The sequence below is a fragment of the Thalassophryne amazonica genome, chromosome 17 (genome assembly GCF_902500255.1).
Source record: "Thalassophryne amazonica chromosome 17, fThaAma1.1, whole genome shotgun sequence".
NCBI lineage: Eukaryota > Metazoa > Chordata > Actinopteri > Batrachoidiformes > Batrachoididae > Thalassophryne > Thalassophryne amazonica.
Genome location: NC_047119.1, coordinates 52,443,197 through 52,515,285, shown reverse-complemented (window position 1 = coordinate 52,515,285; position 72,089 = coordinate 52,443,197). Strand labels below are relative to the sequence as shown.

At 40.7% G+C, this 72,089-nt stretch overlaps 1 protein-coding gene across 1 annotated transcript; it reads left to right on the top strand.

Annotated features, from left to right (window-relative positions):
- Positions 1-35,966: 35,966 nt before the first annotated feature.
- On the top strand, positions 35,967-60,722 carry gtf3c4 (general transcription factor IIIC, polypeptide 4). Its single transcript, XM_034192223.1, has 5 exons — positions 35,967-36,282; positions 45,007-46,743; positions 50,554-50,684; positions 51,084-51,172; positions 60,480-60,722. Exons 1-5 carry the CDS (start codon positions 35,989-35,991, stop codon positions 60,542-60,544), a joined length of 2,316 nt encoding a protein of 771 aa, XP_034048114.1. The 5' UTR covers positions 35,967-35,988; the 3' UTR covers positions 60,545-60,722.
- The last annotated feature ends 11,367 nt before the right edge of the window (positions 60,723-72,089 follow it).

Below are 72,089 nucleotides of genomic sequence, written 5' to 3'. Positions count from 1 at the left end.
CACCGCATGAAATGGTCGATGCGCCGACAGATCGGGAAAAAGCATGTGAGACGCTGCATGGACACTCTGACAGCTTCACGAGAGGATGCAAGAGATCTTCACCTTCCTTCATCTGAAACACCCAAGGTTCTTTCTAAATCAGACCATGATACTGAAACAAAGGAAGGTAAAAATAGAGGTCTGGAACTGTTTGAATTGGAGACTAGTGGTGTGATTAAACCCTACTATGTCTATGTACAGGTTAATGGTAAGTGTATGAAAATGGAAGTGGATACGGAGCAGCTGTATCTCTTATATCTGAGTCACTGTACAGACGCAGGTTTAAAAAGGTTAAACTTGTACTTTGTAGTTGTGAACTGAGGACTTGCAGCAAGTAAGTACTGGAGGTTAAAGGGCGCCTCCAGTTGGTGGTAAAATGTAAGGGAAACAGTCACACACTAACCTTGTTTGTGGTAAAAGGAAATGGTCCAGCCTTAATGGGCAGAGTCTGGATTGAAAGGTTAAAATTGGATTGGTCTTTTGTGAACCAGGTAGCACCACAGAATGTAGAGGAGCTTTGTGGGAGATACCCAGATGTGCTCAAACCTGGCTTGGGAAAGGTAAAAGCTATTAAAGCTAAACTAGGTGCTGCACCTGCGGCCATTCCTAAATTCAGTAAACCTTGCTCTGTGCCTTATGCACTCAAGGATGCAGTGGAAGCACAGTTAACCAAAATGGAAACAGAAGGGGTTATAAGCAGCTATTAGTTACAGTGAGTAGGCTGCACTGTCAGGATATGTGGTGACTACAAAGTGTCCATAAACCCTTGTTTGGAGGTAGATCAGTACCCCATTCCAAAATCATGTTCAAAAAGTTGGCAGGAGGTGACAGAGTCACAAAGTTAGAATTGTCACAAGCATATCAACAAGTGGAATTGGATGAGAATTCAAAACAGTATTTGACAATCAACACTCATAAGGACCTGTATAAAGTGAACTGACTTGCTTATGGGGTGGCCAGTGCACCTGCAATCTTCGAGAAATTGATGGATCAAGTTCTACAGGGTTTAGGTGGAGTAATGACATATTGATCACTGGACAGGACAGAGAACAGCACATGAAAAATTTGGAGGAAGTTCTGAAAAGGCTGCAAATTCATAAACAAGTAAACAAAGATAAATGCACCTTTTTCCATCACAGTGTATCATATTTAGGACACATGATTGATGCAGGGGGAATTCATCCCATGCAAGAAAAATGTGAGGCTATTGCTTAATATGCCTGAGTTAAAGTCCGTCCTCTCTGTGTTGAGTTACTATGGGAAGTTCATACCAAAATTGTCAACACTGATAGCACCAATGATTGGGTTGCTGCATAAAGATATCAACTGGGAGTGGACAGCATCATGTCAAAAGGCTTTTGTGAAAGTAAATAAACAGTTGATTTCAAACAGAGTCATAGTACATTTCAATCTAGATCTGCACTCATACCTGCATGTGATGCATCTCCAGTAGGTGTCGGTACAGTGATCTCTCACTAAATACAAGATGAAAGTGAGAAACCAATTGTTTTTTTCTTCTAGAATGCTCACAAAGGCAAGAGAAAAACTACTCACAAATAGAGAAAGAAGCATTAAGCCTAGTTTTTGGAGTAATGAAGTTTAATGAGTACTTCACTGGATGCAAGTTCAGTCTGATCACTGATCACAAACTGTTACTGAAAATCTTAGGTCAAAAAACAGGAGTAGCAGCAGCTAGGATGCAGAGATGGTCCTTGAGTCTAGCAGCATACTCCTATGAGATAAGGTATGACAATTTTCCAAAGTAAGATCCAGTATTTCAAGTGTCTTACCCAGACAGTCTGCCTATCACAGCTCAGCAGATTGCATGGGAAACCGAGAGAGATCCCATATTGGCAAGCATGAAACACTACGTCTTGTCAGGTTGCCCAAAATGTGCTGGATGAGGCTATTCAGCTGTATGTGAGACAAAAATTTGATTTTACTGTGGAAGATGATTGCTTGCTTTGGGGTTTCAGAGTAGTCATTCCAGAGAGTCTGAAGCGCAGGTTACTTTCAGAGCTACATGACAGCCACTAGGGCACGGTGAAAATGAAGTCCTCAGCTAGGAGGTTACTGTGGTGGCACTACATTAGATGAAGACATAGAGACTGAGGTGAATCAGTGTGACATCTGCGTAGTGTTCCAGGTACAGCACCAGTGCAAAGAGAGCTTTAAATCAGAAGTGCCTGACTCCGTGGTATAACTCACAAACTCGCAGCTTAAAGCAGATAACCCGTAAGTTGGAGAGGAAATGGCGTCTCACTAATTTAGAAGATCTTCACTTAGCCTGGAAAAAGAGTCTGTTGCTCTATAAAAAAGCCCTCCGTAAAGCTAGGACATCTTTCTACTCATCACTAATTGAAGAAAATAAGAACAACCCCAGGTTTCTTTTCAGCACTGTAGCCAGGCTGACAAAGAGTCAGAGCTCTATTGAGCTGAGTATTCAATTAACCTTAACTAGTAATGACTTCATGACTTTCTTTGCTAACAAAATTTTAACTATTAGAGAAAAAAATTACTCAGAACCATCCCAAAGACGTATCGTTATCTTTGGCTGCTTTCAGTGATGCCGGTATTTGGTTAGACTCTTTCTCTCCGATTGTTCTGTCTGAGTTATTTTCATTAGTTACTTCATCCAAACCATCAACATGTTTATTAGACCCCATTCCTACCAGGCTGCTCAAGGAAGCCCTACCATTATTTAATGCTTCGATCTTAAATATGATCAATCTATCTTTGTTAGTTGGCTATGTACCACAGGCTTTTAAGGTGGCAGTAATTAAACCATTACTTAAAAAGCCATCACTTGACCCAGCTATCTTAGCTAATTATAGGCCAATCTCCAACCTTCCTTTTCTCTCAAAAATTCTTGAAAGGGTAGTTGTAAAACAGCTAACTGATCATCTGCAGAGGAATGGTCTATTTGAAGAGTTTCAGTCAGGTTTTAGAATTCATCATAGTACAGAAACAGCATTAGTGAAGGTTACAAATGATCTTCTTATGGCCTCGGACAGTGGACTCGTCTCTGTGCTTGTTCTGTTGGACCTCAGTGCTGCTTTTGATACTGTTGACCATAAAATTTTATTACAGAGATTAGAGCATGCCATAGGTATTAAAGGCACTGCACTGCGGTGGTTTGAATCATATTTGTCTAATAGATTACAATTTGTTCATGTAAATGGGGAATCTTCTTCACAGACTAAAGTTAATTATGGAGTTCCACAAGGTTCTGTGCTAGGACCAATTTTATTCACTTTATACATGCTTCCCTTAGGCAGTATTATTAGACGGTATTGCTTAAATTTTCATTGTTATGCAGATGATACCCAGCTTTATCTATCCATGAAGCCAGAGGACACACACCAATTAGCTAAACTGCAGGATTGTCTTACAGACATAAAGACATGGATGACCTCTAATTTCCTGCTTTTAAACTCAGATAAAACTGAAGTTATTGTACTTGGCCCCACAAATCTTAGAAACATGGTGTCTAACCAGATCCTTACTCTGGATGGCATTACCCTGACCTCTAGTAATACTGTGAGAAATCTTGGAGTCATTTTTGATCAGGATATGTCATTCAAAGCGCATATTAAACAAATATGTAGGACTGCTTTTTTGCATTTACGCAATATCTCTAAAATCAGAAAGGTCTTGTCTCAGAGTGATGCTGAAAAACTAATTCATGCATTTATTTCCTCTAGGCTGGACTATTGTAATTCATTATTATCAGGTTGTCCTAAAAGTTCCCTAAAAAGCCTTCAGTTAATTCAAAATGCTGCAGCTAGAGTACTGACGGGGACTAGAAGGAGAGAGCATATCTCACCCATATTGGCCTCTCTTCATTGGCTTCCTGTTAATTCTAGAATAGAATTTAAAATTCTTCTTCTTACTTATAAGGTTTTGAATAATCAGGTCCCATCTTATCTTAGGGACCTCATAGTACCATATCACCCCAATAGAGCGCTTCACTCTCAGACTGCAGGCTTACTTGTAGTTCCTAGGGTTTGTAAGAGTAGAATGGGAGGCAGAGCCTTCAGCTTTCAGGCTCCTCTCCTGTGGAACCAGCTCCCAATTCAGATCAGGGAGACAGACACCCTCTCTACTTTTAAGATTAGGCTTAAAACTTTCCTTTTTGCTAAAGCTTATAGTTAGGGCTGGATCAGGTGACCCTGAACCATCCCTTAGTTATGCTGCTATAGACGTAGACTGCTGGGGGGTTCCCATGATGCACTGTTTCTTTCTCTTTTTGCTCTGTATGCACCACTCTGCATTTAATCATTGGTGATCGATCTCTGCTCCCCTCCACAGCATGTCTTTTTCCTGGTTCTCTCCCTCAGCCCCAACCAGTCCCAGCAGAAGACTGCCCCTCCCTGAGCCTGGTTCTGCTGGAGGTTTCTTCCTGTTAAAAGGGAGTTTTTCCTTCCCACTGTAGCCAAGTGCTTGCTCACAGGGGGTCGTTTTGACCGTTGGGGTTTTACATAATTATTGTATGGCCTTGCCTTACAATATAAAGCGCCTTGGGGCAACTGTTTGTTGTGATTTGGCGCTATATAAAAAAAATTGATTGATTGATTGATTGATGGTAATGGGCTTCAGGTCCATGGGAGAGAATACACCTTGATTTTGCAGAGTCAAAGAAGCAAACGTTCCTTGTGGTGATAGAAGTGTATGCACGATGGTTTGAAATGATCCATATGTAGACTACCACCACGTGCAAAACAATCGAAGACTTGAGAAACCATTTTTTCCAGTTATGGGTTGCCCAAGGAGGTAGTAACTGATAACGGACCTCAAATCATTGCAAGTGAATTTGAGACACTTCTGAAACTGAATGCTGTTAAGCATATCAAAACGCTGTCCTACCACCCAGCCTGAATTGGACTGGCAGAGAGGCTGGTGGTAAACTTTAAAAGGTCCTTAGCCAAAAGTAGAGCACTTGGTGGTATGTTTTTGCAACACTGTATTGCAAATTTCTTGTTTGGTTATCGAAATATGCCACACTTGACAACCGGAAAAACGCAGACAGAACTGGAAACTTTAAAAACATTGTCCGTAGGTGTGCGTGTGGGTGTGAATGTGTTTGTTTGTCTATATGTGGCCCTACGACAGACTGGTGTCCTGTTCAGGGTGTACCCCGCCTGATGCTCTATGACTGCTGGGATAGGCTCCAGCCCCCCGCGACCCTTAATTGGAGTAAGTGGTTGAAAATGAGTGTGTGTGAGGTCCGTACTAGGTTGCCTTTGCTAAAACCAAACTTCTCTTAATCTATCCAGGATTGACATGTTTAGAAAGAGTCTAATGTGAAGGGTAGACCCAGGAGTTGTTGGTGAACAGACAACCATTGTTCCTCAAAATGTGGTTTGTCAGAGAGTGGTGGAGCCTGACCCATCTGTGGAGAATTCTATGGGTACCAAATGTTCGGAGTGCCCAAAAAGGAATGTGAGTCCACCAAAATTCCTGGACTTGTAAGGGAGTGTTTGACAAAAATAAATAAATAAAAGAAAACAAACATAAGAAATGTAATGGAAATATGTTTAATTGTGTTATGTAAGAAACCGCATATGTATATTTAAAACCAGTTCAGTTTAAGACTACAGGGGAGGACTGTGGTGTATAAAAGAGCCTGCGGATGTAGTGATTTGCGAATGCCTACATAGGGCATTGAGCGCCCCTATAAAAGGTTGGGTCTGCCCAAAACAGACCGCAGAAGTAGAGTGGCAGTCAAAGAGAGACGTCGGTTTGTGAGAGCTTGTTAATGAATGTTCACTTGTTCCTTTGCAATTTCGCCATTCTTCCTGGGAGTCAGAACACATTTCTGTAGGACACGACAACACTCACATGTGGTGTGTTTTTTTTCAGTCAATTCGAGAAAGCAAAGGAAACACTTTTTCTGCTTCTACAGCTCACATGACGCACAGAAAGAGTGACATGACATTCTGAGATACATAACGTGGTACATGTGAATGAAGTAAGAAACCCTGAGCTTGATAAACTTCATAAGAGATGATGTTATGGCAATAATAGATCAAAAAACAACAAAATGTAAATATTTGGTGGGGCTTACCAGTCCGGCAAGATGACTTTTGGGATTACAGTTCTCTTGAGAGCCTCGCGAGAAGCTGGTTATCACCAGATGACAAAGCCTGCAGTGGCACTCAGTCAGTCAATGGAAACGCTGTCATTTTGCTGCTGTTTCTTTGTTGACATTCTGAAAATACCTAAACTTTAACAGAGATCTGTAATGGAAACCCAGCCAAACAAGAACATGTCAGAAGAACAAGAAGAAACTTCTTCTTGCCACCCTGCATCTAAATACTAAGTATGTACTAATGTTGATTTAGGATCCTGCTACCCAACCGTTCCTATGGTACATACAAGAAGTAAGCGAACGAGCAGTAAGGACGCACTTTGGATGTACTACCCTGCCGCAATCTTACCTGCCCTTTTACCTGGATGTTTGTGCCATGAAAATTTCTATTTTTTTAACAACAGACTTTATTAAATTGTTCCTGATGTATATTTGTACAACACTACGGCCCCTTGGATGCTGCTACTGTTTTCATGCTTGTCCACTATCTTTGAATTTTCCCAAGTAGTTCTTCTTCTTTGGTTATCAGATTTCAGCTGCATTATGGGATATTTTGTGTTGTTTGTTTGTACACTATGAAGGATTAGATCACCCGGGTACCATTTGCCTACCACTAAATGTGTACTGAGTATTCAGATGCTGTACGGATCGTGATGTACTGCTTTCTGCCTGCTATGGTACGCAAATATGAGTATTCGGCTGGTCCTGCTGATGGTGAGTGCTTTTATAATGAATGCATTGTAAGTTTATTGTTAGCTGTTTGCTGCTGTCAGAAATAAATCCCATGAGCAAAGCTTTTTTAAAAATAAAAAGGTAGGCTTTTTTCCATGAAAATGCAGGGATGAAGTGTTTCTTGGCACCCTCTCAGCACTTTTCTGCCAGGAAAAACCTATAAGGACATGGGTCCTAATTCTTCTGTAATCTACAAAAACTGGATTTGTATAAGCGAGCGAAGTATATCCACACAGGACAGAAAAGAAAATTCTGCCCAGTACTCTTATGTATAGGCCAGCAGCAGATCTGCTCTGTGTAACCCTGACCCCGTCTGATCTCAGAAGCTAAGCAGAGCAGGATCTGGTTAGTACTTGGATGGGAGACCTCTTTGGAACACCAGCGGCTGTGTGTGTGTTTCTCTGGGTAAAATTGGAGTTGCGTCAGGAAGGGCATCCGGCGTAAAACTTGTGCCAATTACCCATGCAGATCTGGCTGTATCCGCTGTGGCGACTCCAAACAAAATCAGGAGGAGCCGAATGAACAACAACTCTTATGTATAGGCCAACTTTGACAAACTTGTCCTTTAACATTGCCGTTGTGCTGATGAGCATCATGCTGACGGTAAGCTTTCAACCTGCCTGTCACATCTCCAAATGGCTATATACCGTAAATTCCTGTCAAGCATTTTGTTCAACATGCATATTGTTTTTATGTTGACTTTTTTGCAGACTTTCTGCAGCATTGGTTAGAATTTATATTTCTGCACTTGACATGTTGCTTTACGCTTGTTTTTGTCTGTCCCTCGTGCATGTGTTTTATGAGGTTTTTCCATATTCATTTTGAGATTTGATGCGGTGTTATACAATGTACCGACTGTAAAGCTCAGTGTGTGCTTTTGGACTTTATAAATAAACTGGACATAATTTTAATCTTGCTTAACATAATCACTGTCATCTCACTTTGGTGTAAATCACACTTTTGTCATGTGGCATTCCAGTTTGTAGCTGGGATTATCTTTAAAACTCCATACTGGTGTGTTTAATTAAGAAATGCTCAATCATGTTGTGCTTGTAAGTTTTTTAATTTTGTCTCCCAGTTTTGATTTTCACACAACATTCTTTTGAATGTAGGCAAATTTTGGCATGCACATACACAGAAGAGTTTTTGAAGCCGTCTGTGTTCTCAGCAGCGTTGTGCTAAATTAATGTACTGTATATTCTAAGTCCCTGGAAGATGTTTGAACACTGAAGTGAGATATGGAGACACAAATGGCTGCCTGGAAGGCAAGACCCAGTTTCAATTAACACAACAATTTGGGAAAGTGTTGGCACTAAATTAAAACTGTGGCCATAACACTCCCCAGTTAAGACAATATGAACAAAATGCACAAAATGCAAACACAAAAACATGCTTGCATTAACTAAACGACAGGTAGTTGCATCAAAAAATTATGTTGCAAGTTGAGAAAATGCTTGCAAACACAGAGTACACAAACAAAAATACAATGTAGGGCACATGGAACAATTTAAATTTAATAACGTCTCTGCTGCAATTTCAAAAAACTGAAAGATTTAAAAGATTTACCTCACCACCTCGTATTGTACAGAAAAGACCACCTAATTTGAATACGATGTTGGTTCATTCCAACCTGCCTCTGTTAACGGAACCACATTTTTTACAAAAGACACCACATGGGAATTACAGGTGTGGTCACTGCTCTCAATGCAATTTTACTTTTAAAACAAATATACAGTTGTATGTAAAAGTTTGGGCACCCCTGATGATTCCCATGATTTTCCTTTATAAATAATTGGTTGTTTGGATCAGCAATTTCAGTTAAATATATCATATAGCACACAAACAGTGATATTTGAGAAGTGAAATGAAGTTTATAGGATTTACAGAAAGTGTACAATAATTCTTTGAACAAAATTAGGCAGGTGCATAAATTTGGGCACCCCAACAGAAAAAATACATCAATATTTAGTAGATCCTCCTTTTGCAGAAATAACAGCCTCTAAATGCTTCCTATAGATTCCAATGAGAGTCTGGATTCTGGTTGAAGGTATTTTGGACCATTCTTCTTTACAAAACATCTCCAGTTCAGTCAGGTTTGTTGGTTTCTGAGCATGGGCAGCCCGCTTAAAATCACACCACAGATTTTCAATAATATTCAGGTTTGGGGACTAAGATGGCCATTCCAGAACATTGTACTTGTTCTTCTGCATGAATGTCTTAGTAGATTTTGAGCAGTGTTTAGGGTCGTTGTTTTGTTGAAAGATCCAGCCTCGGTGCAACTTCAACTTTGTTATTGATTCATGAACATTGTTCTCAAGAATCTGCTGATATTGACTGGAATCCATGTGACCCTCAACTTTAACAAGATTTCCAGTACCTGCACTGGCCACACAGCCACACAGTATGATAGACCCACCTCCAAATTTTACTGTAGGTAGCAAGTGTTTTTCTTGGAATGCTGTGTTCTTTTTCTGCCATGCATACTGCCCCTTGTTGCGTCCAAATAACTAAATTTTAGTTTCATCAGTCCACAGCACCTTATTCCAAAATGAAGCTGGCTCGTCCAAATGTGGTTTAGCATACCTTAAGCGACTCTGTTTGTGGAGTACACAGAAAAGGCTTCCTCTGCATTGCAACATCATACAGCATCTCTTTGTGCAAAGTGTGCTGTATAGTTGAACGATGCACAGAGACACTATCTCCAGCAAAATCATGTTGTAGGTCTTTGGAACAGGTCTGTGGGTTGACTATGACTGTTCTCACCATCCTTGGCTTCAGCTTATCTGAGATGTTTCTTGGCCTGCCACTTCAGGCCTTAACTAGTACTGTGCCTGCGTTCTTCCATTTCCTTACTACAACCCCTGGCAAAAATTATGGAATCACCGGCCTCAGAGGATGTTCATTCAGTTGTTTAATTTTGTAGAAAAAAAGCAGATCACAGACATGACACAAAACTAAAGTCATTTCCAATGGCAACTTTCTGGCTTTAAGAAACACTATAAGAAATCAAGAAAAAAAGATTGTGGCAGTCAGTAACGGTTACTTTTTTAGACCAAGCAGAGGAAAAAATATGGAATCACTCAATTCTGAGGAAAAAATTATGGAATCACCCTGTAAATTTTCATCCCCCAAATTAACACCTGCATCAAATCAGACCTGCTCATTGACATTGACCCTATGTGTCTTTTTGCAAGGAATGTTTTTGCAGTTTTTGCTCTATGGCAAGATGCATTATCATCTTGAAAAATGATTTCATCATCCCCAAACATCCTTTCAATTATCCAAAATATCAACATAAACTTGTGCATTTATTGATGATGTAATGACAGCCATCTCCCCATTGCCTTTACCTGACATGCAGCCCCATATCATCAATGACTATGGAAATTTACATGTTCTCTTCAGGCAGTCATCTTTATAAATCTCATTGGAAAGGCACCAAACAAAACTTCCAGCATCATCACCTTGCCCAAAGCAGATTCGAGATTCATCAATGAATATGACTTTCATCCAGTCATCCACAGTCCACAATTGCTTTTCCTTAGCCCATTGTAACCTTGTTTTTTTCTGTTTAGGTGTTAATGATGCCTTTCGTTTAGCTTTTCTGTATGTAAATCCCATTTCCTTTAGGCGGTTTCTTACAGTTCGGTCACAGACGTTGACTCCAGTTTCCTCCCATTCGTTCCTCATTTGTTTTGTTGTACATTTTTCAATTTTTGAGACATATTGCTTTAAGTTTTCTGTCTTGACGCTTTGATGTCTTCCTTGGTCTACCAGTATGTTTGCCTTTAACAACCTTCCCATGTTGTTTGTATTTGGTCCAGAGTTTAGACACAGCTGACTGTGAACAACTAACATCTTTTGCAACATTGCGTGATGATTTACTCTCTTTTAAGAGTTTGATAATCCTCTCCTTTGTTTCAACTGACACCTCTCAATTGACATCTGTTGGAGCCATGATTCATGTCAGTCCACTTGGTGCAACAGCTCTCCAAGGTGTGTTCACTCCTTTTTAGATGCAGACTAACGAGCAGATCTGATATGATGCAGGTGTTAAGTTTTGGGGATGAAAATTTACAGGGTGATTCCATAATTTTTTCCTCAGAATTGAGTGATTCCATATTTTTTTCCTCTGCTTGGTCTAAAAAAGTAACCGTTACTGACTGCCACAATCTTTTTTTCTTGATTTCTTATAGTGTTTCTTAAAGCCAGAAAGTTGCCATTGGAAATGACTTTAGTTTTGTGTCATGTCTGTGATCTGCTTTTTTTCTACAAAATTAAACAACTGAATGAACATCCTCCGAGGCCGGTGATTCCATAATTTTTGCCAGGGGTTGTATGTTCCTCAAAGTGGAAACTGACAACTGAAATCTCTGAGATAGCTTTTTGTATCCATGATGTTGAACAATCTTTGTTTTCAGGTCATTTGAGAGTTGTTTAGAGGTTCCCATGTTGCCACTCATTAGAAGAGATGCAAAGAGGGGAAACATTTTCAAATGGCCACCTTAAATACCCTTTTTCATGATTGGATTCAACTGTGTAAGGAGGTCAAGGGTCAATGAGCTTACCAAACCAATTTTGTGCTCCAGTAATTAGTGCTAAATGTATTAAATTCAATAAAATGACATGGGTGCCTAAATTTATGCACATGCCCAATTTTGTTTAACTAATTATTGCACACTTTCTGTATACTAGAAACTTCATTTCACTTCTCAAATATCAGTGTGTTTGTCTGCTATATGATACACTCAACAAAAATATAAACGCAACACTTTTGGTTTTGCTCTTATTTTGTATGAGATGAACTCAAAGATCTAAAACGTTTTCCACATACACAATATCACCATTTCCCTCAAATATTGTTCACAAACCAGTCTAAATCTGTGATAGTGAGCACTTCTCCTTTGCTGAGATAATCCATCCCACCTCACAGGTGTGCCATATCAAGATGCTGATTAGACACCATGATTAGTGCACAGGTGTGCCTTAGACTGCCCACAATAAAAGGCCACTCTGAAAGGTGCAGTTTTATCACACAGCACAATGCCACAGATGTCGCAAGATTTGAGGGAGCGTGCAATTGACATGCTGACAGCAGGAATGTCAACCAGAGCTGTTGCTCGTGTATTGAATGTTCATTTCTCTACCATAAGCCGTCTCCAAAGGCGTTTCAGAGAATTTGGCAGTACATCCAACCAGCCTCACAACCGCAGACCACATGTAACCACACCAGCCCAGGACCTCCACATCCAGCATGTTCACCTCCAAGATCATCTGAGACCAGCCACTCGGACAGCTGCTGAAACAATCGGTTTGCATAACCAAAGAATTTCTGCACAAACTGTCAGAAACCGTCTCAGGGAAGCTCATCTGCATGCTCGTCGTCCTCATAGGGGTCTCGACCTGACTCCAGTTCGTCGTCATAACCGACTTGAGTGGGCAAATGCTCACATTCGCTGGCGTTTGGCACGTTGGAGAGGTGTTCTCTTCACGGATGAATCCCGGTTCACACTGTTCAGGGCAGATGGCAGACAGCGTGTGTGGCGTCATGTGGGTGAGCGGTTTTCTGATGTCAATGTTGTGGATCGAGTGGCCCATGGTGGCGGTGGGGTTATGGTATGGGCAGGCATCTGTTATGGACGAAGAACACAGGTGCATTTTAATTAATAGCATTTTGAATGCACAGAGATACCGTGACGAGATCCTGAGGCCCATTGTTGTGCCATACATCCAAGAACATCACCTCATGTTGCAGCAGGATAATGCACGGCCCCATGTTGCAAGGATCTGTACACAATTCTTGGAAGCTGAAAATGTCCCAGTTCTTGCATGGCCGGCATACTCACCGGACATGTCACCCATTGAGCATGTTTGGGATGCTCTGGACCGGCGTATACGACAGTGTGTACCAGTTCCTGCCAATATCCAGCAACTTCGCACAGCCATTGAAGAGGAGTGGACCAACATTCCACAGGCCACAACTGACAACCTGATCAACTCTATGTGAAGGAGATGTGTTGCACTGCATGAGGCAAATGATGGTCACACCAGATACTGACTGGTATCCCCCCCCAATAAAACAAAACTGCACCTTTCAGAGTGGCCTTTTATTGTGGGCAGTCTAAGGCACACCTGTGCACTAATCATGGTGTCTAATCAGCATCTTGATATGGCACACCTGTGAGGTGGGATGGATTATCTCAGCAAAGGAGAAGTGCTCACTATCACAGATTTAGACTGGTTTGTGAACAATATTTGAGGGAAATGGTGATATTGTGTATGTGGAAAAAGTTTTAGATCTTTGAGTTCATCTCATACAAAATGGGAGCAAAACCAAAAGTGTTGCGTTTATATTTTTGTTGAGTGTATATTTAACTGAAATTTGAGCACCTTGAGGCAACCTTGTTGTGATGTGGTGCTATATAAATGAAAATAAATTGAAATTGAAATTTCTGATCCAGACAACCAATGATTTATAAAGGAAAATCATGAAAATTATAAGGGGGGGGGGGGGGGGAACTTTTGCATACAACTGTATTCCAATATCCCAGGATGGGCAAGACTTTTAAAATCAAGGGAGTCATCACATGCAATACTTCTAATGTGGTCTACATGTTAAAATGCCGCTGTGGACTGGCTTATGTTGGACAAACTCCAAGACCTTTAAAAATAAGAATTTCAGAATACAGAGCTAAGATTCGCAATCATGACATGAAAAGCCCTGTGGTAGTTCACTTTTCTGCTAAACAACATAATGTTCGTGCACTCAGGTATGTAGGTATTGAATATGTTCAACTTAACAATCGAGGTGGTGACGTCAATCAGTTGCTTCTCAAAAGAGAAACCTTGAGGATCTATACATTGAATACACTCTCCCCTAGACGTTTAAGTGAAAATTTTGATTTGAGACCTTTTTTTATGAGATTTTTTCTACTGTGACTGTGTTCCCACAATTCTACTGAGACTGTCCATGTCTGTTTATTTATATACATATTTATATTTCTACACTTGGGTGTTTTTAATCATTGTTATCTCTGGATGTGGTGCCTACCATATTGCTCCAAGTAGGCTAAGATACACTTATACATGGTTAACATTTATATAACATTACAATACTGTATGACGGTTTATACCTGATGTTTGTATTTCATATTTGTTTGAGATAAGAGGTGATGGTCTAGTGGCTAAAGCGTTGAGCTTGAAACCAGAGGATCCTTGGTTCATTTCCCATCCTGACCAGAAAATCACTAAGGGCCCTTGGGCAAGGTCCTTAAATCCCCTAGTTGCTCCCGGTGTGTAGAGAGTGCCTTGTCTGGCAGCACCCTCACATCGGGGTGAATGTGAGGCATTATTGTAAAGCGCTTTGAGCATCTGATGCAGATGGAAATGCGCTATATACATATGTGTGTCTTAGCACCACATCAATATGAATGAAGAAGGGTCGCACCCGAAACGTCACACTTGGTGTCAATTAAAAGATTTTTGAATGGGAGCTTTTAAGCTGAGGGAAATTTTGCTCTAATCTCATTTCTGCTGCAATTTCACACAATACATGTTAAAAAAAAAACACTTTACAAAGATCCACAACACAACAACTGACAACACCAAAAAGAGGTTTCTGCCTGGAGGACATTTACTAATTTCTACTGTTCACTACATTGCTAATAAAATAATAAAATGCAAAAAATATAGCCTTCTTGTGAGTAAATTCACCTTTCCATGTAATGTGGAGTTGCATCAGGAAGGGCATCCGGTGTAAAACCTGTGCCAATATCAATGTGCAGACCCACCACGGATCTGCTGTGGCAACCAAGGGAGTGAAAAACAAGGGAACAGCAGAAGGGACTTACTGACTTTTTATGAGTAAAATCACCAATACATGAAATACATCAATTTACTCAGCTCTGCCAGTCAGATAGAGATAAAGACACAATGCACTGAACATCCTCCAGGCAGAAACCTCTTTTTTTTAATCAATACTTTTGTTGTGTTGTGGCTATTTGCAGCTCGCCTTTTTTTTGTGAATTTGCAGCAAATATATTATTACATTAAATTGTTGCATAACTGCAAGTTATATCTGTATGTTTGCAAGCTTTTTTAGTTTGCAAGATGCTTCTTTCATGCAAAGATGTTTTGCTGAATTGCTGCAGGTGCATTTTATGTTTGCATTTTCTGCATTTGCTGGTGTTGTCTTCATTTAAAAGTGTTGTGGCTTCTCATAGCCACCATAAAATTCTTTCAACATGGAAAACAGCCAGTTTGGTCTTTTCAGGGCAGATGGAAGCCACTGGTGCAGGTGTTTTTCCACCCCCATCAGCGGCCACATGCATAATGATTGGTGGATGAGGGTGATCGCACAGGTCTGATCCTGTCCTGTTTCATATCTAACGCAAGACTGCCTGGTGGCTCCATGTGCCAACCTCCAGAGCCCACATCTTCTTACAAGTGCCATATGGGTGGTCCATTAGCAGGGCCCGAGCAGAGGAGAGGGCAGGCCCGAACCCCAGCCCTCCTGGCCTTCCCCTGGCATTGCCACAGGGCATGTTCTGCCCACTGCCAGCTGCCCAGTGTAGGTCAGTAGACGTAACACCAACAGCGTACCCAGGTCTGGCAGAAAATAGCTGCAGGATGGAGTGAGCCATATTTCATCAAAGTGAAGGAAAATGTAATCGAAGCAATCTGCAAAACAAAAACATAGATAATCATGGAAAAGACAATAAATGTGATAGAAGGCTTTAGATGTTATCACAAAACCAGACATGAAGCAAACATGGAAATCATTATCCATTGACCTATCATGTGCTCTTAATTTGAAGTCTAAATCAAGATGTGCCCAGATAAAAATGTAAATCTGTCTCATTTATTGTCATGTGAACTGACTGACCCAACTCTTGACTCAAACCCTTGATAGGTCATCTGCTCACTAATTTGAGAAAATCACAAATAGCCTGCACTGCGGGGAGGAGCTTCATTAAAGTTGCAGGCATATGTGTAGTTTTATGAAAAGCCCATTAATACTGGACCACCTCTCACTCAGCCCATGTCCCGTAGGTGATCTTAGCTCGCCTGTATGCAAACTTTTCTAAATATCCAACACACAAACTGGCTTCATTCTGTCATGATGTCATGACAAGGAGAAGTCTTATATCACCGACTGATGAAAGACTCTTCTTTTCGCCCCATCTGTATGAATCAGTCTTGAACCTGAGATTGATCCTGTTAACTGCCCTGAAAGAAATGATCCATTGTAACTTTTTGTAGGCGTATAAAATCTTAGAAAAGATGAGAACAAAGACGGTATCACAATCCGCCCCCCAACTTTACTGTTTTATTTATTTATTTACAAATAAAACTTAAAATTTAACAATCATTTGTCATCAGCAAAGCTAACTGATCAAAATAAAACATCTGTGGAATTTGCAAAGTAGCCTATTTGGCTAGAACTTTGACGAGAAGCAGAAAGTTTGACCATATTACCCTAATTCAAGGTTTTATTACTAATTTACAAAAGCCTTCATGGACTAACGCTTCCCTATCTGACTGACCTAATCAAACCTTACTTGCTGGCCCCATGTTCTGCGTTCTCAGAATGCAGGATTACTATGTGTCCCTAAGAGCCCTGTGCCACTGGCGTTTAGGAGGATTTGCGTATGGACTGTGCACAAAATTGGCCCATATTCGCCAAACATCCACAATATCCGTGTAACATGCCTGTACGAGTCGGCCGTCATCCGAACATGTCCGTGATCATCTGCAGAGGCACGCATGTCTGCAGCCAGGATTTTTGAGTAGCTCAAAAATCTGGATGCGATTAACATCCACCTTACATACTCCATACATGCTCAATTCATACACAATACATACCCACTCTATGCGCTGTAAATCTGCCGTTAACCGCTGATATCTGCAACTGATGGGGATTTGCGGCTTGGCAGCGGACTGGGACAGTGTGTAAAACAGATATATATCGTGCCTTTCCACATCACAAACTAAAATATGTTGTAGTGAATGCATACAAATTGGCCACGAATAAAGTGTTTTTATTACATCTGCTTTGCAGCTGATTTGCGGACAATCTGTGAATGCATAACAAACATGTCACGTAAACCCAAAGTATTATATGTGGCAGAAAGCGACATACCTGCCAGTCAGTGCCAGTCCAGCTGTGTAAATCCACAAAGACGTAATAGCTGCTGCAATCCAGGACTTTTATTTAACACCAACAAAAGGAAGAGTTGCTGTTTAGCCACAACTCACGCTGAAGTCTGTTTTCTGTGACACTCTCAAAAAAAAAAAAAAAAACACCGTCTCACACCCCCAAACTCATGAACAGTTAACCCTCACATGACAACACTCTGTGATCAACTTGTCCAAGTCCAGCACTTGCTCCAGAGGCTGTATTGTTGGTGTGAATAGTGATGCCGAAAGGAGCGAGTGCACTTATTTTATGACTGCAATGAAGATGCCGTGCACGCGCAACACGTGTGCGATGCATTCATAATACACCCATAATACTGCCGTGATAATCTCAATGTGTCGGATCAGTTTCCTCACTACATGCATTATATAACCATGATTGTTCATCATATATTCGCTATATATTATTAATATATCCGTAATTCATACTGGGACATTTGTCATTTTTGGCCATTTTTGTTGCGGACGACAACGAATGCCCGCAATTTGTATACTCAATTCATGCGCAATTAATCCTCTCCCAAGTGGGACAGGGCCCTAAGGTTAAATAGAAATCAGGAGGCCACAGAGTTTTCATGAACCTGTTCTGTGGAACAATTTGCCAGCTTCGATAAAACAGTCTGATTCTGTGGAGTCATTCAAGTCTAGATTAAAGACTCATCTGTTTTTCCTGTCATATGGCTACCTTACTTGCATTGTATCTAACCATTTTTCCTCTCCTTTTAAATTGTGTTAATAACAATGGAGCAGGTCTCAGCCTCATTATATCTAAATTCGGACTCTGTTAGTGAAGCAAAGGTGAGCTGCTGGCGACCACATTAGTAATCTTAGGGCTAGTGACACATTAGTAATCTTAGGGCTAGTGGCTGGCAATCACCTTAGTTTTTCTTGTTTTTTTTTGCTAAATGCTTATAAATTATACTGTATTTGTTGTCTTTCTGCCACCTGATTGTTTTTTTCCTCTCTGTTTAAGGTGTGGCTCCATTCAGAGATGGGGGTGGGTGTTTTTCTTCTGCAGACCTTTCGTCTTGTGCACCATTATGGACTCCCAACATCTCCCAAAATTTCCTGTATAATTTCCTGTATTGTCTATTGTGTCGATAGCATGGCCCAAGCAGTGTGTCACCCCTTTGAGTCTGGTCTGCTTGAGGTTTCTTCCTCAAATAATCAGAGGGAGTTTTTCCTTACCACTGTCACCTGTGTGCTTGCTCTAGGGATTGGTAAGGTTAGACTTTACTTGTGTGAAGCACCTTGAGGCAACTTTGTTGTGATTTGGCGATATATAAATGAAAAAAAATTAATTAATCTCTGTGCTGCTGTGTTGCTTTGCTGCTGGGAACTAGTGCTTTAGGTGCTGTTAGTTGTGGATAACTGATTCTGCTTTCTATCTCTCTGTCTAAGGTGCTGTTGCCACAACTGGGACCTTGAGTTTGGCACTGCCTGCTGGACCCCTGGACTAAGGCTCACTTAGACAGTTACTTCTCATGACATCCTGCCAAAAGGATACTGATCTACAACTTTAAACAATGACCTAAAATTGGGACTTTTTAGAATCAGGTCTGGGCTTTGTTTTGCAAACGGATGACTTTTTTTGTCTGTGCTGTAGAAATTAACTAAAGTTAAAATTTAATTGCGTTATGCATAGGTGTCAAACTGCTTCCAAAAAGGGCTAAGAAGGTGCAGGTTCTCTTTGTAACCACCAACCCCACCAAGTAGATTTCACTGATTAACATCACTTTGAGCAGATGGGATGAATACATCAGTGAAATCACCTGGTGGAGTTGGTGGTTACAAAGAAACTTGCACCTTCTTGGCCCTTTCTGGAAGCAGTTTGACATCTATGCTATAGAGGCCCTGAGTTCCACAACAGGAAGCAGATGAGAGTCTACGACTTCCCATCCATGGGGCACCAGCCCATCAAGCATTACTTCCCCAGCCAAAACCAGTGCCCATTTACACCTGGATGGACTGGGACAATGCAGATGCAATATAGAAATGTCTTGTCCAAAGATGCAGGCAGGTAGCCTGGAGAACAAACCTGGAACAAACCCTGGTCTGTATATTGGTAATCCAACTCCTACTCCACAGAACCGCTTGTTTCGAGAAATTCTTGTTACTAAAGTCTAAATGTCAAATGATACTTTGTGATACAAACATGGTGGTGAGCCAAATATAATGAGTTTGTGCATGTAGCAAGTCCTAACAATGCTGTGCAACAATTTATTTTATTTCGGACCAGGATTGCGATTACTTTAAATATAAACACAGTTTTGAAGAGTACCATTTTGTGTGTTATTACCACCTAACATTCCCTTAGCGCTATTGTCCATATGTTCCTGGTTGGCTTCCTGAGGACTTCTATCGATGTCAAAATTTTCAACAGTCCAATTTTTTTTTTCCAAATTGTTCCGCTAATCCTGATAGTTCAGACACTGTCTGGTGCACTCCAGGCTGACCGTGTATGCTAGTAGATGGGTTGCAGCGGGATTCACGATTATCCTGTGAGTTTGCCGTTTTAAAATTTTTTTCAATTGGGAACCCAACTGCAATCGAACCGGAAGCATGTGGACGGGGGTGGGGGTTAGGATTTTTTATATTGTGATCTTGAGTTGCAGATTCAAGAATAAGCCAAACCGTCCTGGTGCAGATCCACTGAACCAAAAATAAAAATATTTTTAACAGTCTAACTCCAGAACTGCTAATATGTTTTATGAAGGCGTTCTAGGATGGAATAACAAAACTGTTTATGTTCAAAATGTCCGAGAGCAATTGTTAATTTTTAACTGTCAGGTTTCAGTCTGTTTGATGTTTGACAGATTCAGTCACAGTTTTAATGGTCTGATGGGCTTGTTTACACCTGAGTATTGATTAACATAATTTGTCCAGATTCAACAACAAACCTCAGCTCAACGAAAGTGGAAACTATTTGCAAATGCTGTTGGACCATTGTGTTTTATATACCTGTTAATGCAAACATCGAGTTTTTCCACCTCACGTATTTGTGAACTGGGTTAAAGCGGTGGGTGAACAATCGTGTAACGAGCATGAGGGCACCATCCCTAAAGACGTGCACAGGCAGAAAAGCAGAAGGAGGGGAGACACGGAGGCATCCAGCACATCACATGGGAATGTCAGCGTGTGCCTCGGCAGCCTGTACCTGCCACAGAACCCGAGGCCTTTTTTAATTAATCATCACACATGATGAATAATTCAGCCATTATCGCCAGAAATAAATAGCAAAGGTAGTTTTCCTCCAGAGCTTGGTCCGATCAGTTTCTATTTTTCTCTGATAAGTTGCAGGTTAAGGCCTAAGCAAAACTAAGTGAACTTATTTTCTAACTAACTGCGAACAGTGTAACAAACAAATTGTGGCTTGATTCAGAGTTTCTTGAAGGTTATGCTTTAAACGTTTGCGTGCAAAGTCAATACAGATGATCGGGTCATTTATGATGCTGTTTATTGCCATCTCAGGATTCAAATAACTTTACTGATCCCTAAAAGAGCAATTCATCTTCACACCCAATTACCTCAAACAAAAATACAGCAATTAATCCACAGTTATTACTAGTTGAATGTAATAATAACACAAATCAGAATTAAAACAACCACAAATGTACATTTGATTTGTTTATGTATGCTAAGCTTTGAAACAGTCCATTATCTGAATTGAGGCAATGAGTGTGTGGGGGCTGCAGCAGCATTTCTGCTGCGCGGCTGATCTCGGGGGGAGTGGCAGAGTGGAGGCCAGGGTGGGGACAGAAACACAAGGGATGGGGTAGGGGTGGGGGAGCATGCGTGATGTGTGGAGATGAGTTCATATCAGTCTCTGTCCGTGTATGTGTAGAGTCTGGAGTGGCCTTGACAACCGCAGACTGTAGGGAAGGGCAAATGAAAAGGAGCCAGATGCTTCACCAAGGCCTTTGAAATCCTTCTGGAGGAATACAAACTGGGTATTTTAACCTTCAGTAGCTGATAAAACTGCCATGTTTGGGTTAGGCAGAGAAGCACAGAGTTCCAATACGGCCTCTCTTTAACTGTCCAGATCCAATTGTGAATATTCACTGGTCTCCAACATCAATTCCTTTGAAAGGCAGACATTTGCTCTGAGATAATTTCTAATTTGCGTTTAAGTTCAAGAGTTAATGCAGTCTGAGACTGTACCGCCTTGCCCACCTCATTAATCATGATGGACAGGTGTGGGGTTGTGGTTTTGGTAGCAGCAGTCTTGCCAATTTTCCAGTAGGTCAGGGCAGTGCCTAATGAGCAAAGCCCTCCTGCCATAAAAGCAAATAAGAATAAATCCTCGTCTTTCATGAAGAGTGGTGCCAAGCATGTGACGTGCCACTTCTCCCAGGCGTTCAGAACATAGCCTGCAGGATAGGTTCCATCTGGGCACGCAGGGTTCCCCAGCCCTGATTTCCTTATTGAAAAGATGGTGTCAATAGCGTTGAGAGACCAGCTGATCAATTCTATGGTTATTCCAAATATAGTTTGAAGAATTCAGTCTGGTGAAGATGGGACTTTTGAAGGTTGGGGCAGAGATAGAGAAACACAGAAAGAGAGGAGAGAGGAGGAGATGCCGGAGTCCCAATCGAGAATCTGTTGGTTGAGTGATGCTCAACAAATAACGAATTAAGATCACCTCGTGCAAAAATATATTTTTATTATATTTTTACCCACCAGATCTGCACTTTTGTCTGGAACTGTGCTAAATCCTGCACATGCATAGATAATATGATGGTAAATATGCCTTGATTGCCCCCCTCCCCGCCCCCAATAATACTTCAGGAGAAATGAATGAAAATGGAAAAAAGCCATATAATAATATGATATTAAAGAAAAGGGGAAGTTGTGGACATGTCCACTTAATCTGGATCTGCTTCAAAACTTTCTGATTTTTTTGCCTCATGATTCACATCGTTTCTGCAAGATAGTTTTTACATCATTCAACTGCCAGACAAAAAAACAAACAAACAAAAAAACAAACCAATAAATGCTAATGAGAACAGAATTTGGTCAATAAAGACAAAAATACCTATGCAGTAATATTTCCAACTTAGAAGCACCCCTGTTGCCATTTCAATTTATTTATTTATTTATTTATTTTTGCGATTCCTTCACCCCCAAATTCAGCCCCTTTATCTGTAACTAAACTGCAACCCTTCCACCATATTTAATCAATATTGGTGCCAAGCTGTTTGAGTTAAACCACTATGACCTTTACGAGACATTTCAAGGTCACCCAAAATCAAAGCCCATGAGACCAACATAAAGGTGATATGCACACTTTCACGTGAAAGGCTCCCCAAAATGTGTCATATTGTACAAGTCATGTTTTGCAACATGCACAACACTGTTGCAACACTGTCTCTCTTAAACGCTTTTAAATATAGTTCAGGCATTTTCCATAAATTACTGTAAAAATGAATAAATCTGTTGAGGTTTTATTTTAATTTTTTTAATGTTTTTTTTGGAGCCTTGAATTGGAGGGGACTTATTTTGTTGTGATAAAAAGTACATACAAAAATATCTCCATCAGCAGTACATTAATGTACGAGATAGTACTGGGAGATGCCAAAGAAGAGTTTATATAGATAAAACACAGTCCTGCCTTTTATAATTTAATCACAATGCAAGTTGAAATACTTACTTTTTTGGACACACAAATTTACCTACAAATCAGACATATTTTTCCAGTTATAACTTTTAAACAAATCTTGGTTGAGCTTAGATAATTGGCGTGATTATTCACCATGTGAGCCGGATGTACGAGAAACTAATATTACTGAAATAAATGAAAGAATCTAGTCACAATTTCAACATTAATATCTATTTTTCACTATGTACCCTTTAATGTGAAAATTCCCATATATGATTTCATATTAATATACGAGGGCTGTCAATAAAGTATAGGTCCTTTTTATTTTTTTCAAAAACTATATGGATTTCATTCATATGTTTTTACGTCAGACATGCTTGAACCCTCGTGCGCACGTGTGAGTTTTTCCACGCCTGTCGGTGACGTCATTCGCCTGTGAGCACTCCTTGTGGGAGTCGTCGTCCAGCCCCTCGTCGGAATTTCTTTGTCTGAGAAGTTGCTGAGAGACTGGCGCTTTGTTTGATCAAAATTTTTTCTAAACCTGTGAGACACATCGAAGTGGACATGCTTAGAAAAATTAAGATGGTTTTCAGTGAAAATTTTAACGGCTGATGAGAGATTTTGAGGTGATACTGTCGCTTTAAGGACTTCCCACGGAGCGAGACGTCGCGCAGCGCTCTCAGGCGCCGTCGTCAGCCTGTTTCAAGCTGAAAACCTCCACATTTCAGGCTCTATTGATCCAGGACGTCGTGAGAGAACAGAGAAGTTTCAGAAGAAGTCGGTTTCAGCATTTTATCCGGATATTCCACTGTTAAAGGAGATTTTTTTAATGAAAGACGTGCGGACGGGTCCGCGCGTCGGGACGCAGCCGGCGCGGTGCAGCAGCACAGGAAAAACACCTCCGTGTTGATAACCATTTGTAAAATGCAGGCGGCTTTTGATGGCTTTCAGTGGAGTGAGTGGACATGTTCCAACTTGTCCTTAAGGCTTCCAACAGAGGTGTTTTTCCTGTGGCGGAGCGTCGCGGCGGCTGCGAGCCGACGCTGCAATCCGTCCGCACGTCTTTCATTAAAAAAAATCTCCTTTAACAGTGGAATATCCAGATAAAATGCTGAAACCGACTTCTTCTGAAACTTCTCTGTTCTCTCACAATGTCCTGGATCAATAGAGCCTGAAATGTGGAGGTTTTCAGCTTGAAACAGGCTGACGACGGCGCCTGAGAGCGCTGCGCGACGTCTCGCACTGTGGGAAGTCCTTAAAGCGACAGTATCACCTCAAAATCTCTCATCAGCCATTAAAATTTTCACTGAAAACCAGCTTAATTTTTCGAACCGTGTCCACTTCGATGTGTCTCACAGGTTTAGAAAAAATTTTGATCAAACAAAGCGCCAGTCTCTCAGCAACTTCTCAGACAAAGGAATTCCGACGAGGGGCTGGACGACTCCTCCCACAAGGAGTGCTCACAGGCGAATGACGTCACCGACAAGCGTGGAAAAACTCACGCATGCGCACGAGGGTTCAAGCATGTCTGACGTAAAAACATATGAATGAAATCCATATAGTTTTTGAAAAAAATAAAAAGGACCTATACTTTATTGACAGACCTCGTAATAGTAACCATAAGTTCTTTTTTTTAACCAATTCCTTGTAACAGCCATTCTAAATATCCCCAAACAAAATTTGACCTTGGCCTGTTACCTTGACTTTTAAGCAACAATCCTCAAAATCAGACAACGTTCTCTATTGGTGGGCCCTCAATCATGCCCCCAAGTTTGGTTCACACACACACACGACTGAAAATAATAACCCTGTGTGCACAATGCTGTTGAACTGAGTGCAGTCGCTCTTATTACTTATGTTGTTTCTATAAACGTACAAGCCTGCAGGTGGATGCTGAGACGGTGTTTATGAAATATACTTTCCACGTGATAAATCTAAACCTGACAATGCATGTAATATGCAGCAGGTGTAGACGTCAGCCATGCAGTGTCATTATCACCTCCAAAGCGGTTTCCTGGAACAGACAGTGTTTTCTTTAAAGGAAGCAGCAGATGGCCATGAGTACATGGATATAAGCTTGAAGTTGGCAAAGATGGCGTTTGACTGGAGCAACAATGAAAACAAGAGATCAGCGGTTTAGAGAGGAAATCACACTCTTATTTTAACTTGATGGTTTGAGTTAAATACTGTATTTCTGTTACGCCTATTGATTAGTTTGAAATGTAGTGAAATAATGTGGAAGACAGAAAAAAATCTGCAAAAATAGACAAGAGAACACTGTTTACATTGCAAACAATCTGACATTTGGAACGGCTGATGCCAGCCACCTGCACAAAAATGTTCCATGTTTTATGAATAATTTGACTTTTTATGAGAGCCTCTACTTTTATAGAACCCTATGCAGAAAATAATCGTGTGAAACATAAATTAGATGTCTACCTCTTGTAATTTTGTCAGTTGCTTTACTTGTAGCTTTTATTTATGTGGATTTTATATGATTCATTTATTGAGAAATGTGTTAATCTAATTTTGTCGTGATTTCATTCTTTCTTTAATTTTAATGTAGGCCATTTTTAAAACAACTTCCATTTATATTTCACTGAGCTCCACCTGAGGATTGTAATGGGTGTGGCTGATTTTTAGGCAGTGAATTAGGTAGGTAGTTTTCTCTGGGCCCCTCCCCAATCGGACCGGGAGTGACATGTTTAGCCGCATGTTCTCCTTGAATTGCTGGCTGTCTGAGTGGTGTCCAAAAAATGAGGTGGGCTTCATAGATAATTGGCAAAGCTTCTGGGGAAAACCTGGTCTTGTTAGGAGAGACGGCATCCATCCCACTTTGGATGGAGCAGCTCTCATCTCTAGAAATCTGGCCAATTTTATTAAACTCTCCAAATCATGACTATCCAGGGTTGGGACCAGGAAGCAGAGTTGTAGTCTTACACAACTCTCTGCAGCTTCTCTCCCCCGCCATCCCCCCAATACCCTATCCCTGTAGAGACGTGCCTGCTCCTAGACCACCAATAACCAGTAAAAATTTATTTAAGCATAAAAATTCAAAAAGAAAAAATAATATAGCACCTTCAACTGCACCACAGACTAAAACAGTTATAGATAATTATAGTGGGTGATTTTAACATCCACACAGATGCTGAGAATGACAGCCTCAACACTGCATTTAATCTATTATTAGACTCAGTTGGCTTCGCTCAAAATGTAAATGAGCCCACCCACCACCTTAACCACACTTTAGATCTTGTTCTGACATATGGCACAGAAATTGAAGACTTAACAGTATTCCCTGAAAACCCCTTTTTGTCTGATCATTTCTTAATAACATTTACATTTACTTTAATGGACTACCCAGCAGTGGGGAATAAGTTTCACTACAGTAGACGTCTTTCTGAAAGAGCTGTAACTAGGTTTAAGGATATGATTCCTTCTTTATGTTCTCTAATGCCATATACCAACACAGTGCAGAGTAGCTACCTAAACTCTGTGAGTGAGATAGATTATCTCGTCAATAGCTTTACATCCTCACTGAGCACAATTTTGGATGCTGTAGCTCCTCTGAAAAAGAGAGCCTTAAATCAGAAGTGCCTGACTCCGTGGTATAACCCACAAACTCACAGCTTAAAGCAGATAACCCGTAAGCTGGAGAGGAAATGGCGTCTCACTAATTTAGAAGATCTTCATTTAGCCTGGAAAAAGAGTCTGTTGCTCTATAAAAAAGCCCTCCGTAAAGCTAGGACATCTTACTATTCATCACTAATTGAAGAAAATAAGAACAACCCCAGGTTTCTTTTCAGCACTGTAGCCAGGCTGACAAAGAGTCAGAGCTCTACTGAGCCGAGTATTCCTTTAACTTTAACTAGTAATGACTTCATGACTTTCTTTGCAAATAAAATTTTAATTATTCATAACCATCCCAAAGACATATCTTTATGTTTGACTGCTTTCAGTAATGCTGGTATTTGGTTAGACTCTTTCTCTCCGATTGTTCTGTCTGAGTTACTTTCATTAGTTACTTCCTCCAAACCATCAACATGTCTATTAGACCCCATTCCTACCAGGCTGCTCAAGGAAGCCCTACCATTAATTAATGCTTCGATCTTAAATATGATCAATCTATCTTTATTAGTTGGCTATGTACCACAGGCTTTTAAGGTGGCAGTAATTAAACCATTAATTAAAAAGCCATCACTTGACCCAGCTATCTTAGCTAATTATAGGCCAATCTCCAACCTTCCTTTTCTCTCAAAAATTCTTGAAAGGGTAGTTGTAAAACAGCTAACTGATCATCTGCAGAAGAATGGTCTATTTGAAGAGTTTCAGTCAGGTTTCAGAATTCATCATAGTACAGAAACAGCATTAGTGAGGTTACAAATGATGTTCTTATGGCCTCAGACAGTGGACTCATCTCTTTGCTTGTCCTGTTAGACCTCAGTGCTGCTTTTGATACTGTTGACCATAAAATTTTATTACAGAGATTAGAGCATGCCATAGGTATTAAAGGCACTGCGCTGCAGTGGTTTGAATCATATTTATCTAATAGATTACAATTTGTTCATGTAAATGGGGAGTCTTCTTCACGGACTAAGGTTAATTATGGAGTTCCACAAGGTTCTGTGCTAGGACCGATTTTATTCACTTTATACATGCTTCCCTTAGGCAGTATTATTAGAAAGCATTGCTTAAATTTTCATTGTTACGCAGATGATACCCAGCTTTATCTATCCATGAAGTCAGAGGACACACACCAATTAGTTAAACTGCAGGAATGTCTTTCAGACATAAAGACATGGATGACCTCTAATTTCCTGCTTTTAAATTCAGATAAAACTGAAGTTATTGTACTTGGCCCCACAAATCTTAGAAACATGGTGTCTAACCAGATCCTTACTCTGAACGGCATTACCCTGACCTCCAATAATACTGTGAGAAATCTTGGCGTCATTTTTGATCAGGATATGTCCTTCAATGCGCATATTAAGCAAATATGTAGGACTGCTTTTTTGCATTTGCGCAATATCTCTAAAATTAGAAAGGTCTTGTCTCAGAGTGATGCTGAAAAACTAATTCATGCATTTATTTCCTCTAGGCTGGACTATTGTAATTCATTATTATCAGGTTGTCCTAAAAGTTCCCTGAAAAGCCTTCAGTTAATTCAAAATGCTGCAGCTAGAGTACTGACAGGGACTAGAAGGAGAGAGCATATTTCACCCATATTGGCCTCTCTTCATTGGCTCCCTGTTAATTCCAGAATAGAATTTAAAATTCTTCTTCTTACTTATAAGGTTTTGAATAATCAGGTCCCATCTTATCTTAGGGACCCCATAGTACCATATCACCCCAATAGAGCGCTTCGCTCTCAGACTGCAGGCTTACTTGTAGTTCCTAGGGTTTGTAAGAGTAGAATGGGAGGCAGAGCCTTCAGCTTTCAGGCTCCTCTCCTGTGGAACCAGCTCCCAATTCGCATTACGGACACAGACACCCTCTCTACTTTTAAGATTAAGCTTAAAACTTTCCTTTTTGAAAAAGCTTATAGTTAGGGCTTGATCAGGTGACCCTGAACCATCCCTTAATTATGCTGCTATAGACTTAGACTGCTGGGGGGTTTCCCATGATGCACCCAGTGTTTCTTTTTATTCACCTCTTTTTGCTCTGTATGCACCACTCTGCTTTTAATCATTGGTGATTGATCTCTGCTCTCTTCCACAGCATGTTTTTTTCCTGATTCTCTCCCCTCAGCCCCAACTAGTCCCAGCAGAAGACTGCCCCTCCCTGAGCCTGGTTCTGCTGGAGGTTTCTTCCTGTTAAAAGGGAGTTTTCCTTCCCACTGTTGCCAAGTGATTGCTCATAGGGGGTCATTTTGACCGTTGGGGTTTTTCTGTAATTATTGTATGGCTTTTGTGATTTGGCGCTATATAAATAAAATTGATTTGATTTGAATTCATTCACATTTTACATACATTGTTATTACCTCTACCAATATGGTTATGTTTAAAACTTGCCTCTGTTCGTTTGTTTGTTAGCCCGTTACAAAAAAAAAAAAAAACAATAAACTGATCTGAATGACACTTGGTGGAGGGTTGGTGCACAGGCCAAGAAAGAACCCTTTAAAACCCATTGAAATTGTGGTGTGGATCTGGTTCTGGGGGGCAGATCAAAGGACAACAACAAGGATCAAAGGCCAGCAATCAGAATCAAAGGTCACTGATCAGGAGGATCAGTAATCATGATCAAAGAGCAGTAATGAGGATGAAAGAACATCAGTCAGAATCACAGGGCAACAGTGAGGATAAAAGATCAGTGAGCAGGATGAGAGGACAATAGTAAGGATAAAAGGTCAGTGTTCAGAGGTCTGCGATGAGGAGGATCAAAGATCACAATCACAGAGAGCAATTAGAATAAAAGTAATCGGGATCAAATGTTAGTGATTGTGATTAAAGCTTCACAATCAGGATCAAAAGTCACAAGAAATCGCCGTCAAAGATTATGAACAAAGTTAGAATCAGGATATCGGGTCAGCAATCAGAAACAAAGGCAAGCAATCAAGATCAAAATCACAATCAGGATCAAAGCTGAATGTTCATAATCTCTTGATTCTCTAACTACAGTGCTTCAGCCCAGATCTAGATGGTGATGAAGATGTCTTCCACAAAAAGAGACAAGTCTTTTTGGATGGAGTGGGCTAAGGATGGGAATTTCATTTGGAGTTTAATTTGAATGTGATGCAAGTGGTCAGTACGCTTGCCTCTCAACAAGAAGAGCACCATTTCAAGACCCCCACATCCCATGTCCAATTCTGCTTGTACCTCTGGAATTGTGTCAGCAAATGCATCCGGCATAAAACTTGTGGCAAATCAACGTGGATCCATTGTGCTGACCCTAAAGAAAAAAGGGAGGAAGCTAAAAGAAATAAATTCTTTGTAGTTTAATTAAATATAAGGGGGCGGTGGAGCCTTGGTGGGGTGGGGGGTTAGGTGGAATGTGCTTTACTGGGCGCCCTTCTAGTTTTAAACATTGCTGCATTGTTTAAATGAATTCCATCTTGTTGCCGATAAACAGTTTTGGTATTAACTTCATGTCTTTGCTCATACGTGTATGAATTGTTTAATCCTTCATGTTCCACTGATTTATTGATTGATTTTAATCACTGGTAATTGCCATCTTTCAGGCCTACAATCTGATAAAACGTTACTGCACAGACACCTTCCCTCTGATTCTGACATCTTACCACCTTGACCTTTTAACAGGTGACTGAACATCCCAGAGGGGAGCCGAATAAAAGGCTCATGCTGCTTCCTTCCAGCTGATGGGATACCAGTGGTTTCTCACTGAGAGGGGATTTGCTGTTTAGTTGCTTCGCTGGTGTTCAAAGCTCAGTGCCGGTCTGAGTCTGTTAGAGGCCATCACAAAGTCTGAAAACGGCACAGAGACGCGACTGCTACTTCCCTTCCGACCCCAATGACAGCACGGGTTTGGGCACGGGTTTGCTCCGATTCAGAGCAACACCTGTCAGGTGAGTCTCTGGCAGTTGACAGCACAGAAGGAGCGTGAGGCCGACTGCTAATCTCTGACGTGGCAACCCGCCGGTCTCCAGAGGGAGAGCTGCAGGAGCACTGAGATGCATTTCTGAGGCTGCGGTCCTGCTAATGTCTCCTGAGCAGAATGAGCCACACTGATTTGCTCTAAATACATTTCATTATCATCATCATGATTATATCACTAATTGTGTGTACTCTGTAATGTGCGGCAGCAGCTGCCTCCCAGGAGGTGTCTGAGTGACTGAATGATTAAAACATGTATGATGAACCATGCATCAAAAACGTCCCAGCGGGCTTCTTTGCGAGATACATGCAAGCGATTCCGGTGACAAACAGCAGAGGATGTTTGGTCTACTGAGGTTTGAACCTGCAGGCAATAACAAAACACAAGAAAGATATTAGAGAAGCGGGAGGTTGACCTGAGCTGACCTCTAGCTGTATCCATAAACCCACACGACAAAAATTTAATACCTTCAGACACAACTCCAGTGCAGGTTACAGGCCATTGCAAATGATTTTTCTGCCATGATAAGTCAGATTTTCAAAAAGGTTCAGGATGTAAACAAACCTTTCCACCTCAGCCACACCTCCACAATCCTCTCGGCACGATGGCAATGGTTTTACAGGGCAGGACTCACATGCACTAACCATGTACATGTGGAAATCGCATGCACTAAACATATATGCACGGCTAGAATGAGAACATAGATTTAAGGAAGAATTTTTTGCACACTTAGATCCATGCAATTCTTTTAAATTTGTTTTTAATCATTCTGTCAAATGAGCTTCACTAGGGAGTGTGCAAAGCTTGGTTAAAAAAGAAATTAAAAAGAACTATATGGATCTAAGTGTGCTGAAAATCCGTCTTTATATCTACTATGTTTGTTTTTTTCTGGCACCTTATAGTGATTGTGAGTGCAGTGTACAACTTTAAAACAAGCACGAGAAAATAACGGAAAAGCTAAGAGCACAGAGGGCATGTTGTCTCATTTGCTGCACTGGACACCATTCAGAAGCTACAAAGTTTTCACATAAAAAAGAGTTGTTAGCTACTCTATTAATGTTAAAACTGCTTTCATAGCACCTTTAAATAATCCTGCTAACACACAAGTTAACCACAAATTGTGTGAGAGCTTCTTTGGCCTGTGCAGGCCCCATTTCCATGTTGACAGGAGAGGATAAAGTTTTTGTGACAGCATTTGATGAATGTTTAATCCAACATTCATACATCCCGGGCTGGGATTGGGTCCCCAGTCAAAACCCGCCAAAGACACACATCAGGTGTCTGAAATATTCATTTGCTACACGCTTCATTAAGAATGAAACATACCGCGGTCCCTGCTCGCTTATTCATTCCGATTATTGGAACAAAAGACAGAAAAATGGGAGATTAAAACATGGTGGGTGCGCTATTCTGCATTTGTCTCACAGATTTGTAACAATTTGTTTTGTGACAAATAACTGTGCCTGCTGAAATCCTGCTGTCATCTTGCTGGGAGTCAGGCAGCCACTGCGCGAGGAGCTTTCATGTTGGCAGCTGTGACAAATCGCTGTCTGCCTGCGACTCTCTGGCTCTGCACCTGACTGCAGCATGGTGACCTTTGACCAGTCCAGGAGCCTCCGGTGACTCACTGCACAAAGCACGCTGATAAGTAGATGAGCAGGGACAGATTCCACATTTTTATTCATTAAGGATGAAATGTGACAATTAATGAGGAGTGACCACAGGACAGATGAAATGAGTGATGTCGTGCCTGTCAGGAATTCTACTCGTATTTTTCTTCTCGTATCACAGAATATGTCAATGTTTTCACCACAGTTACTCCACTTTTGAATGAATGTGTCACATAGACTGCACAATCTCTCCACGGAGATCATTAAAGTTTCATCCAATCAAATCTAATTAGCAGAAGAATGGGCGAGTTCTGACCCGCTGTCTAAGGCTACGTGCACTGCATTGTTCTGCAAAACCACAATCATCAACATGAAATTCACAAATCTCTCTCACACACACACATATATATATATATATAGTGCATGCGTGTGTATGGCTTCGACCACAAAGAAAGTGGGGAGAGCTGACATTTGCCATTTGGCATGCTTATGCATGTTGGGTCAAGGATGAACGCTGCGAAAACGGAAAGTTGATAGGACAAGTATTTCTGGAGAAATTAGCCATTTCAGCTAACTAGTGAACAATGGATGTTGTGCTGCAATGCATCATGGGAGTTTGAGGTTTTAAATGTTGTTATTGTGGTTCATGTTAGTTTAACAGTGTTGTTAGTGTTATTGATTTAGCCATTTCAGCTAACTAGTGAACAATGGATGTTGTGCTGCAATGCATCATGGGAGTTTGAGGTTTTAAATGTTGTTATTGTGGTTCATGTTAGTTTAACAGTGTTGTTAGTGTTATTGATCATTGTGCTTTTGTAGTTCAACTGGTTTTGTCACTTTAGTTATGTCTCATATTGCCGTTACCGTGACTGAAAAGTGTATTTCGTCTGATGTCTTCTGCCACTATTTCTGCTTCTGCCTAAATAAAAATAGATGCACCTGCTTGCAGCAGAATGTGGAAAAGACAAAATACTCTCCATGTGTGCATGTAACTTCTATCACGGAGAAACTGTGGACAGCTGACATTTTCCGTTTGGTATGCTTATGTATTTTGTGTCAATGATGAATGCCACCAAAACAGAATGTTGATAGGACTAATGTTTTTGGAGAAGCTATGGATATTAGCGAACAACGCTGAACAGTGGACGTTGCCAATTAACACACCATTCCAGCAGGGGGTGATAAATCATCTTTACAGTTGTGTTCAAAAGTGGACATATCCTGGTAGATTTTTCCTTTTTTTTGGCCATTTTTCAGAGAATATGAATGATAACACAAAAACTTTTTTCCAGTCATGGTTAGTGGTTGTGTGAAGCCATTCATTGTCAAACAACTGTGTTTACTCTTCCTAAATTATAATGACAACAGAAACTACCCAAATGACCTTGATCAAATGTTTATATACCCTGGTGATTTTGGCCTGATAGCATGCACACAAGTTGACACAAAAAACGAATCTGAATGGCTACAAAAGGTAATCATCCTCATCTGTGATCTGTTTTCATATAATCAGTGTGTGTGTGTGTGTGTGTGTGTGTCAGTGAGTTTCTGGGCTCCTGACAGACCCTTGCATCTTTCATCCAGTGCTGCACTGGCATTTCTGGTTTCTGACTCATAGGGAAACCAAAAGAATTGTCAATGAAAAGGTATTTAAACTGTATAAAACAGGAAAAAACATAAAAAGATATCCAAGGGACTGAGAATGCCAATCAGCAGTGTTCAAACACTAATTAAGAAGTAGAAAATGATAGATTCTGTTGGAACCAAACCACAGTCAGGTAGGCCAACAAAAATTTCAGCAACTGCCAGGGAAATTGTTCAGGTTGCAAAAGAAAACCCACAAATAACTTCAGCTGAAATACAGGACTCTCTGAAAAAAAGGTGGTGTGGCTGTTACAAAATGCACAATAAGGAGACACTTGAAGAAAAATGGGCTGCATGGCTGAATCACCGGAGGAAAGCCATTTTTATGCAAACGTCACAAAGTATCCCACTTACAATACAACAGCACAGAGAACAAAGTCAGTTGGAGTGATGAGACCAAAATTGAACTTTTTGGCCACAACCACACATGTTACATTTGGAGAAGAGTCAAAAAGGCCTATGAAGAAAGGTACACTATTCCTACTGTGATGCCCAGAGATGGATCACTGATGTTTTTGGGATGTGTGAGCTACAAAGGCACAGGAAACTTGGTCAAAATTGATGGCAGGATGAATGCAGAATGTTATCAAAAAATACTGGAGAAAAATTTGCACTCATTAGCCCGAACGTTGTGCATGGGACGTACTTAGATGTTCCAACAAGCCAATGATCCACACATGCCAAATCGACCTGTCAAAGGCTGCAGCAGAATAAACTGAAAGTTCTGGAGTGGCCATCTCAGTCTCCTGACCTCAGTATCATTGAGTCACTCTGGGGAGATCTCACACGTGCAGTTCATGCAAGACAGCCCAGGAATTTACAGGAACTGGAGGCTTTTTGTCAAGAAAAATGAGCAGAATTTTACTCTGATCGCAAAATCAGAAGGTTTTGTCATTCAGACGGACAGAAGAACAGCAATTTTTCTTGACAAGCACAATTTACAGTCGTGAAAAAGAAGTCACTGTGCTCACTACAGTTTTACAAAGTACATTCCAGTGACCTTGACCTTTGGCCTTTTGAACTCAAAACCAATAGGCTTCTTGAGGTCACTATGGCGAAAAAACATACCAGGTATTGTGACAACAAGGAAGTTTGGAAGGAAGCTAATGCAGTTGCAAAATTTTTACAGAGTACGCTTCAGTGCCAATGACCTTTTAACCCCAAAGACAATAGGCTTCTTGGGGTCACTATGTGTAATGCATATACCAATTTGGCAACAAAAAACAAGTAACTGCACTCACAACAGTTTTACAAAGTGTGCTCCAATGACCTTAACCATTGAGCTTTTGAATATAAAATCAGTGCACTTCTTAGGGTCACCATACTGATTAAAACTTAGCCTTGTATGGCAATAACAAGGCAGTTAGGAAGGAAGTTAATGCAGCTGCACAATTTTTACAAGGTATGCTCTAGTGACCTTGGCCGTTGACTTTTTGACACACACACAAAAAAAACATCAGGGTGATTCTTAGACTACGGGCACTTATTGTCTCCTTTGATCATATTGTATGAAAAACAGAAAAAAGGGGAAATTTCACACTTTTATAGTTATCTTTACAATGAAAGTGTTTTAAGAAATTTGTTCTAGTAGTCTATGATGACTTTTTCACCTTTTTTCAGCATCATTATATGCAAATATTGCCGTTTTGTGCTTGTCCCACACCCAGACTTTTGATCTTCAGTGATAAAAATGAATGGTAAAAAAACGTTTTTTCTAATGTTTTAAAATATCTCTGAATAAAATATCAGTAAAATAATCAAAACATAATTGGGGTATTCAATGTCATACAACTGTTGTGATTTTTTTAAACAAAATGTAGTTGTCCCACACTATTGCCGTAATTTCCACCACAACACTGTAATGTCCCTTTAAACAGATTGTTTGGGTAGTTTCTATGGCGATAAACAGTGACATCACAGCACATGTATATAGCGCCAAATCACAACAAACAGTTGCCCCAAGGCGCTTTATATTGTAAGGCAATGGTGTGGTGGAAATTACATTTACAAGGCCAATAGTGCCCGTAGTTAAAGAATCACCCATCAATAGCTTTCTTGGGGTCACTACACGTAATGTACATACCAAGTTTGTTGACAAATGGTGAAGTACAACTGAGGTTGTCTCAGTCACAAGGGAAATCTCACCTTACTGACTCACTGCACATTCACTGTGGTAATAAAAATAATCAAAGTTATAGTGCATGAGGCGAAATGACATCTTTATGGAAAATAAATATCTTTTGTCTGGCTCAAAACCTTTATTCCATGTTTGTGTGTCCAAGTGGTTGAGTAGTTTTGGATTTCAGTGTCCTGCTCAAGGACACAACACTCACCCCAACCTTTGGCTAGTAGGCAACCCACTGTACCAACTCCACACCATGATTAACATTAAAACACGTGCAATATAACTTTTATGCACATAAATGTTCCTGTAAATAAATTAAAAAAAAAAAAAAAAAAGTCCTCTCTAAATCACGACGTCATCTTCCCGCCCTGCGCCGCGTCACTTCCTTTGCGCCGTAAACATGGCGGCCATCGGTGGGTTGTTTTCGGCCGAGCCGCTGCCTTCGAATGTCAACGTCAAGACGGAGACCGAAGCCGAGTTCGTGGCGGCGGTGCCACGGGCCCCCGTCGTGCCGCTGCTGGCCCCCGTCAGCGGACTGCAGCCGCTCACCTGGTCGCAGGACCACCAGCTGGCTGTTTGCACCAGCAACGGCGTCTCCGTCATGGAGCTGCTGTGCGACGTTCAGAGCAGCAAACAGGAGCTGACGCTGCACAGGAGCAGCATCCCTCTGCCCACGCAGGGCTACAAACTCGCGGTAAGCACACACACGGCTACAAAGTGTTCGTCTGCCAGCTGTTAGCCATAACAGTTAGCCTTTGGGCACAGAGTTTATTGTTGGTGTGCCTATTTTTCTGGCAGAAAGGTGCCAGAAAAATAGGCACACCAACAATAAATCCTGTCTCCCAAAAGGATGTTGTTCACACTTCTGTTTCAGTTGTCTGTGTGTTACGTTATCTTTGTAAATTTTTAATCTCTAGGCACACCAACAATAAATCCTGTCTCCCAAAAGGATGTTGTTCACACTTCTGTTTCAGTTGTCTGTGTGTTACGTTATCTTTGTAAATTTTTAATCTCTAGGCACACCAACAATAAATCCTGTCTCCCAAAAGGATGTTGTTCACACTTCTGTTTCAGTTGTCTGTGTGTTACGTTATCTTTGTAAATTTTTAATCTCTTGTGTTGGACTGTATTTTATACAGTCAGGTCCATAATTGGTTGGACAACAACATTTTGTGTTGTTTTTTGACATTTTTCCTCTTACGGAGACATGGTGGTTAATTTTTCTTGGGCCCAGATTATTGCGTTCCCTTGTAATAATCTAATATCATTAAAGCTCATGCCTATCATAGCACACAGTGAGTGGAATCAGGTGGGGGGGGAGACTGAACTCATATGCGTGCGCACACACACACATCAAACAGCAATAGGATTCACGAGAGAATGGGATCCTGTAACATGAGGGATTAAGTTGCTACAACTTGCACAGCTGTAAGACTATGAAATATAGTTTATTTATACAACAGTGATAGTAAGTAGCAACACCTGTTAGTGTGCCCTGTGTCTCCTGAGTTCTGTGTTTTCTGGATCCAATGTGGACAATACGATCCTGACATCCTCTTTCCTGATGGACATACCCTTTTCTCAGCATCTGGCATGCATAACCTGGTAGCCAAGCAGGCTTCCAGAGCCTTGGAGTTCCCCCCGAATAAAATGCACAGCATCTTCTAGTGCATCATATCTCCATCGAACCAGTCTGTTTTTCTTTAAAATATGCTTCAGAGTCTTCATGCACATAATCACATTGTGTCTCACAGACAAAGCCCCCAGTATATTATTGTATGTGAGCCCCAGGTTAAAATAAAACTTAAGTTCTGGTTATCCATGATGTGCAATCCATCCAACAGATTCAACGAACCTGTGTGTCGCCAGGCTGGAAATATGGACTCAAAAGTTATTGCAAGGGAATGCAATAATATTGCGAGGGAACGCAAAAAAAAAAAAAAAATTTAACCACCATGTCCCTTGGCGGGTTCCATATCCTCTACATACCAGTTCGGCCACATAAAAAAAAAAAACACATGAGTTTATCATCATTGACATCAGTAAAAGGTGATGAGTGCAGGCAGATTTTTTTTTTTCTTTTCTTAGAAACAAGTACATAGAATGTCATTTCAAACCTAAAAAATGACATGCAGCACCTGCATACCAAGTGAGGAACTGAAAATATCAGCTAGTTTTAAAATAAATCTTGTTTCCATGTTGAATACAGTCAGTGTGCTGCACACTCGTAACATGATAAACATGCAATACTGTGTTTATGTGAGACGGTAGTTGTCAATGACAACAAATGATCATTAAATATGGTCAATGTTAACAATTTTTCATCCCGTAGACGAGGAGTCAGTGGCATCTGTATTTCAGCTTCTTTTTATGTAGAAACCAGTACAGGGCACAAACCACAAAAGGACTTTTACTTTTCATCAGAGAGAGAGAGATCAGACATTTTAGTTTTTGTCAGGAGCACTGCCAGAAGATTTTATTTATTTATTTTTTTTCGCCACCTTGGTGACTCACAGGCAAAGTCACCACGTCATACATTTATTCGCATTATGTGACATGGCGACGGCTAGGGAGAGCCCCAATATCAATATCGTTAATTTTTTACACCCAAAAATACATATCAGTTGGGTTCTTATTTTGTCCAGACCCCAAAGATATTTAGTTTACTACCAGATAGGAGTCAATATTTGCAAACTGTTTTTTTTTTTTTACTTTCACTTTTGATACTATGTGTGCTTCTTACCCTGTGTGCTGCTGTACAATGCAGCTGGAACCTCAATTTCCCTGAGGGAGTCTTCCCAAGGAATCATTAAAGTTCTGTCTAATCTAATCTAAAATATTCACTTTTTAGAAGCTGAGGTCAGAGAATTTAGATATTCTAAAAAAAAAAGTTGATTATGATTAATTAACAAAACAGTTAGCAATTAACAATCAATCAGTTGTTGTAGCTCTGTTGTGGAGTGGAGCAGCAAAGGTTTTAAATGCAAGAAGAAAACAAGCCAAATCAGTTTTTTTACCAAGATGCTTCAAAGACATGTCTCGGGGACCTCTGTGATCTCTGTATTGTTGTTGATGTGGAGTGTAATTTGTGAGCTTCTCAAAATGCAGCAGCTTCATAAAAGGGCATATCTCACTCCAGTCAACACTATCTTTTAAAAAGTATGTACCAGATTCATTACTTCCAACTCTTTAACTTGTGCAAGTCCTGATGTAGCTAATAAAAATATTAGCCATACAGCGTCTGAAAAATGCACACAGATTCAGAGCTATTTTTATCCATAAACGTGACGTAAACTCAGGTGCTGACTATTCGCTGTCTGAAGGTCACAGCAGCTGTGTCTACTTCGTGATTTACTCCAGTACACACAGTCACTCTGGGCTGTCTTTTGTTTCCAAATGTAATGTTTTAATTTGGCTTTCAGATCACATGCTTATATTTTACAATCAACAAATGTACGTCTTGCCTCTTTGTAATCCGTGGTGTATTAAAAACAAAAAAGAAAAGACAAAACATTGCATACGTCTCAATAAGACTGGTGTCTCTGATTTCACTCCTGCTGTGTTCACACACAGACGTTCCTTTGTCAGGCGGTGGATCAGGTGTCACTGACACCTGAGGGGGGGCTCCCGGTAGTGTTTATTTTAGCTATTGCTTTAGCTCAGCTGAGCCAGTCACTCAAAGAGCGGGGAGGTGGTTCACATCACGGCTGTCCTCTTAAAAGCAGCCACTTGTTGTCACGTTCTGTTTGACTCCGTGATCACAGAGGTGTCGTCTTCAGCGAGACTGTGTCCCACACATAGCATCTTAGCTCAGCATGACGTGATGCAATGCCACGGCGCAAACCACAAACACGGCCGGTGTCGCCGACTGAAAATCAGCCCGCCCTGCCTTCACTGGCCATGTGTCATTAGCCGCGGTTCACGTTTTATCACGTCGGTTCTACTTAAAACTGCACTCCAGTCATCATCCATCTCAGCGACAGATATCTGAAGCTTTTGTACAACAATCATTTACACATAAATTCAGCATTATTTCATCATAAAAGACTGAGGAAGTGGTCAGAGTGCTGTGGCTACACCAACTGCAGCTGATGCGTTCACTGTGCATCGGTCATTTCAAAAAGTCACAGGGTATACCCTTGTTTCTGCTTAAAATGGCCTTGCTTCTGCTTAAAATTGACTTGAGAATGATTTAAGAGGTTTTACCTTGTCATGTGATGGTTAATAATCCCATTAAACCATTTGATCGCTTTGGGTGAAGAGACTCTGTCTCAGACGAGCTACTGAGGTCTGAAATGATGCCTGCGCAGTGTAGGCAGGGTGGACCAATTGGTTCTGTCTGCGACACCGGAACACGCATTAAGAATTTTCTCTGGGCCACACAAAAGGAAAGAATAAAATCCATGTTTTAGATCTATCATATTTTGAAGACTGTTCAGCAGGGGTGGTGGCCAAGTGGTTAATGCGCTTGGTTTCAGTTCAGAAGGTTCCAGGTTCAAATCCCACCCCTGCCACATTTCTCCATGTAATGTGGAGTTGCGTCAGGAAGGGCATCCGGCGTAAAACTTGTGTCAATTCAACTTGCAGATCCACCTTGGATTTGCTGTAGAGACCCCGAGTGCAAACAAGGGAGCAGCCGAAGGGACTTACTATATTTTGAAGACTGTTCACAAGCAACACTAGTCATGTGACTACACCCTTGCAAAATACACATTTAAACCATTTTGGCGTATACCGTCTGCAAAAACACTGATTTCACACTGTAAAGAATTAAGTTTTCCTCCATTCATTTTAGGGGTGTGACCTGAGATGATGTCAACAAAATTCATGTTCCTCACACTTTGAGGTTTTGAGCAGTTATCAGAAGCAGGTGAAATCAAGTTAATTTCCATGTTTTTGACTTAATTTCTCTCGGTATATGGCACTAAAAATAAAATGAAATACATTATTTTCATAATTCTTTATTTATTTAGAATAGTGAGCCAATTTTACATTTTAATTAATAGTGATACACACTTTAATGTCTGAATGTACAGAACACAGAATTTAATCTGCTTACGTTCCGCCATGGGATAAATGTATTACAGCCGTATTTCCTCAAGATAAGTGAATTATTCTTTTAGATATTGAGAGAAATGTTTAAAAATTGTTCCATCTCACAAAAGTAAATAAATAAAAAAAACAAAAAACAAAAGACAAAGATCTGGAGCACATCTTCAGATAGTAGTTAACATGAAAATGTATGTATTGATTCATTTATTTACAAAATTGATAATGATACCAAGTTTGAAAGCATTTTAGCCATCATGCTAAAAATAAACCTGCTGTTAAAATTATTTAAAAAAAAAAGAATTGTTAAAATTTGCCCAAAAACTTTAATTCTAATCCAGTTACTTTTCTTCCGAAAATCTTAATTGTCCGAGATTTCCAACCATAAAATATTGTGTTGACAGTGGCAAAATATTCGACAGTTTCACATTTGATGTATTAATTCGCACCCTGACAACGTAGCTATGCAGATGTCAGTAATGGCACTGTCATCTGAGAGAGAGAGAAATGACGTATTTCTCAGCACCCTGACCACGTTACTAAGCGGATATCAATCATGGCGCTGTCAGCTGAGACAGAGAGAAACGACGCTGTTGCTATGGTAAGCTTCGCCGACCGAAACACTTACAGAAAAATAAACCGTGCAAACGATGGAATTGGATTAGAATGGGAATAAACCCCTTGTATCTTATGATTTGTGGATGTTAATGCTGGAATACGGTCGCAAATATCCGTTTTAAACTCAATTTGAAGCAGTAAAATCCAGCATTGTCTGTAAATCATCAGACACAACAGGGTTATTCCCTAATTACTTTTAGATATACTCTTATACACCTGCTGTACAGGTGAGTTCTATAAAATTTTGGACAAATAGATTTCAAGCTAACAGCATTAGCCAAGTTAAGAGACACATACACATAGCACATTTCAAACAAGTTAGGCTCTTAAGATTGCTTGTTACAACATTATGAAAACCATGACGAGGACTTTAAAAGAGAGGTTTTGAATCTGGATTTAATGATGCTGAAAGATGAGTGTGGCTTGTTTGATAAAATTGCTTTTTGGCTCAGAGTCACACTACTGGATAATCCATTTAAATAAAACGTTGTATATTGGTGAATCACAGTATATTTAAATGTCTGCATTGATAATAAGAATTGTTATGTCTTAGCAATACACAGGTGGTTTACACACGGCATCTGTGAGTGCGTTCGAAAGCTGTTACTGTTTGTTTACTTGTCGAGCAACTTGTACAAACACATATTAGACACTCAGCCAAGTAAATCATCACACGTGGGCCATTAGTTTGGCAGTGGTGGAAGATTTTTGTATTTTTCCTCATCTACTTAGTAAACTAAAATTATACAAGTTCATGTGTGGAATGCAAATTTTGAGGAAAAGGGATAACTTGGCCTGTTGTTTAGTGGAGGGTTGGGGGGGGGGGATTGAACAAAATAATTGTGTAGCAGCAATCTGTCTGTGTGCAGCTGCTCTGGCTGGTAAACGGGATTGTTTATAGGTTCATTTGTACTCCAAAATTCAACTTGGCAGATGAAATATTGGAAGTAGCTGAGTTTTGTATTCCACAGGGTGCAGTGAAAGAAAGGCAAAGTTGGTTCCTTGCTGTCATTTTTAGATTATGATGAGGTGCTCGTAAATCTGAGGTAGCGGTTAGGGAACAGTACACGATGACAATCAAAGTGTTACTTTGTGGCCTCATCACCCGCCCAGGTGCTAGTTTGTGGTGTTGCTTTTGTTCACACCGCAGCATCATCCACCAGAAACAGCCCAGGTGGAAAACAGCTTGGTGATTCTTCATACATAAAATGTTATTTCCTCCTGCCCTCTCAGGTTATTTAGCTCATCCAGGTTGTCATTGGGGTCCTTTTTCTCCACCCAATCACGCACAGTTCTATAGTGCCTACAGTCGTATGCCATAATTTACAGATCAATCAATCAATTTTTTTATATAGCGCCAAATCACAACAAACAGTTGCCCCAAGGCGCTTTATATTGTAAGGCAAGGCCATACAATAATTATGTAAAACCCCAACGGTCAAAACGACCCCCTGTGAGCAAGCACTTGGCTACAGTGGGAAGGAAAAACTCCATTTTAACAGGAAGAAGGGAGTTTTTCCTTCCCACTGTAGCCAAGTACTACAGATGATGACTGACTGAGGTTAAGTAGCTCTTAGTCATCCACAGAACCTGATGTTGCCCATTTTTGAGCTTTCATCCCATGTTGATAATCTGCAGTTGGAAAGAGTTGAAAAGAGAAACACACTGATCCAACTTCCTGTCTCTCAACACCATTTTCTGCACTCATCTGATGGTACCAGTGCATAAAAACTGTTAATAATGTCTGCACTCCTAAGGTGGAAGTGATTTAGAATCACTTTTTCTGAAATAAATAATGAGGATGTAAACATTCATACGTCCTTATCAAAAGTTATTTTCAGGAAGTGCAAGATGTGACACTGAAGGCATCATCTTCATGTCAAAATAAGAGGAATTTTTCTATTAACAAATCTAAATTGTGTTTTCCTTCCTCACCACTGCCTTGCATTGTTGTCTGTGTTTATATCTTGAACAATTTAGCTAGTCTTGTACATACAGTGGAACAGAGAAGGATTGACGTGAAAACGGATCATATCTAGACTGGAGTCACCCATGTGTCTTCTGGCATGAAACTGTAGAACTGCAACAGGCAAAACTTGCACTGTGTGTAGCGGCTTTGCTCAGTGTTGTGTTATGTATAAGTCCTCCCAGGCGGTACCCTTGGGACACAAACTTATGATCTCCGGAATGAGAGGTGGATGCTCAAGTCGGCTAAAATCCGGGCTCTGGCCTGAGGGACCAGAGTATTCTTTGGCAGTCGGGGGAGTGAGTGAGGTTTTTGAGAATGGCCTATTCCAGAGAGATTTACCATACAGTTGCGTACTGTTTGCATTTTAATGACTGACGGTGTCCAAGAGTGGCTGGTAATGTACATGTGTCCATCTCCCATGTTTGTTATATACAGAAAACTAATTCTAAAAGTTATGATTTGTATGATTTATATTTACTACGTCCAGTTACTTATGGACTTTGAAATTGAAGGTACTGTGTATGCAAATGGGTGTAATTCCCAAATTGTAAATGACATTTTTTTGTAATACCCCTGAATTAATGCTAAAAACTTACACTACAAGAACATCTTGATTACTTAATTTTAGAGCTGTAACGATTGATTAATCAACTACTCAGTTAGACATCTATTTTAATAATTGATCATTTTGAGTAAATTATGAAAAAAATACCCAAATTCTCTAATTTCAGCTTCTTAAATATGAATATTGGTTTATTTTCAGAGTTTGTTTACCACTATTTAGCATTGATCTGTGAATTTGGGCTGTGAAGAAAACAAGACATTCGAAAGCATCATCTTGGGCTCTGGAAAACATTGATCAACATTTTTCATTATTTTCTGGCATTTTATTGACCAAACAGATACCGTATTTTCAGCAGTATGTCGCACCTGGTTAAAAAAAATGCTTCTTCAAGATGAAAAACCACACTGCAGTATGGGTCGCATTGGAATATGTCACACCTTTTAAATAAAAAAAAAAAAAGGAAAAAAAAATGCTTCTTCAAGAGTTAAAAACCCGTATGTACTAAGTTGGTCCTTTTCTCAGTAATGTAAGCTCTTTGTCATTTTTTGTTATTAGACTTTATTTTGTTTAATGTTGCAGTTCTGGGAATGTCCGATATAAATCGTCAATCTTACTGTTATTTTTAATAAGGAATGTGTAATTTTTCGCTACATAAGTTACACTTAAACGTATCTTACAGTACGTCCAGAAAGTATTCACAGCGCTTCATGTGTTCCACATTTTCTTATACTACAGCCTTATTCCAAAGTGGAGTAAATTCATTTTTCCCTTAAAATTCTGCGCACAACATAAATTTGCAAAAATCAAAAGGAAAGAAATGTTTTTTTTTTTCACATTGTCATTGTGGGGTATTGTATGTAGAACTTTGAGGGGGAAAAAAATGAATTTCATCCATTTTGGAATAAGGCTGTACCTCAACAAAATGTGGAAAAAGTGGAGAGCTGTGAATACTTTCTGGATGCACCGTATACTCCAGAAAATACCGTCATCAATTTTTCATTTGATTAGGGTATTTTCTCAATGAATCAGTTATGAAAACAATCATTAGTTGCAGCCCCGTTCTATTTCAACTCCATTGTGATGGTGTACGGAGGCAAAATGACACCAAAAACGGGCCACTGTCTAAGTTTTTATGGACCTGACTACAGAATGACATGCAATAACGTCTTAACCATGATCATCTTTAATTTTTTCTTTTTTGTGTTTTACTTGGTAAGGTGGAGCCAGAGGAGGAGCTGATTGCAGCAAAGAAGAAGTTCTCCTTGCATCCGGACCCGACAATAAGACAAGTTTTCCTGGCAGACCGAGTGATGAACCCAACCGTTGGTGGACACAGCGGAGTAAAGTATGCCAGCTGGTCTCCATTGGGCTGTGACTCTACCGGGCGCTGTCTCCTCGCTTGTTTAACACTGGACCAAAGACTTACCGTTCATCACAGCCCCAAGCGTCTGGAGTGGGTCACGCTAGTTGATCTCACCAAGAAGTACAGCGAGAGGCTAAAGGCACGTGGCTACACTAAAAAGGACAACAAGCCTCTACAGGCAAACCTTCTTGACTTTGATGAACTGCAGCGACGTTTCCGAATGCAGACCTCTCTGAGAATGGAGTGGTCAAGTTTGTACACCATCAAGCAGCGTCTGCCTGACGGCACATGCGTAGATGTAGAGATGGTCTTGCTTGCTGTCTTGATGGAAAATGGTGACCTTGTTTTGTGGAAATTTGTTCTACCCTTTGTAAATGGGGAGGACGTTGTATTATATGACCTCATTGAATCGGGTGTGACTAGTCCCAGCGACTTGGCATGGTGGGAGTACGAGAGCGCGGATCGTCGAATGAGCGGCCTAATTGTTGGCAGTGAGTCTGGACCTGTTAAAATCCTGCCGGTCACTCTGTTTGGAGTCAAAGGCTACTTCACCCTTCGACATCCTGTGATCCTCTGGAAGGAATGTGATGAGATTGCTGTCGAAAACCTCAAATGTGTCCCGATGATCCACCCCGTTCATAAATCTAGCTGCAGCCTCATCGTCGCCTCCCGCGGATGCTATATCTTTTGGTGCTTGCTTATGATTTCGCCAGCTGGGTTAAATGTACACAACTCTCACGTGGCGGGTCTGCATTCACTTCCTGTGGTCTCGCTAGCAGTCAGTCACCGCAGCGTTACAGTGTACACGTGTTCATTAGATGGGCGCATAAAAAAACTGACTCCAACGTTCACAGACAGCACTATGATTTTTAAAACAGAGGATGTGTTGCAGCCTGAGGTCTTAACAGGACGGCGGGTACATGGGATCGCGGTGAGTCATAATGGGGCATATATTGTGCTTGCAAGCACACAAGGAATTGTCAGTGGGCATCATCCAGTTTATAGAACCTACCAGGTTCAGTTTATGGCCCTGAAAGAACCAGAAATGGCAGCAGCACTGCTGCTCAAGTCTCCGTCACAGAACCTGTACAAGATGGCTGATTTACTTGATCTCGTCAGGTGGCAGATTTTGAAGAACCGGTCCATCCCTGACTCCCTTCAGGCTGACCTTGATCAAAAAATTCGGGAAGCAGATTCACCCTATTTCTGGCGTTTCAAGCTCTTTTTGGCCCGTGTGCTGTACAGGTCACTTCAGACAGTTAAAGAAGTTCACTACTGGAAACCTACACATGATGCCACCAAGGTGGTCCTCAATGATGAGGCAGTGGAGTGCAGAGGAGATGAAGAAGTTGCTACTGAGGGAGGAATTGGAGGTGGTGATGTTGCAGCAGTGAAAGAGGAGAATGTGAAGGCACGGTTGGTGGAGGTGCAGACTTGGATTAACATGGTGGAGACACACCTAATGAGAGAGCACATGAAGAAAGTTCTAGGGATGGTGTACCTGAACACCTACGTTACTCAGAATACCAGCATACCCACCTGCGGCCTAGTTGACTACCTTGCCAGAAATACAGAAGACAGAGATTCAGAGGTAAGACCCATTTATTCAGCTTCCTACCAGAATTTTGAAAAATTTGTCGCACCATTTACCTGGAACCTGTTTGCCCCCAGGCCCATTGATATCATTGAGCTAATGTTTTTGGGAAAGTGAGGTGGGGGATTGTTAATGGTTTACTTAAAAGTGGTAGCTCAGTGGATAACAAGCAACAGTGACATTGGTGGCCATCAAGCTCACAAACAACTTGACAGGCCTGTGTCTTCATTCAATATTCTGGTCATTGTACACATTAAAAGATGCCAAAATGGTCCAAAAAAGGAAGCTTACTAGTCCTACCCTTTATCTATCAGAACTCAACAATTCATAGCTGAATATGGAGAATCCATTAAGCCTATGCTACACTAATTTAAAGGAAAAAGTGACCCTTGTGAATTTTCAACCCGTCATCAATCATATATTAAAAGTCCGATGTGTGTAGGTGGATGTGTATGTTTGGTTGCCTATCCAAATGACTGGCCTGTTGCTAAGCAACAATAATCTCAGAAATTGATTCATTATGAAGACGGGGATGGGACAGGAGATGCCCAAATACTTAGGGTTGCTACAAATAAGCGAAGTGCACATCTCGGGCCACGCGGTGCATTATGGGTAGGCTGAATTTTTCGACTACCAACCCACAAGCTATGGCAGCAGAAAGCAGCGAGGAGTGCTGTGATTTGGATCATTTCAACTGCTGGAAAGTTGACGATTTAAAGTGTTTTTGTAAGCTTCGCGGATTGACCATTACAACCAGGACTACGTACGGCAGTGGACAGAAGTGGAAAGAAGAGCTGGCTGTGCTTGTGTGTGCTGCATTGTTACAGAAACTACCGTTAGTGCCGACAAAGGAGGAAGAGAGAGCCGCTGTCGAAAATGACCAGTCCTTGTTGATAGTTGGAGACAAACAAATTTCTGACCCCTTGAAGGCAGCTGACGGATGGTTGGACGAAGTCCAGAGTCTTTCACTGTGGATATTGCAGAATATTTGCTAAGCAGGGATGAGAAATCGCTACTCCGCCGGCTTGAAGCAATGAAGGTGGGTCTCGCATATAACCTCTTTGGTGTCACGTTTGTTTTGATAAGTTGACAGACATACAATGATATGTGCATGCATGCAGTTTGTTTATAGAACATGTCAATTTTACAATATTACGCGCCACGTCATTCATGGCACGATATTACAGTCATAAGCTGATGCACGAAAACGGCGTCATCAGCCACATTATAATTTGCCACAGTTTCAGGATATTGGCAAAATAAATGTGTGCAAGAAACTTACAATTTTAGTCCATCTTGTACGTCCATCTGGATCTTTCTTTTCTGTAGGGAAATTGTGTATAATGAACAGAGGTTTACGACCACATTTCTTCTTCTTTCCGTCTTTGGGTGGACTCAACGGAGCTTTGCAGTTGTGTGTTTTCAGCCAACTTTCAAGCCTATAAATTCCGTTTGAGCATTTGAAAACAGCACAATGCGCACCTGTCATTATTGTATGCATCGCTTAAGGCTTAAAGCCTTTGAAACAATCCCTGTAAGCCTTAACTTTTACAGTCCGCTAATGCTACTGTATACGAAATTCAATGGGAGCGGTGTGAGTTTGGTAGTTGGGATTTTTGCCCCCGTTTGACCCACGCATGCGCAGATGTGTTGCGCACTTCGCTTATTAAGACCCCTTCCTTGCTGTCCTCAGTGCTCGGCAGCCAGTGTTTTAATTGGTTGGCTAGCATTGAAGGAAGGAAGGGGGTTTTAATTAAAAAGTTAATTAAAACACTGGTTGCCTACCAGCTGCGCTGTCAGAGGCAAAGTAATTGCAAATGTCTACAAAATCAGCCGATTCATTCTAAAAGACAGGGATGGGACAGGGTATGTCCAAATACTTGTGGAGCATTCAAATTAAGTCTCCCTTCCATCTTTCCTGTTTGCAGTGTCCAGATACTTACCAAACATTTTATTTATTTAACCTGGTTAGTCCCACGAGACCTCTTTTGCTAGGCTATAGGTGGGAATCGAACCCATGACTTTTCTGCTGGGAGGCAACAGTGCTAGCCACTAAGCCACTGTGCTGCCCAAACATTAGCTCCTAATGTTAAATATGTAAGATTAAAGGACATGTCTTATGTTTTTTAACATCCCAGTTTGTAAGACATCATAAAAGTACTCATGATTGTAAGTGTCTGTGCACACATATGCTAATAATTAGTGATCTCTGATGTATTTTATTTCTCTCACTCTGAGTGTTAACAGGTGCATTTCCGGAAAATGTTTCACTCGGCAATTAGCGGCATTTTTCAGTGTGTAACGTCCTATTTAGCAAAACAGAAACATCCCCATGACTGACAGACAGAGGGAAATGAACCTGCTCCATCCAAAAACGAAGCTTCTGAGCTGCTGTTGAAATGTGATGGCTGGAATTTACAGAGAGGAGACGACCCGCTTCACCCTGAAACTCTTAACTTTTTCAGGGTGTCGGATTTTGGAGCCTAAAGTGTGATGACACGCTTTGTGTGGATGCTGGTTTACTGAAGCTGTGGACATGGATGCGGGGACATCTGACACTGTTTTTAACAGACAGCCTGGACACAGAGATGGATTTGTTACATTGAAAAAAGTAGAAATACATTATTTCCGGGAATTAACAGACATTATTTAAAATGCCATGATCGAGGGAGAGGCAGAGCTGCAGCCGCGGCAATCTCGCATGTGCGTTTCTTTGATCGCATTAAGTTTACATTTGGAAATTAATCTATAACACGACGGTGAGTCTGGTATGTTCAGCATTTTATCCCTTTTGTGTTTTGTGTCAAGATTTCTATTTTTTTTTTTTTTTTTTTTTACTTTAAGACAGTGTAAATTTGGACCTGTGTGTGTGCGTGCGCTGTGCAGCTGATGAGACACTCTGTTCCTGCTGGCAGCAGATGTATTTTTTTTTTTTTTTTTAGCTTTTATTGATAATAACACTCATAATTAATCATGCACAAAGCTGGAGATGGTTATTGACAGGGCTGTGTTTATGACTCAGTGCACATCAACCTTCTTGGAGCCGCAGATTTTAACGTGACTACATCAAAATTAACAATTGTCACTTAAAACGAGTCATTATAACACGACGACATACTTATGTGAACTTTGAAATTAATCTGTGCCTCCATTTTTAACATTATCAGCTGCATTCCATTGAAGCACACACTGGGACGCTTCTAGCTGCAACTTCAATTGTCGGAAACACCCGAGTACTTGCAAGTACTTTGTTTTCTGGCGTCTCTGTAGCTGTTTGTTGCGAATGACGTACACTTTGAAACCGGTCACAGAAGTGCACAAAGTAATGAACAAAATGGTCTTTAATCTCACTCAATTACATCTTTAGTAATGTTGATGGCTGAGGTAATTTAAGCATTGGTCAGAAGCGACGCAATCCTAAATCCTTAATGTCTGTGAAATTTCATATTTGGCATCACCTCAATACCTGTGCTGGAAATCTATTAAATCTATTCAAGTAGTAATGATGATTATGATAATAATACATTTTATTTATAACTGCCTTACAAAGCAGAGCTGAACAATAGATCAATAAAACATGTTCTTGTAGGTCTGATACATGCAGATCCACTTTGTCTTTCAGACCGTGTTCAGTATCCCTGAAAAAAATAGTCACATATTTCCATTTAGTCCTTGATATTAGCACATAACTCACGTTGAGGCTGAATGATATTTCTGTTAGTGCGATACAAGTCGGATGAAAATGAACGCAATGTTCTCTTTGACTTGATTTATCCCCTCTGGCTCTGTGTGTTTCATCCTCCTCAGGTCCTAATTGGCCACATCAAGAAGAAGATGAACAAGCAGACGTTCCCGGAACATTGCAGTCTGTGTCAGGACGTGCTGCCCTTCAGGGACCACAAGCAAACAGTCTGTGAAAACGGTCACATGTGGCTCAGGTAGGCACGCTATTCTTATTAGCTTCAGCCTTGCTGTTGGCGTGCGATCTCAGACACTGTACAGTTGGGCCTGACAGTCAGGACATGAATTGAATCTTAATGCCAAATGCCTTCTTTGATGGTTTATTTATCCTGTCTGAGCAGTAATCAAGCCTCCCACCTTTTGATATTTACCCATGCTCCACTCTCATCTTCTTTTCATAAATATCGCCTATCAGAACATTTCCTCGGTGGAGAACGCGGTGCTGACAGTGGGCACTGCGAGGAGAATGGGCGCCCATCACTATTGTTTCTGCTTGGTTATATTATTATTTTATTTTATATATTTTTATGAGTGTGCACAGGATTGTCTGTCCCTGCCAGCCAGCTCTCTAATGCTGTTCTGTCGCTCTTCTCCAGGTGTGTGTTGTCATACCAGGCCTGCCAGACGGTGACGTTCAGACGTTGCCTGCTGCTGGATAGCATCGCCAAACTGCCAGAGCCTGAGGGTAAGCGCCACTTTCCAGCTCTCCACCTCCATTTCACAGTCGCTCTCCATCAGCTCTCTCCTCCTGTCACCTTCATCCTGCTCGGCAGCTCAGATCACGGCTTGACATTTTGGGTTACAGCCAGTGGAAAATAATATCCTTAATAAATGTGAATGATTGATATTTTTTCTTTGTAAGAGATGGCTGAGTGCTTTTCAAGGTTTGAGAGGAAAACAAGGGCATCATTTTGAAGACTTTGCTGTATTCTGATACATGTTGCGCTGCTGTAAGATTATAAAAAAATCAGACACATCAACTCAAATACCATGAAATTGATTAAACCTTTCACTTCCCACCACATTAGTCCACAATAGAGCTGCAGCAACTGATTTTCATTGTTCATTAATCCTGATCATTTAGCCTGTTAATATTCCATAAAATGCCTGAAAAAACTGTTAAATACATATTACATTTGCACAGGGGTGGATCCAGACATTTCCTGGGGTGGGGGCAGGGGTGGGTGGTATGATTCATTACAATTTGGCAATCTGCTGAACAGATTCAGCTCATTCGTGTAATAAAATCATTTTTATGCAGATGAGCAGGTTGACATTTGAGATCAGACAGGAGTCTTCATGGACTATGATGTTTGCAGATGACATTGTGATCTGTAGTGAGAGTAGAGAGCAGGTTGAGTCTGGTCTGGAAATGTGGAGATATGCTGTGGAGAGCAGGGGAATGAAAGTCAGTAGGAGCACGACTGATTACATGTGTGTGTGAATGAGAAGCCCAGTGGAATAGTGCGGATACAAGGAGTAGAAGTGATGAAAGTAGATGAGTTTAAATACATGGGGTCAACTGTCCAAAGTAATGAAGAGTGTGGTAGAGAGGTGAAGAAGAGAGTGCAGGCAGGGTGGAGTGGGTGGCAGGAGTGATTTGTGACCAAAGAATATCAGCAAGAGTGAAGAGGAAAGCCTACAAGACAGTGGTGAGACCAGCTATGTTATACGGCTTAGAGACAGTGGCACTAACAAAAAGACAGGAGACAGAGATGTTATAATTCTCTTTGGGAGTGACGAGAATGAACAGGACTAGGAATGAACATATCAGAGGTACAGCTCAGGCGGGACGGTTTGGAGACAAAGTCAGAGAGGTGAGATTGAGATGGTTTGGACATGTGCAGAGGAGGGACCAAGGGTATACAGGGAGAAGGATGCTGAGGATGGAGCCACCAGGCAGGAGGAGAAGAGGGAGGCCAAAGAGGAGGTTTGTGGATGTGCTGAGGGTGGACATGCAGGTGGTTGGTGTGACAGAGGAAGATACAGAGGACAGGGTGAGATGGAAACAATTAATCTGCTGTGGCTTTTAAATGGGGAATTCATTATGTGAAATTGCCAATATGGTCCAAATTCACAATGTCAACAAAAAAATTATAAATGGCTCTCCTGAAGGGGAACGTTTCAAAAGGGCAGACGGGTTTGACCTACTTATGGTAGCGACTGATACGGTCTATAATAGTGACATCATAGATCACGCAGGGACTTTGCCCAACTTGTGCAAGGGATGCTTGGAATGAAGGTAATGGAACAGAGCATTATGAGGGTTTGTGTACATGTGATTATACAACCCCTGGCAAAAATTATGGAATCACCGGCCTCGGAGGATGTTCATTCAGTTGTTTAATTTTGTAGAAAAAAAGCAGAACACAGACATGACACAAAACTAAAGTCATTTCAAATGGCAACTTTCTGGCTTTAACAAACACTATAAGAAATCAAGAAAAAAATATTATGGCAGTCAGTAACAGTTGCTTTTTTAGACCAAGCAGAGGAAAAAAATATGGAATCACTCAATTCTGAGGAAAGAATTATGGAATTACCCTGTAAATTTTCATCCTCAAAACTAACACCTGCATCAAATCAGATCTGCTCGTTGACATTGACCCTGTGCCATGACATTGACCCTACGTGTCTTCTTGCAAGGAATGTTTTCGCAGTTTTTGCTCTATGGCAAGATGCATTATCATCTTGAAAAATGATTTCATCATCCCCAAACATCCTTTCAATTGTCCAAAATATCAACGTAAACTTGTGCATTTATTGATGATGTAATGACAGCCATCTCCCCAGTGCCTTTACCTGACATGCAACCCCATATCATCAATGACTGTGGAAATTTACATGTTCTCTTCAGGCAGTCATCTTTATAAATCTCATTGGAACGGCACCAAACAAAAGTTCCAGCATCATCACCTTGCCCAATGCAGATTCGAGATTCATCACTGAATATGACTTTCATCCAGTCATCCACAGTCCACGATTGCTTTCCTTAGCCCATTGTAACCTTGTTTTTTTTTTCTGTTTAGGTGTTAATGATGCCTTTCGTTTAGCTTTTCTGTATGTAAATCCCATTTCCATTAGGTGGTTTCTTACAGTTCGGTCACAGACGTTGACTCCAGTTTCCTCCCATTCGTTCCTCATTTGTTTTGTTGTGCATTTTTCGATTTTTGAGACATATTGCTTTAAGTTTTCTGTCTTGACGCTTTGATGTCTTCCTTGGTCTACCAGTATGTTTGCCTTTAACAACCTTCTCATGTTGTTTGTATTTGGTCCAGAGTTTAGACACAGCTGACTGTGAACAACCAACATCTTTTGCAGCATTGCATGATGATTTACTCTCTTTTAAGAGTTTGATAATCCTCTCCTTTGTTTCAATTGACATATCTCGTGTTGGAGCCATGATTCATGTCAGTCCACTTGGTGCAACAGCTCTCCAAGGTGTGTTCACTTCCTTTTTAGATGCAGATCTGATTTGATGCAGGTGTTAGTTTGGGGATGAAAATTTACAGGGTGATTCCATAATTTTTTCCTCAGAATTGAGTGATTCCATATTTTTTTTTCCTCTGCTTGGTCTAAAAAAGTAACCATTACTGACTGCCACAATCTTTTTTTCTTGATTTCTTATAGTGTTTCTTAAAGCCAGAAAGTTGCCATTTTAAATGACTTTAGTTTTGTGTCATGTCTGTGATCTGCTTTTTTTTCTACAAAATTAAACAACTGAATGAACATCCTCCGAGGCTGGTGATTCCATAATTTTTGCCAGGGGTTGTATTATGCATGCACACACACACCTACACTGCTACCTTGAAAAAGGAAGTTGCATCTTTGTTAGTTTGATTCTTAGAAAATACCTAAGAAGTTGCATCTTTGTTAGATTCTCAGAAAATACCAAAAAGATGTAAATAAAAAGGAGCAGATAATACAGCCTTTTTTTCTACAAAAGTCAACAATAAATTGTAAAATTTAAACATAAGTTGTTTTCCACATTGAAAGACACACAGAGTACCTGACATTATAAGTTTCAGCAAGAAGTAATTAAAATCACAGTAAAATGAAATGCATAAAACATTTAACATAAATAAATTGAAAACACAAAAGTGTGGTATACGCTTCTGCTGGTATGTTAATGTATGAATTTACAGTAGAGGTGATAAGTCTGGAAATTTTCTATACCAAAAGACTGATGTTTTAAAGATAGTATATTGTGTATTTGCATAGAGAAAGATACCACTTTACACTTGCTATGTGGTATATTGACTCCTGTTTTCAAAAGGATACCTCGAGCCTCCCAAATAAACCACCAAGAAATGGTTTCAGTCAGATGTTCCCATTGCATGGAAATGAAAATCAAAATGGCGTCCATAGTGGCCATATTGGATCCCCTAATTTTCCACTGGGAAATGGTTTCAGTTAGACGAGGCCTTTAGTTATTGTGGGAAAACAAAGCGTTTAAAGATGGATGTCCAGACAGGATGAAAACCGAATGTTCCAGCTTCGTTGAGTCATCATTAAAAATGACCAAACATCAATGACTATTGGCAGCCAAGAACAGAAAAATCTTTCATTATAAAAACTTCAAATTCACCTTAATTTCAGTAGACCGACTGATTCAAGGCATCAGAGCACAAATTGAAATATTTATTGTTTTCCTCCCCAAACTTTAGGGATGTACTACAGTCTGGCCCCCTGTGATTGGTGGGCACGGGCCACCGTATACAGCTGAACCCACTCGGCCATAGAAGACTGTGCCATCAGTATGCTGAAGGTCAACGACAAAACCTTAAATTTTTAAACCCATATGAACAGAAAGTCAACAGGGATAAGCTGGCACTGGGTAATATGATCAAATGTTTGAGTTCCAGTCAAAACCGGAGGAACTCTAAAGATAGCTGTAAGGATCTTGTATGATTTCATGATAAACTGTATTAAAAATGGTCAATTTTATAACACAAAAGCATGACTCAGTGTTTCAGTTTCTGCCATAGGACAGAACGCATTGAGCGACTGTGTGCCATGAAGGGACATGAGTCCAGATTTTCTTTTCTACCGATCACCTCATCAAGTGGTTTTACAGAAGAGCACCTCTCAACTTAAGCAACCTGATCATCTGTAACTCACTTGCTGAGGTAATCAGGTCAAGGGAAAACCTGTATTGTCTTGGTCCAATACAGTAGAACTAAGATTTGCAATTTGGTCTGCAGACCAGATCCAGACTAGTCATTGGTAATTTAAATTGTTTTTTTTTTTCTTTTCTTTTCTTGTTTTGAGATATTTTGCATTCGTGCAATGTAGCACTAGCTAAAACCAGCCATGTTCTGTCTCCATCAGTGATGCATGCATCAGTTAGTGAGCTGAGAGCTGACTATAATCAGTTAGGTTGGGTCAGTTTTGATTTTCCACTCTGATACTCAGCACAGGAGTCCCACAGGGCTGCGTGCGGAGCCCATTCTTCTATGTTCACGCATGACTTTCATTTCATAACACCAATACCAGTTAAATTCACAGATGACACAACCGATGTAGGGTTGAGAACCAAGAGTAACAAGTCTGCCTAGAGAGGAGGTGAAGAGGCTGACAGAGTGGTGCACAGAGAATAACCTGAGTCTTAACATTCATTCATTTTCTGCTGCTGGGTTGGCTCGCAGTGGCAGCAGACCAAGCAGCTCATTTCTCAATCCTCGGCCAAGTCCTGTAACGCTTCCTGAGGGATCCCGAGGTGTTCCCAAGCCAGCTGGGAGATATAATCCCTCCGACATGTTTTGGGTCTTTCCAGGGCCTCCTCCCTGTTGGACTTCACTGGAAGACCTGCGTAGGGAGATGACCAGGGGACATCCTCACCGCCACCTCAGCTGGCTCCTTTCAATGTGATGAAGCAGCGACTCTACGCCGAGTCCCTCCTGGATAGTTGAGTTTCTCAACCTGTCCTGGAATGTAAGCTCAGATACCCGATGGAGGAATCTCATTTCTATCGCTTGTACCTTCTTTTGGTCATTACCCAAAGTTCATGACCATAGGTGGGGATAGGAGCTAAAATCAAATGGTAAATGAAGAGTCTCCTTCTGGCTCAGCTCCTTCTTCACCACAATGGACCAGTACAGCGTCCGTAAAACATCTAATGCCGCAACCAGTTAATCTATTGATCTCATGCTCCAACTTACTCCCATTTGAGAACAAGACCCTGGGATACCTGAATTCCTCCACTTGGGGCAGTAACTCTCCTCTGACCCAGAGGGGGCAATCCACCCTTTTCAAGAGAGGACCGTAGTCTCAGATTTGGAGGTGTTGATCCTCATCCCACCTGCGTCACAATCGGCCTCAGGCCTGTGGGTTTGACTCTTGTGAGAGGTGATTGAGAAGTTTTGAGCCTGCACCAAGAAAAAGTAGGGTGGTGTTCTCCATCTTCGGAATTCTGAGAAACCTACATTCCGGAGAATGTGCGATGTTTCGACTCACGAGGTACAGTGCTGAGAAATGCTGGTTTCTCAGAAGGCAAAAGACAAAACGTTTTCTGGGTTGGGCTCAAAACTTTCCAATCGCCCCTCGTAACATCAAAAAACAAAATAAGTCAGTTGATTTCAGGAAGAAGCAGGATATCCATTTAATACTGCACATCAATGGGGAGAGGGAGAACAGTTTCACACAGAGGACCTCTCCTGGACCACAATCATCACAGCGCCAATCAAGAAGGCTCCAAAGCTGATGTACTTCCTGATAACTCTCAGGAAGGTAAACCTGTTGCAACAAGTCCTGGTGTCATTCTGTCAGAGCATCCTCACACACAGCATTCTGGTGTGCGCATCAGCTCTGCAGCTGATTTATAAAAAAAAAAAAAAAAAAAGGCCCTGTAGAGAATCATCAAGACTGCACAGAATGCCATAAATCACCGGTTACCTGACCTGGACGGCATCTTCACCTCCTGTTGTCTGCAGAAGACACATCAACATCCAACAAGACTCATTCCAGCCCGCCCACAACCTGTGTGAACTGGTGTCCTCCAGAAACCATTATAGGTTTTTGTGTAAACACCATGCAGACGCTGCATTTAAAGCACAGCGAGTTTAAGTCTGTGCTGTGTGATGGCGCCATCTGCTGGATTTGGTCAATTTAAACATCTTAACGCTCCTCCTCGCACTATGTTTGCTCCATTCTTAACTGTGCGCTCCAGATCTGATGCTATCGATTTTCGCACCATTGTTTTTGTTTTAGCTTTACAATGGCTAATGTGCTAAAGCGCCTAACCATGGCAACGTACTCTACCTCATTCAAATACCTCAGGATGTTTTGAATAGTCAAAGCAGTGCAGGGAGAGATGACGATCATATTCAAAACGTGTTGTGTCTTAAAAACATCTGTAAGACCAGAGGATATGTGCAGCTGAACATTCACGTTCAGCACTCATCTGTCTCAAACATCACACAATGCAAATATTGTTTTTGTTGATGAAACCAGCAGTGAGAAGCTCATGATCGTCTGGAGGAAGTTCCTTCCTGTCATAAACTGTGTATCCACCCAGTTCAGCGTCTGCAGGCTGCTGCTGACAGATTTACACAGAGAGACGTGTGGACGTCCAGACAGAGGACTTTGTGAGGGGACGTCTTCTCCACTCATGCATTCACATGAGGTTTTTAACCCCTTCACTCGTTTCTCGTGATCAGTGTTGAGGTTTGAATGCTTCAGACTGCATGAGCACATTAACGCAGCATTATAACGTGTGATGTTAAGATGCTGCAGGTCAGTCTGAAGGAGCAGCGGCAAGATGAAACAATTAATCCCTGCTTCATGAAGCAATCAGGCTCATGAATCAGGGATCAAGTCGATGCCAATTTTCTATAAAACAGAGCCTCACTAATTGGGACATTGAGTGCAGCAGTTAAACCCATAGATATAGATACTATTGTGCATTTTGCGAGAAAAGCACCAAATTTTCAGGAGTGTTAATATATGGCATGAAGTTTATTATCAGACATGGAGGCATCCTGGAGCTGACCTCTAATGACCCACAGGGGTCAAAATTAAAAAATGCTCCAGTTGTTTTAAACTATACCACATTATTTGTCTGATCATAAAGATTCCAAAAAGGTATCGTTTGGACTTTCTATGACTGAATGTTTTGGAGTTATGGGGCAAAAACAGCAAGAATGGTGACAAAGGTCAATTTCAGTTTGTACAGGGGTCAAAAGTTAAAGTTGCTCCAGTTTTGGTAAAAAAAAAGTTATGCAAACGATTGGTTGAGTTAATGGGTTTAATAAGTTGAATAGTTTTGACTGTGCTGAATATTTGGTGTCCAAAGTAAAGGTCAAACAATGTCGACGTCCATTGGATTGTATGACATGTGACATACGTTACCCCGTAACATGATAACTAAACATGACACATAGGCAAGTAGAGAAGAATTTCCATGCAACAAAACAGATCAAATCTAGGCTTGCATCTCTCATATACCTTCTGGCAAACTGTTTCTGACAAATTTCACATTATCGTTTTTTAAGAAAATCCTTCTCTGCTCCACCGTGATGCAACAGTTAAAATTTGCACTGTGCACACTTTCTACAGTCACAGCCACAGAAGCCTATGACGTCTTCAGTGTTGTCATGGGTGACTTGGAAATGTTCATGTGTTCATCCCCTGACCTGTCTTAAAAAAAAAAAACCTAGCTGTAAAAGTGATCATTTACTGTAAATTAATGTCCAGCACTCATTTTATGTCAGGATGTTTTTGTTTCACTTTGTGAAAGTTTTGGTCTTGTTGCCAAATACCTTTGGACATTTAAAAAATATATATTTTTGAGGAAATAAATCGCTTTGTTGCATTTATTTCTGACCATATATTGAAATGTGTACATAAAATATAGAGGGACCAACAATTTTGTCCACGTGTGTAAACCAAGATGGTGGAAAACGCACCAAAACAGCTTATTTCTGTATAAATCTAATGTGTTTCCCATATAATTTGTAAAGGTTCGTGTGAATTAAACATGTCTAAATCTAAAAACGTTTTTTTGTAACCAGGTAACATCTCCAAATATCTCCTGATTTAAAAGACATCTTATGGTTGTTGGTATGCACGTTTTGTGTATGCACATCTCATGAGGTCAGAGATAACTTAGGTAATTTCAAAACCTCATACATGCTCACATGCACGTCAGACGATGTTAAAAGAAAAATAAAACATTCATTATGGAATTCCCACCAGGTTCCTTCATTAAAATGAGCTGTAATTTTGCAGCATGTCGCAAAATAAATCAACATTTTAATGCATAAATTTCAGTAGAAACTAAATTTGGTCAGTTTTGTGACATTTGAAAGGCCGTACAGTTTTAAATACTTTGGAAACGAGGTTGAAGAGGGTTTCTAATAATCCCATTTATTGTTACTTAAATGAGAATTACAGGCCAAAAATCAAAGTTCTTTAAACCTTTTATATGTACTTAAATGGGCAATTCTACGGTAACGGAATTACAATCTGAGCTAATCTGTCGTGGTTAGATGCCATACGTCCAGATTTTGCTGCTGTTGTAATTCCGTTACCATAGAATTGCCCAAATACAGTGTTCAGTTGTGGAAAATAGTTGTTCCCCCCCGGGACATTATCCTGGTGTGATGTTCGTTCTTTAATCGCTGGAAAACATCTTGTGGTTTTGATTTTTGTAGTATTTCCCACAGTCACCAGATGGTGGGTTTTATATCTTAATTTATTTGATGGATATTGACTTCAGTTGTGGATCTTGGTGTTGGCTCTCGGTACAGTAGTGGGTCACAGAATCCTGACAGTCACCTCTCGCAAGATAGTGGACAAAAATATCATGCAACTCTATGTCCGTTCTATTGTTTTTGTTTTGTTTTTTCATCATATGTTCCTGCCTGCCTGATATTTTCAGTTTTAGTTTTGGTTGGAAATAAGCATCACTAAGCTGTTTCTCATGGTGAGTTAGTAAATGTTGTTGTTTTGCACTGTGAAACCTTTTAGTCCAGACATTTGTTCTTCCACAGATCCAGACTGGATAAAGAAGCTCCTGCAGGCTTCCTGCACACTCTGCGACTCACCCATGATCTAGATCCTACGGATCGGCGGAACCTCAGAGTTTTGCGGTGACTTAGGAGCCCTTCGCTCAGACGCAGGGATCACATTCATCGACCGTCATTGCTACAATAATGTATTTGATCTATTTTGTTAATGTTACTTTTAATTTTATATTGGTAGAAAAAAAGTGCCAATAAACTGCTTTGATTATATGTTGTGTTGTTTCATTGCGAACTGTTCAAAAACCTTCAGCTAGTCAACATATTCGCAGATATAACATCATGGACTGAAAATTTAAATTTATTCTTTTTTCCTTGCGTGATAATTAATTCCCAGCCAGAGACGGTTTGCAAAAGAAGAAAAAAAACCTGTACATGTGGAGGGTTTTTATTACTATTTTTATGAGCCAGTGGGATTTCAGGGCACCATAAATAACTTCCCTCATTTTTCTTATATTGACTATTTTCAAACCTTTTGGTGTAGTTTTTATTGCAAGTAAGTGGAACTTATTTTACTCAGAGGGGTGTATTTTTTTTTTTTTTTTTTTTTTAAAGCACAACAAATAGTATGTTCATAATAACTTACTTTTGGGGGGAAAAACTCAACATACTCCCTTTAATTAGCGCTGTAAAAATTTCTAAGCTGTATGAGCGCGGCGGCAAGGGGAGAGACGCAGCGCTCAGTCATTCTCTCAGATGAGGACTTCCGCTAATGTAAACGCAGAAGAGAAGGAATGGCGGGGAAGGAAGAAAGCGAAAAGTGTGCTTAAAAGCTCGACGAGGTCCCTCCCACGGGAGACGTTGTAATGAGATTCAGCAGTAATGAGGGACAGAACATGGCGCCAGATGCGATTGTAATTCTAATCAAGGACTGGTTGGGTTGGGGTGGGGGTAGTGGTGGTGGTTAGAGAGCATATTGTTAAATACAATTAACCCTTTTTCATATCTAGAAGGAACAAGGACGGTGGGGAGGACGCGATGTGTTCTCTGGCTCTGTTTCCTTGTTTTGGAGACAAGGAGGTCGGTGGCTAGTAATCAAAGAGGAAGTTGGACCTCAGGGACTGGGCCTTCTCTCCTTCATGGACTCTTTCATCCCTTAGATCCCCAGGCCGGCATAGGTTGGGTGGGGTCTTCTCTCCCTCTGGTGTCACTGGAGATGATAGCACTGCCCGCGGCGAGGCGAGAAAGGGGCTGCTTTGCTATCAACACTTGGATTTTTTTTTTTTTTCTTCTTTTTAAACAATGCCACAGTGTTGCAGCTCAGTGAGATTAAGAGTTGGTCTACCAATAAGTCAACCTGAGTTGGGTTCCTGGTCATACTATGAGTCACAACACATATTTCCGTTACTCTCCATATTGCACAATTTGAAGTAGCAAATTGAAAATGCACTTAATCTTATGCTCACGAGGTGGTTTTTCAGCCAATTTGAAAAAGCCATATTTTGTGAAACTGCAATGGAAACGGTATTCGATGTGGGATGAAGTAACAGAAAGAGAGCTTGTTAAAGGCAATGACATGATGTTACGGGAAGATTAGATTTAAAAAAACAAATGGCAGTATTTTGTATATCAGTCCCTCGACACAATGCCAAAATAACCAACTTGGTTTTCACTACGGTTAAAGACTTGGACACAGTGTCTCAGTGTATTGTATTTTTCCTGACAGTGTGTAAACCCTACGAACGGATATACAGTAGTGTTCAGAATAATAGAAGTGCTATGTGACTAAAAAGATTAATCCAGGTTTTGAGTATATTTCTTATTGTTATATGGGAAACAAGGTACCAGTAGATAAAGTAAATTCTCACAAATCCAACAAGACCAAGCATTCCTAATATGCACACTCTTAAGGCTATGAAATCGGGCTATTAGTTAAAAAAAAAAAGTAGAAAAGGGGGTGTTCACAATAATAGTAGTATGGCATTCAGTCAGTGAGTTTGTCAATTTTGTGGAACAAACAGGTGTGAATTAGGTGTCCCCTATTTAAGCATGAAGCCAGCACCTGTTGAACATGCTTTTCTCTTTGAAAGCCTGAGGAAAATGGGACATTCAAGACATTGTTCAGAAGAACAGCGTAGTTTAATTAAAAAGTTGATTGGAGAGGGGAAAACTTATATGCAGGTGCAAAAAAAAAAAAAAAAAATAGGCTGTTCATCTACAATGATCTTCAATGCTTTAAAATGGACAAAAAAAAAAAATGCGTGGAAGAAAACGGAAAACAACAATCAAAATGGATAGAAGAATAACCAGAATGGCAAAGGCTCACCCATTGATCAGCTCCAGGATGATCAAAGACAGTCTGGAGTTACCTGTAAATGCTGTGATAGTTAGAAGATGCCTGTGTGAAGCTAATTTATTTGCAAGAATCCCCCACAAAGTCCCTCTGTTAAATAAGACATGTGCAGAAGAGGTTATAATTTGCCAAAGAACACATCAACTGGCCTAAAGAGAAATGGAGGAATATTTTGTGGACTGATGAGAGTAAAATTGTTCTTTTTGGGTCCAAGGGCCGCAGACAGTTTATGAGACGACCCCCAAACTCTGAATTCAAGCCACAGTTCAGTGAAGACAGTGAAGCATGGTGGTGCAAGCATCATGATATGGGCATGTTTCTCCTACTATGGTGTTGGGCCTATATATCGCATATCATGGATCAGTTTGGATATGTCAAAATATGTGAAGAGGTCATGTTGCCTTATGCTGAAGAGGACATGCCCTTGAAATGGGTGTTTCAACAAGACAATGACCCCAAGCACACTAGTAAACGAGCAAAATCTTGTTTCCAAACCAACCAAATTCACGTTTTGGAGTGGCCTGCCCAATCCCCGGACCTAAATCCAATTGAGAACTTGTGGGGTGACATCAAAAAAGCTGTTTCTGAAGCAAAACCAAGAAATGTGAATGAATTGTGGAATGTTGTTAAAGAATCTTGGAGTGGAATAACAGCTGAAAGGTGCCACAAGTTGGTTGACTCCATGCCTTGCAGATGTGAAGAAATCGTGAAAAACTGATTCACAGGATTGCTAAAAAAGCAGTTTGAACATAATAGTTTTGAGTTTGTAGCGTCAACAGCAGATGCTACTATTATTGTGAACACCCCCTTTTCTACTTTTTTTTTTTTTTTTAACTAATAGCCCAATTTCATAGCCTTAAAAGTGTGCATATCATGAATGCTTGGTCTTGTTGGATTTGTGAGAATCTACTGGTACCTTGTTTCCCATGTAACAATAAGAAATATGCTCAAAACCTGGATTAATCTTTTTAGTCACATAGCACTACTATTATTCTGAACACTACTGTATGAAGGCATCTTTTGCTATGATTCTTGTCCTCTCCTTTGCTCTGTTGGTGGTGGTGTTCACCGTGGGTAAAGCTCACCAGCTTCATCACCCCCCCCCCCCCCCCCCCCCCACACACACAGTGACAAGGAAGCAGGTGATGTGAAGATGACAAGCTAGTCAGCACTAACGACCATTGTCGTGAGTCTCGCTGGAATGAGAGCATGAGAAGACAAAACCCAGCAGTGATGTTCAATCACAATGGAAATTCTGTCATTTTGAAATTGACATTCTGAAAATATTGCTTATCTTCTGTGCAAGCACATCATTTAAACCCAGATAGTGCCCTTGAACAAGCCAGTAAATGGACTGCATTTACATAGCGCTTTTCTATCTGCATCAGACGCTCAAAGCAATTTACAAGTATGCCTGACATTCACCCATTCACACACACACACAGATATCAGGGTGCTGCCATGCATAGTACTCACTACACACCGGGAGCAACTCGGGGATTACCCCTTGCTCTCACTGCCTCCAATGCGCTTACTGAGTCTGCGGGCTCGGTAAACGCCGCAGCGGGCCGCTCACACCGCCCCCGTCTGCTGTGTGGAGCTGCCGCCAACTCTGACAACAGGTCCAGAGACTACGCTCGCTGTTTTGATGTTGAGCACTCCAGCAGCCGGCAAGGATAGACTTCATCCGCAGCGCCGCAGGGTCTCGGTAACCGCAGCCGCAGAACTCCATGGCCACTGAGAGAGGTTTGTATCTTTTTAATTTTAATGACTGGGATTCTCTGTGGGTCCTGCATCCGTACTCTGCAACGGTAACACCGGATGCAGTGTGAGCTAGGGGGTTAAGGACCTTGCCCAAGGGACCTTCGTGATTTTCTGGTCTGGCTGGGGTTTGAAGCAAGGATCCTCTGGTCTGCAGTCCAACGCTTAGCCACTAGACCATTGCCTCCTCGAGTCTGGGGATCATCCCAGTAAAAGAATCCTGACCTTGGGTGAGGAAGTACCCTGTGTCTACAACATCTGGGGATAAGCAGCAGCACCAAAGTGGCCTCTATAAGACATCTTCAGTGTCCAAGACTCTTTTAAAGGAGCCAGTGCTTTTGGAGAAGAGGCTTGATCAAAGTGTCGTAGCTTCAACGCCACAACTGGAAAGGAAATATGGGTTGAAAAGTTGAAGAACAATTTGTCACCTTATCACTAAGGTTTCCACGGAATCTTCAGTTGAAACGGTGACATTGCGCAGTGACACCCCAGAATCTGTGTAATGTCACCTTCTAAAGCGCTTTGCATCTCAGATGGAAAAACTTCCATCTGCTTACCATCAGTCCAGAAAAAAAGTCCTGGATCCATCATTTATTAGGCAGAGAAGTTACACTCTGACATTCTTTTTCTGGCACACCTTGTTCATGCACAGTTTCACATCTGGAAGCTGCCCATTAACTGCTGTTCATTCACTTCCCCACTCAGATTTATCCTGCCAAAGCAGGCGTTGAACCAGCGACCCTTAAGTCACAAGTACACTTCTCCAACCTTTACCCCGCCATGTCCTGCTGCTTAAATAAAGTCTCTACTTAATCCATCAGTTATTCAATAAAAACATCAGCATAGCTGGCGTTACACAGGCTGCAAATTAAAATAATATTCAGAAAATGGTCTTTGTTTCATTCTGGTTATTTATATTTGGATTATGGATGTTCATGATTTGTATTCAGATGATGTTGGTAATAAATGTTACAGCTTTGTTGCAGACTTCATGTAGACGATATTATTTAACGGCCATTCTTCAACAGTTGAAACTCCAATATGTTCTGATGTGGGACCTTTTGGAAGGTGTTCTTAATCTGGCCAGCTGTTGCGAACACGGTTTTCTTCAACAGAGAAACAATTCTGTCATCCAGAATATACAAGCCTGGAGGTCCGTGGACGCTGGTGCTGAAGAACCTATGCAGATGACTTCACCAGATAAAGTCCAGTACATTGGTTAAAGCAATAAATTTTCATCTGATTGAAATTTTTTCCTGGAAAAAAATCAATGCCAGCAATTCCCTAAAATGTGACGTAGTGGGGGCACACGCTTTTTTCTTCAATAAATATAATAAATACATTATACAGTATACAAATTTATTCTAAATAGCCTCTAAGGACAGAGATACAAAGCATAAAAAGAATGGAAAACCTGAACATAAAGATACATAAAAGGGTGGTGGGGGGTGCTCCCTAGAAATTTTTTAAAAGCAAGTCAAATTTTGTATATTCTGGTGAATTTTAATGAGTATGAAGCCCTCTGAAACAAATAAATGTCACTTCAATCTATGAAGTAAAAACACATTATTGATTATGGGGGTCTGGGGGATCTCCCCCAGAGTTTTTTTTTTTTTAAAAGAGCAAGTCAAATTTTGTATATTCTGGTGAATTTTAATGAGTATGAAGCCCTCTGAAACAAAGAAAACTCACTTCAAACTGATAAGTAAAAATTCTTTGTCTTCTGTAGTATTTTGATCTGTTATAATCCAGTAAATGCGCCAAAAGGGTGACAACTGACAACGTTGTTCTGCTGTGCACAGAGTAACACTGTCACTAGTTTTGAAAATGCATGTGCACTGAGGAACTCAAAACTGGCTTATTCACATTTAATCAGTAAAATGCTCTCACTCATAAAACAAACTAGGGCTGCAACTAACGATTATTTTAGTAATCGATTAATCGGTCGATTATTCTTTCGATAAATTGTTTTTTTTTTTTGTGTATTTTTTTTTTTTACTTACACGTGAGTTTTGCCATTATTTCTTTTCTTGAGTTATTATTAAAAGGCCTTTATCACACAACATCAACGTTTGAGCTTGTAACAAAGTTATGATGTTATATTCTCATCAAAAACATACCTGGAGTAGTGTTTTGTTTTATTTTGCACATACATACATACATGCATCACTGACACACCATAAATACGAGGTCTGTGAGAAAAGTAACGGACCTTTTTATTTTTTTTCAAAAACTATATGGATTTGATTCATATGTTTTTACGTCAGCCAAGCTTGAACCTTCGTGCGCATGCGTGAGTTTTTCCACGCCTGTCGGTTGCGTCATTCGCCTGTGGGCAGGCTTTGAGTGAGCACTGCTCCACCCCTCTCGTCGTCGTTTCATTGCGAGGAAATGGCGGAATGATTTGGGCTTTTTTTCCATCAGAATTTTTTCAGAAACTGTTAGAGACTGGCAGCTGGAAACCATTTGAAAAATTTATCTGGCTTTCGGTGAAAATTTTATGGGCTTCACAGAGAATAAGGAGTGTTACTACAGCTTTAAGGATGCCCCACAATGGCACGCCGCGCTCCGCGCCGCCATCGAGAGGCAGAAAACACCACATCATTTCTAAACGGATGGCTGTGTGGAGCCGGGACCGTTGTGTGCAATTTCTCTGGTTATCACAAGAGCTGGACATCAGCCATTTTCCGGCAGATCTCACTTTTAACAAGAGATTTTGTTAAAATCGCCATTGTGGGGCGTCCTTAAAGCTGTAGTAACACTCCTTATTCTCTGTGAAGCCCATAAAATTTTCACCGAAAGCCAGATACATTTTTCAAATGGTTTCCAGCTGCTTGTCTCTAACAGTTTCTGAAAAAATTCTGATGGAAAAAAAGCCCAAATCATTCCGCCATTTCCTCGCAATGAAACGACGATGAGAGGGGTGGAGCAGTGCTCACTCAAAGTCTGCCCACAGGCGAATGACGCAACCAACAGGCGTGGAAAAACTCACGCATGCGCACGAAGGTTCAAGCTTGGCTGACGTAAAAACATGAATCAAATCCATATAGTTTTTGAAAAAAATAAAAAGGTACGATACTTTTCTCACAGACCTCGTAGTTTTCCATCAGGTTTCGCCCAATTATGAGCATTTTTAGATGCTGACAGCCACTATCTCAACCACTGACAACATATTACACAGCAAGAGTCCACAAAAGTATTTTAAAGGCCTGACTAAAGTGTAATATGTGATCTTTAATAAGATATTTTCATGAAAAGACACAAATGTGCAGTTTACTGCATTTATTATTTTTTTTTCTTGTGTAAAAACACAGCTTAGATGTGGTTTGACCAAAACAAATTGTCATTAAATTTAAATAAAACGGATGAAGTGAAGGTTTAAGCGTCACTAGGTGTTCACAGGAAACAGTTATTTCTATATTTATTTATTTATTTATCTTCACTGTTAGTTGGTTTTATCTTTTCTGTGTTTTGTTTTATCAGGTTCTTTTGTCTGTTTCTCTAAAATTATATTTTAGCATTATTAGTTATAACAATTGTTGTTGTTGCTCTTATTATTATTATTAATATATAAATAAAAATAAATAAAATAAAAATATTACAATTTAGAATGCATTTGACTCTTACGACAACAAACACTGAGCCATTAATTATTATTCAGAAAACAAATGCACACAAACGTGCTGAGATGTAAACAGCTTAATGCTAACTTTAATATTGAAAACACCATAGACATACCAACACGTTAGCATCAGTCCTGTTTTTAAGTTATAAAATACATCTATCAACTGTTTTAGAAGACCATAACAGGTCGGTTTAACATTAAAAAAAGTAAATATTATTCTCAGACATATGCTCTATAGGGTTTTAGCGGGGCAAAATTAAGATAAAGCGAAATAAAACAAAGAACCAACGAAGCGGATCAATGCTTCATTGGTTCAAAGCAAAGCCACACCCTGCTCTACTTGGGGAAGGTCTGCCAATGTTCCCACAAAGACAGGAAGGAGAAGGACCATGGTTCGACCCTGCTCAGAGTGCCGCTCTCATTGGACCAACATCTCTGCTATTTTGGCATTGTGGGATAGCTTGCCCACAGATTGAGCTCGCCGGACTTCTTTCGCCACCCTGCTCAGCATGCCGCTCTCGTTTGAACGACAACACACAGAATGTGTCTTTTCCCAGATAGATCTCTTTCAGTGCAGCTTCTTGTTCTGACTTTAACACGAAGTTAACACCCAAATCTTTCATTGCCAACTGTAAATGGTAATCAAAACATTCCAATCGTATCTTTCTGAACTATTCCGCATCAAACTCCATCGTGTCAGTGTTTACAATGCTCATATACTTTTAAGTTTTGGCCACTCTTAAAACTTCAGTTCTCTTTATAATTTTATTACTAGTAAATTTTAGAATTTATTTAGATGAGATATACTCATTATCTCACAGGAATATATCACAATTATCTGGGAACTACTTTTTGCACAGGAATTCATCAAGCACATCGGCCGCTGGTGCGTACTAACACAGAATCCCCAGAAACTGTGGAAAGTTGTTCGGCCATAACAAGAGTGTCCACTTTTAGCTTGTCATAAGCAAGGTTGGGTAGGATTACTTTGAAATGTAATCCAAAAGTAATCAGATTACAAGTAATCCAAATGTATGTACATACATACATGTAATCCACATGTATTCTTTCAAAGTAATCCTACCCAACCTTGGTCATAAGCTAAGCTAGTGGCGTTCGTGAGAGTCTGCCATGGCTCATGGCAAGTAGTAAACAGAGCGGCGAGGAGTGAAAATTCACACAGTCCGCGGTGCGGTGCCATCCACACAGACATTGCTGCTGCTTTGATTAGCACAGAATGGGATGTTGCTTTGACAGTGAGAGTATCATATTTCGGCCCCAAAACGCACATGACACCACGTGCGCTCGTGTATGCGTGGTTAAATTTTTCAAATGACGGAAATCTGTTGTGGTGACGGAGAACTTTAACACATGGTCCAGTACCTGTTTACAGCTGGGTGGTTGAGAGATCATGCAGATTAAGTGTCTTGTCTGCCGACATAGTGTGACCAGGAATCAAACCCAGGTCTGCGTATTAGTAATCAAACACCTATCCCGCTGATCTACCTGCTCTGTGATCCATCCAGACCAGAATAAATAGTTCAGCCATATTTTTTTTGCTTTGTCCTTGCAACTGAACTTTACTTTATATATATATACACACACACACACTCAGTATTTGAATTGTTTTTCAGGCTTGTAAAAATTCAAAAGGTGCTAGGTCAGGTGCAGCGTGTTGCCGCATCCACCACACCGTGGAACCACCTTGTATCCGAATGGTAAACACCCAGGCTGACAACCTGTCCATCCTCTGTTTTTGGAATTAGACATATACATGCCAGGGAGGTGCCTCTGACGAGGGAAAGTGGTGCTCTTAGGAGTAGTTTGTCTGCTTTAGTCCCCATCTGGCACTCAGCTCTCAACTGAAGCTATTTGCAGGCATCAGCAGTCACACCCAAGGCAACGGCTTCCACTGGCTGGCTAAACCACGGTGATGATATCTAACAGTGAGTTAGGGTTCGTCTACCTACACATGCAAAAGTGGACCCAGTGGACCGTACGGAAAAAAAGCACCAGATTAGTTCTATGGGCAGGAAGGTGGACCACCGTGGAATGCTTACAGGGCCCAACAAGACATGAAGAATACTGATATCATGATGCTGGTGGACATTCCTTGCATCCTTACCTACTGTATGTCTATTCATCTAGACTGTCTTGCCACTAGACTCTGATGAGAAGAGAGCGTGTGGCTAACGATTCTGTGCAACTCTCCCGCTCTATAATCCAATTCAGGTCACCTTCATCACCCATCTAAACTTCAGACTTCTTCAGCCTCCTCCAAACCCACACAACCAATGGACCAGATGATGAATGGAGATGGTCCTCTTCCCCTAGGAAGGATAAACCACCAGAATATGCCAGGTGAAATGTAGGTGTCCTCTTCAATTTCTCCAGGAACTGGGGTCTTCATCAATGAGGCGCCAGCATACTGGACCAGAGACATGCACAATCCCTCATAGTGCAAAATAAAACTCATCGGCGTCGCCAAAGTTACCGTTCATTTGACACAATGTCATTCCAACAGTGCCCAAAGATACTCTAAAGAGACCTAATACCAAAAAACATCTAGTTGTTGCCTGAGATTACTGGTTAGTGTCCAAATATCACAACCATACAGGAAGCGCCAATACCCTAAAGACTTGGACCGTCATTCTAATCTCTTCCCAGGTGTCTCTTGATTTCAAAGCCCAATGACCCAGAGACATGTATGTCTCTACAAGTTCGAATGATTCAAGTTCGGCTAAGTAGGGAGTTCACCGAAAGACTTGAGCTTGGTCTTGATCCAGGACAATCACAAGCTCAAAGTTTGCTTTTAACTGTAAAGTGCTGTGGTTGACGGCCATAAGAACACTGTCCTTCTGAAATATATCTGAAACACTTTTCAAAGTTGTCTTCACTGAAAAGTTTCCTGGATGATTTTCATACGTGGGCACTGAGAGACAGAGAGAACGTGAAACCTCCTTGTTGTGCCACATTTTTAGAACATACTTTAGAAAGTAAGTTAACAGAAGTTGCACCGCGCATCTTGTCGTGAGCATTTGGCTGTGGGAGGTTTGTTTGTGTGCGCTGCAGTCGGAGCTGCCAGCTTTCTTCTTTCAGTCTGTGGATTTGGCTGCTCACTGTGTTTGTGGAGTGGAAGTGGCTCCTCAGCAGGTTGTAATGTTCTTGTCACTGATAGGTGGAGACCAGCATGGTTGCAGAGGTTAGTTATGTTTGGTTGATCCTCCTCCCGCTTTAAAATAATAATGCATCAAAGAGTATCTCCACTCGTAATTATCGCCTTCCCCTCCCTTTCTTTCCCACTGTCTGTGTTCTCAAGACTTCAAACGAAGGATCTTTCTCTTTGCATACAATATTTATAGCCTTTATGTTAGTGGCTGGATGGGATGAAACATTCATGGCACCGTAATGTCATGTGGTTGTCCTTTTGTTTCGTCAATAGTTTGAGAATCTGTTGTGTGGCGTCCTCTCAGGTGTATCGCGTCAGTATTCCAGTTAACACGGTAAAACCTGGCAGACGTGCGATTGCGTCGCCTGAGACTTGCCGCTTTTATGAGTCTCCTGTTGACTCTTTTTACATTAAAGAAAGGCTCAGATGTAGTTTGTATTTTAAAATGCAATGCACTGTTTTTTTTAATATTCAGTTTAAACCATTGTAATTTATTAAAAAAATGCTCAGGTTATTTTTGTGAGAAAGAAAAAATGCTAATGGTGTAACTTTTTTTTTTAACTGAAAATTGTGGAACCTATGTCTGTATTTTATGGTTTTTTTTTTGTTTGTTTGTTTGTTTGTTTTTACAACTTTTGACAGCCTGTTTTTTCAGGGCAGAACATGATTTATAGTACATGATCTAAAGTGCATTTGGTGTGTGTCCAACTCCACAATGCTATTTGCACAGTG

What these genes read in the sequence shown, in the direction of transcription:
- gtf3c4 (XM_034192223.1), top strand. Translation starts at nt 35,989, where the DNA reads ATGGCGGCCATCGGTGGGTTGTTTTCGGCCGAGCCGCTGCCTTCGAAT. An exon ending in CAGAAGACAGAGATTCAGAG is followed by an intron (nt 46,744 to 50,553) that starts GTAAGACCCATT and finishes CATCCTCCTCAG; the next exon opens with GTCCTAATTGGCCACATCAA. An exon ending in AACGGTCACATGTGGCTCAG is followed by an intron (nt 50,685 to 51,083) that starts GTAGGCACGCTA and finishes GCTCTTCTCCAG; the next exon opens with GTGTGTGTTGTCATACCAGG.